Source organism: Daktulosphaira vitifoliae, unplaced genomic scaffold (assembly GCF_025091365.1).
Source record: "Daktulosphaira vitifoliae isolate Bord-2020 unplaced genomic scaffold, ASM2509136v1 Scaffold_1, whole genome shotgun sequence".
Classification (NCBI taxonomy): Eukaryota; Metazoa; Arthropoda; class Insecta; order Hemiptera; family Phylloxeridae; genus Daktulosphaira; species Daktulosphaira vitifoliae.
In genome coordinates, this window is record NW_026099572.1 from 11,063,497 (window position 1) to 11,134,971 (window position 71,475).

The following is a 71,475-nucleotide window of genomic DNA, read 5'->3' on the forward strand; positions in this document are numbered from 1 at the left end:
AACAATTTGTTTAGATACTTTGGACAATTTAGTATCGATTGATATTTTCGTTCTTACTTTTTCGTTAAAGAAAACCAACGCACTCTCATGTATTACATATTATGTGTGCGTTGAAATACCTCGACACATATTACTCGATCGTATTCCACATTAAGATTCCTCACACACCATTTTCTAGCTTTAAAGAGTATTGATATCGACAGCGTTTGATGTCGCGCACTACTATACATACGCCTTACTCATTCATAACTCTTCCTTTATAAAATATAAAAATTCACCACTATCTCTTTCCGACCGCCGGCATTAGTACACCAAGTACAGAGTTCCATCAAAAATGAAAGCTACGACGACGGCGGCGCAACAGTAAGCACCTCCCTAGTTTCCCAGGACGGACACGCCCTTTCGACTTCCAGAAAAGTTGACTGCGCGCGCCAAAATCCCTAAAGTGCCGACCGCGTGCAAATAGGCACCGCCGACGTTGCCGGTTTAGTCGCATTCCGTCGTAAAACTTTACCGATAGTTGCTTTAATGTTAATTCAACCACTGCACATCCGCGTATTGCTTTTTAGTAGGTATTTTATGTTAAAACATATCGATCAGGTACGGCGGTTTACCATTCGTAGATAATAATATTGCCTACGATAATCATATGATGGTTCAATCATAGAAGCTAATCGGGTAAGTCCAATATTAGTGTATCAGTATTGTACTATTCCATTCGAGGCAATATAATAATAATTATTAGTTATAATAATAGCAACTTTTAATTAAAACGCTTTCAATTTGCATTAGGTTAATATTCCTTCATCTAAAATTGCAAAATAATATACGATAGGTCAGGTGAATAAATCTCTTGCAAAACATTCGGTTCATTAGCGTCATTTTATGGAAAAAATATTATTTTATCATCAAGTTATAATTAAATATTCTCATCAAAATATCCTTGTCAAATTGAATTATAGGTAATTTATGTGTGAAATAATCTCTTAAGTTTTTTACACATATAACGTAATAAATGCCTAAAAATATAGGTTAAAAAAAAGTGACTTATTACTATTTTCGACCGAAAAATGTTAACTAGACACCTATTTTGAACTGTTCAACGCATATAAAGATACTTAATAAACGTCAATCATCATGGGAGGGAACGAAATTAATAAAGTCACATAATGTGGGTACAAAGGGCAAACGGCTGTATTAAGGGATTACATATGCAACAGAGATTACAACACGTGCACATCTGACTCGTGCCCGGTCGGTTTGAGAGTGTACAGCGTTCAAAGCATTTTTCAATATATTTTCAAATAAATGAGCCAGCGATTATTTTAAAATATCAAGGGAGGCGTGAAACAATATAGTTCAACTCGCAGACATCGTCATCTTCATTTGTCAACATTTGAAGATCAAAGAGTCAAAATATACATAACTGACAAAACAAACAAATTAAAGATAAATCATTCATCAAGCAGCGACTAAAAATTATTGTTTTAATTGGAATAATTAAAAATTAATTAAGGTAGTATTGAAAAATGTAGAATGGAAGAACCACTATGAACTTCAACCGTTTACACGGTTATCTCAACCCAAAAATTAGAGTTAGTATTGTGGCACCTGTGAGTTTAGTGGAATCTACTATACTGGTTCGGTTGATACATTATAACTACTATAACTATACAAAGTTATCTTATCCATCTATAAATAGTAAGAATAACCGTTTTATAATTTAGCCGTCACTCTCCTAGATAGTTCAATTACCATATCGCATTGTAATAAAAAATGATATCATGTACAAAAAATAATTTTGATGATGGAAACAAAAAGTCGCTCTTGCTTTTGGTAGACCATAAATGTTGTATTATCATTCTTTTTATTAAACTAAAGAACTCCTGTCAACTAAATAAACTGAAACTTTCTTTGGAACTGGATACGTTTTTATTTTTGATACTGAATGTTTATTTAATGATACTTAAGTCAAAGGGCCACAGAAACTAAACATTTAACAAAATATTAAAATACACCCTTTGTTCATAGACTTAATATCACAGCTCGACAAAATTTAGGTCATGTAAATCATTGTGTGTTTTACGTTGATTATGGTAACATTTTTCTCAAAATATATAGTTTTTAGTAATTTTTCAATCAAATATTTTTAATATTTTTTAGTTTTAAATTATTATTTTTAATATAATTTTAATTTTTAAGTATCTGATTTTAGTGTCACAATGATGATTTTTAAAAATGTTGAAAACATTCTGTAAAGTTTCACCTTTAATATGGATTTTTAAATGTGAGTTTTATACAATTTTAAAATAATATTATATTTTAATATTTATGTTGTATTGATTATATCATTAATATTATTTAAAATTTCTATTTATGTATTTCATTTTGAAAATAATAAGAAAAAATATTCCATCTACAATCATGTACTTTAAATTATTAGTGTATTTGAATATTTAATACAATTTTATTTTAAAAAATTATTCGTAATTATAGGACCTTGATTAAGAAAAACTAGCTTTAATCATTTTGAAATCTTTCTAAGAAATATTAATTAAAAATATGTTTGATATTAGTCTAATTCAGTTGGGACAAATATATATACGTATTATTACTACTAATATCACGTTAATGTATATATAAAAAATGATACATTTTATTTTCTATAATTTTAAAAACATACTTAATTACAAAGATAAATATCATAAAAAATTATTTAAAAAGAAAACCAAAAAACTATTGTTTGTTCACCTGTTATAATATTAATAATTTTAATATTGCAATTAATATTTAGTTAAAAACTCGAANTTGTTCACCTGTTATAATATTAATAATTTTAATATTGCAATTAATATTTAGTTAAAAACTCGAATAAGAATAATTATTTGATGATTTCAAATTGAAGTAATAAAACCTTTCTCAACGCTTCTATCACAATGAATATAAAATCATCATTATTTGGTAGGCCTATGATTTGTCATGGACTGTAAGCTTTCTCTGAAAATAACCATCGATGAATTCTAAGCAGTCCAGACAACAAAAGCAAGGGACATCCAACCCAACATCGAACAGTTTTTTTGCGCGACACAGTCACTTAACTCCTTTTAACATATTTCTCCGCCACAACCAAAAAGCGCAATTTTAAAGCTGCTTAAATATAATAAATCATAATACCATTTAAATATAATAATAATCGCTTAAAACTATTTTGCCGTTATAATGGTTTTATTGGTCTAACAACTGAATTATAGATTCATTATTAATCACTATATAAGTATAATGGCTATATGAACTATACGTGAGATTGGTTTAACCGAACAAACCAGTATATACTAACTAAATATACTTGGTAGATTAACTAACTAAGATGGTTAGTTTTGCTGTAGTATGGTTTTCCCAACTATAACATTTTTAACCGTTTAAAATTTTTCAGGTAAATGACAACTAAAATGATGATTTCTTAGTGATTGATCAAAAAATATAAAAAAATAATAAATTGTAAATAATAGAATATTAAAAACGATGAAAATGCTCGAGATTGTTTTAGTGATAACTGATAAATGATGAAATATTATAAACTAATTTATTTAAAAGTTTTGTAACTTAATAAACTCACTGTAATATCTTCACATTAAAACCAAATGTCACATAACATAAAATAAACATAAATTTATATTTTTTCAGTAATAAAAAAAAAGTAAATGATAGAGATGAATCCGAGTAGGATTGGATAAATTTTGCATACTATTAGAAAATAATCGACCTAAAATCCTATTAATGCATAATTGAATATTTGGCATTAATAATTGTGCTACCGAAAAATTAAAAATTGTTAGTTCCAAAAAAATACAGAAAGTGCCAAACTCATGAACATATATAACAGGCTAAGTCCTCAAGAGGAGATGGGTGAATTAAAGAGGAATGTAATTTTTTGTTTTAATAAATAGAAGATAACAAAAATATATATATATATATTATAGAGACAGTGACGCCGGAATCGTGGTCAGGGTTGGAAGGGGGGCAGTTGCCCCCGTGTTCAAAATACGAGGAGGGCAAAAGTATCATTGGGGCATCCACCAATAGAATCTGACAAAAAAAAAAAAATTCAATAAATGTGAAAATTAATATAGCACTACCATACTTAATTATTTAGCTATTCAGAATTTAGGATTAAAAAGTGTTTATAAATTTACCTAACTCCAGTTGAATTTTAAAAAACGGTAGCACAGTGGAGTCGTGGCACAGTATGTTTAATAATGTTTTATTATTAAAGAGATAATCATTTTACTTATCAAATAATAAAATTAGCTTAAACAAGCAATGGTCATTTATACTTCGTTTAATATTCACTATCAATTTAACCAAAACATCATTTAATATTAATTACTCATCAATACTAATAAAAATCTATTTATAGAACAATAATTTATCTAAATGAAAATAAATATTTAACTTTTGCTTTTTACCTAGGTAAATATAAAAATTACAGACTTTTTGTTTAAACATAGTGTACATAAATCGTTGGATTTATAAATATATAATTAAATTATTATCTTAAAAATGAATTTCCTTTTTACTAAGTTATCAATCTTTATTCAATAAACTACTATAATATTGAACAGGTTCGACTTAATTTTGTAATTTTAATTATAATTGACAAAAAATCGGTAGCACAGTATGGACGTGGCATAGTAGGAACAAGTACAGATGATATTTGACAGTGATTAAAATCATTATTGTAAGAAACGCTTCAATACGAATCTGTAGATAGTGTTTAATTAAAAAAAAAGAGTGGATTATTCCAAAAGCAAAATTAACTCCTATTTTTATTCTACTTCGACCAACATTTTTACATAGAAAATAGGTCGTCGGTTCAAATTTTTTTTTTTTTTGAACTTCTAGTACGTTATAATTCATGTAAATTTTATATTTATTGGTGGACTCATTACTATGGCAAACCCTTATAAGGCATTTTAAAATAAAATTTGAACACAAAAATAGCATGTTTTTTAACTACGGTAGCCATTTGCATAAAGAAGATAGTTCGTCGAAAGCTTTAATTTTATATATGTTTCAAGAATATAATGTTTCCGGAACATTTTTAAAACTTAAGTTGAAAAAGTTGAGTTTTGTGAAAAATTTGTTATTTTGAATCTGCCTCTGTAGGCAGATAAAGGGTCAGATTTTCAAAAAAATTATATCAAATCAAAGGGAAATGTATAAGGTTTCAATATAAAAAATAAATTTTGGTTCATTTATTATTCAATAAGTTATAAAATTTCTAAGTATCAAAGAAACATTGATTTTTTACACGAAAATTACACTTTTTTACAATTTTGACAGTCATTTGCACATAGAAGATAGGTCGTTGGGACAAATTTTGTTTTTATCTAATAGTACATAATGTAAGCTATAATTTAACATTTGTTTAAAAGAAGCAGTATTTTCCGGAACATTTTCAAAAGTTGCTATTTTGAATCCTTAGCAAGTAAGGGTCAGATTTTCAAAAATATTATATCAAATAAAAGGAAATTACTTATATTTACAATATAAATAAATAATTTTGATTTGTTTACTTTTCAATAAGTTATGGCCATTTTTAAAGAAAAAAAGTAAAAAAAAGTAAAAATCGTAATTTTTTGGGGGATTTTCACCATTTATGGAGAACGAGAGAAAATGTTTTAATTTTTGATGGTAATGTCTTCAAATAGATACAATTTGTGATCTTTTGATGTATCGTTGAAAAAAATCGGTCCAGTGAGAGCTGAGAAAAAATAGTGACAGACACAAAAAAAAAAATAATTAAATACATCACAGTAAAATTTTTACCTTCTCAGTTCCGCATTGAAGCTAATAATATTTATTATTGAGAGTAAAATTTATAAATTAACGGATTTTTTTTTATATGATCACTAAAATTCATCAAAAAATAGCTTAACTCGCGTTTTAGCTTAATAATAACCAAGGGGATCGAGATTTAGTCATTCAATTTTTGCCTCCCCATGTAAAAATAGTTCCGACGCCCTTGTATAGAGACAATAAAAACTTATGTACAGGAATGGTTTAAAAGAGACCAAACACGCACGTACAATATTTTTTAAATGCACCGGGATATTTGTCAATGTATCATACATCAAATTAAAACTCTTGATACGTACTACACAAACAATTAAAAAAAATATATCCAACGATTGTTTTACTATGAAAAATCGGACGTCAAAGTAAAAATTTACTTCATTTTCAATTTTTGAAAATGTTCTAAAATGTCAGACATCACGCAATCTTTACGAAATTAAAACTTTTTAAGAGTACTTTATAATAAAAAAAAACAAAAACGTACCAACGGTATTTTTTTTTTTGAGTTATTTGACTTTAAAATGCACTATTTCAATAACAAATTTAACTGAGCGCATTTAAGCGTTTTTTAAGATAGTTATGTTAATCAATTACAGATATCATCTATACGTGTTCCTTTTTTCAATTAACAAAAATAACTGTGCATTATTTAATTATTCATTACCTAACAATTATCCCTTATTTCAGTTAAGCTAACTATAGCAAATTCTGTCATCATTAAACCATTAATACCACTGCTTAACACAAGTTTTAGGTCTGGGTTTTAATAACTTGTACATCACTAATGATAGAAAAAAAATTATTTAATAACATTTGTTTTTGTAACCATACAAATAAAATAACGGGTTTTCCAAAATTTCATTTTTTTTTTTGTCTGTTTATTGATTGAAAAATACTTTATATAGTTTTAATAATAATTAGGTATATAATTATTTCAAGATAAATATATTCTGTAAAAATGTAAAAGAATACATTATTAAAGACAAAGTAATGTAGTAACTATTATAACTGAAATTCGTTGCATTAGTACCCAAATGAAAAAATACTAAATTTCTTTCATTATATAAAATCTGAAGACAAATTTTAAAACTCTCCAAAACATAAATTACCGTTTATTATTCCATATATTATCATATATTGGGTTTGAATGATTGTGTAACACACAATCAGACATCCTATGACGAGATCGCTGGATTAAGACCTATATAGAACCTCGAATGCTACCTTAAGATGGGCCCGCTATGGAAAATATTGCAACCATAAAAAAGTGATCAGACAAAAAAATGGTCAACAAATCTAGTAAAATTTAAGATGGGACCCCTAAGATCGTCGTTCCTAGAGCGTTCGTTATATCGCTTTAATCTGCCTATTATACCGATATATTTATTAAATCATTTAAAAATAGTTTTCAAAGTTAATGGAAGCTTTAAACATTTATGAACTTATGAAAACAATAAACTCTCATTACAATATAAGCTCAAAAAAATATTTATTTTTTGTTGATCTTTATAATATTTGGGTTTGGTGAATCTGTTTTCTGATCATAGCTATTGACTATTCCAAACGTTAACATGCAGTAGAATTACACGTTTTACAGCTCTTTTCTACCTTATTTAAGTTCCCTAAACATTTTACCAAATATCTGTCTGTGGTATTAAAAATTACAAAAACGCTTAACACATATACTTACTAATACATCTGATAACCTTATCTCATTAATTTTAATGTCATTTCCAAAGTCTTCTATCATAATTTTTGTCATTTATACAATAACAAAATGTTAGCTTTATTAGTGACATGTTTATAGATTAGATTATCATCTTTTTAGACATAAAAATGAAAACTGCATTAGGCGTAGTGAAGTTGGAGATGGAGCCAGTATTTGGAGATGACATGATCTCAGAAACATCTTCATCTTCGGCGTCAACGATGTGTGCAGAATGCGACTGTGTGATTGCTGATAGATATATTATGCGAGTATCTGGAAGATCTTACCATGAACAATGTTTAAAATGTGCTACTTGTTCTCTAAAATTAGATAGAACATGCTTTGTGTGGAACGCAAAACTTTATTGTCGTCAAGATTATGAAAAGTAAGGATTTTTTTTAAATTATACTATTTATACTTTATGTATAAAAAAACGGAATCAAGAAAATACATAAATATCATGTCATTGACAAACCTATACATCAAGTCCGTAGGGAAATTTATCAATAATAACTTAAATTATTATATAAAAAGGCGAGAGTAAATCTGTAACTAAGAAGCTAAAAGAACTATTTCATAAAATTTAACTTTTTGGAATATTACCGTGTTTTTTCTTACGTCTTTTTATCGATTATCATTTTAATATTTCATTTAAAAAATGTTGGTTAACTAAATTAGTAGTTTTATTAGTCGCAAAGAGAAAGTCCGTAACATTATGTATTTATAAAATTTCCGAGACTCTTAACTCTTTGAAAATTTATCATAGGTGTATACAGCACCACAGGAATTTTTTTCATTCTAGGAGGAGTGATCTCCCAATACCTTCCAATATTATAATCCTAATTAATATACATTCCTTAGGAATAATAAAAACAGAAGCAAATATCTGTTTTTTACTGATGTACTCGGGATAATTAAAATAAGCTTTATAAATGCATAAATTCACTGACACTACTTATAAACAAAAAAATTTTTTTGTTTATAAGTGTGTAAGAAATGTTGAAAAAAATTTAGGGTTATTATTTTGCTGGGTATTATAAATTTCTTAAAGCCACTACATAACCAAACATAACCCTGGCTATTCAACCATAGTTTTTAGTTGACTACATTAATCTGCACATCGATATTGATTAGAAATTTTATTTTAATCACTTTTAATCTGTACAATATATAAAATTGAACTTGGTATTACATAAAAATATTTAAATGTAAATATGAATGCACATTTTCTTTTATGATTTATACTAATTTTATTCAACAACGGACCTATTGTAGAAAACATTAAAACGGTGATTAAGTTCCTAACCAAATGTGTGGCTGTCATATTGACACCGCCATTATTTTGAGTAATTATTAGATATTCTAGTTCAACGTATGCAGTGGTTTTTGGGATTGATTTGTGCACGCGACCTAATCTCAGTCCATTGCTGCATTTGTGAACCGCTTCGGCGTTTATAGCGTGCGCGTGTCCCATCCTGGTGGGCCTTGTGCCATTTAATACCCTGAAAACGGGCGTTTATTAAATAAACGATGGTGACTTCATTACTCTGGTGGCCCCAGAGGCCTTTGCATAAATACTAAAGGATCACATAAATACAATGCCATACTATTATAAAATTGGTTTACATGAAATCGAATATTGCACAGTTTACTGAGGCATTTGTGTTGTGATTTCTGAATTCTAAAACTTTACAAAGAATAAAAGGAGCAGTACAACTCAGAGTATACGATAAAACTTAATACTAAATACTGTTTTTCTTTGTAAAAATTTTTTTAAACGTGAACAGAAAAATAATTTTAGTTTGCTCTTGTTTAATACCTAGTAATTAATGTTCTATGCATTCATTCTAAGCTTAATTTGGAACTTTATTTCGGAATTAAAAGCGTAGTTACATATAAAAATCGTTTTTATGTTACTATAATAGTCTTTTGTAAAAGTGTTAAAACGTGCAGTATACGAAATTTATAATATTTATAGCAGAAAAACTATTCACATGATTTTTAGGGTGTTTTTATGAGTGGTTGAACAAATCCACAAACTACTAGAAAAAGTTGAGCTATAAAAATAGAATTACGCCAGTCAACAACACCATCATTCATAAACGTCTACGAGCCTAAGGGAGTGAGAAAACTTTTGATGACAAATGTCTATTCGATTTATTTGTACAGTTTTACCGTGTTCCTTTACCACTATTTTTTCATTGTTTTTATTTTTTGTAACGTTATATAAATAATGGCGTCAAATGTACCAAAACAAGTCAATTATTACACTTGGACAGTTATAATATTTCACAGATTTTATCTATTCATTTCTGTCAATAAATATTTTGTATTTCTTAACAATACTAATAAATATTAGTACTATAGATTGATACGGCTTAAATGATAATAGACATTTAACTGCGCCAAGCTTGCCTATTTGACACGTATGTAGTAATTTTGTATGACTAAAATTAAATTATCAAACACTTTTTAAGTTTTGATCTGAATCAATTTGGGTCAAAAAAATATTTAAAGAGAAAGAGAGTTGAGCAATTGAAACTAATAAGATCCTAGCTTCCCAAATATTTTAATTTATTTTTAATTAAAAATGAATACTGTTTTTAAACATGTACATTTGAAATAAGTGGTAAAATAAAATGTAATAATTAATCAAATAAAAAGGGGCCTTGCTTCTTATAATTTCTGAGGTAATTAAACACGTAGATTGTAAATTACTTTTATCTACCTTACCATAAGTAAACATACCATAATTTCTTTGGTACTACATTCTTTGAAGTGAAATCCAATTGATATTTAAAGAAACTGATATTCAAAACATTGCATTAGTTTCAAAACAAATTTTTAAAAGATCTCTCTTAGCTGAAGATGTAAAAATTTAAAAAAATAGAATTTTAGGCAAGGTAAATGAAAGAACAAAACATAAAATGTACTTTTTTATCACGTTAATAAACAGGTTTTACTGCATTTATTATTATTAACACACAATAAAACTATTAATTTTTTTTATCAAACTATTGTTTGTAAAACAATAGTATTCCATGTTAGTTTATTGAATGAACAGTAAACGGCTAAATACGCGAGTGTTAAGTAGATAATTGAAAGATTATTACACGTGTTTTAGTTGGGTCGTTAAAAGATACGGATCAACGATCTGTAACCCTTGCACGGCTACAGTCCATTCCACTTGGAGGGTAGACATTTTTCAGGGGCAGAGGAGGAGGAATCATTTTGTCTCGTTAACGTCAATCCGAAAACGATCAATTACACAATTACACATAAGCGGTGCGATTCCATGAATTGTATTTCGATGACGTAGCACTCTACAGCGCAGCCTAACTGCTACAGCTCCAAGTCTCAGTATTCGGACTCCAATCCCCTAGCCGATGACTAGGTGGAACACGTGTTTTTTTGGCTTTCGACGAAGGGCCTGCAACGATAAAAAGGGGGGTAGGTGTGTGAGGGAGATGACCGAGTCACGTCACAATTATACGGTGTATTCGCGAAGCAATACCGCAGAAGTCATTGTTTTTTTTTACACACTGCAATACCAGAGGGGAATAAAAAGACAAAAAAAAAAGAACTATACGCGCTCACAGTGATATATTATATTTTATGCTAATAAACGATTGCCAACGCGAGGCATTTATAATCATCGAATAGCCATTAGAGAAACATACATTATATTATGTGTGTGTGTGTGTGCACGCATAGACTAGACGGATACTAGAAGGTGGGGACGCGTATAAATATTATAATATACTACCGTATGGATTTCACCCCTTTTTTGACGTAATACGAATTAATAAATACGATCTTTGGACGTCTAGGGTTCCTATTTTATTGTTCCAGATCCCCACAACTCAAGCCGCATCAGCCCACTCTTTTGTATTGTTTTTTCACGAAATTTTACACATAATTACATAATGATGATATATCATGTGTTCGACGGAGCATAATTGATTTGTCTGCCTAACAATGATACTTGTAACTGTACACGTATACCTAAGACCAATTCNCAAACAATGATACTTGTAACTGTACACGTATACCTAAGACCAATTCAAAGTACAAATGAATCCAGAATGGACTGAACTTTGAATTAATTGCACAGATTTATTCTAGATTTCCGAATATTATTCCAAATATTTGTTTACATAAATAAAACCATACTAATTTCAAACTTATCAAGAACGTTAACTCATGATTTTAATATGTACGACTAGCTAAAAAAATTATTGTTTTGCAATTTTTTCTTGTTTTTACGTTTTTATAGGACGAAATGCTTTTGTTTAGATTTTTCAATAAATAGGGTCCATTATTTCAATGGTTTTACAATCCCCTATTCTAAATAATTATTTGTATGTAAAATAACCAAATACGGTTTTTACAGATGTAGTATATGTTACTGTCATTGATAAGGGTGAAAGGATTTTGACCTTTTGTATAACGCCGGTTCCTATGTTTCTTTAACTTGAAAACAATTGAAAATTTTGTATTAATACTTGTTAGGATTTTTATTACTTCTATTTGCAAATTTAAATCATATATACTCGATCGGGATTGTTCTTAAACGTATGTTTTACTAGAAATTTAATTTTTTTTAATTAGGTTTTTGCTTTAGTTATTTAATAAGCAATTATATAACAATAAATATTAGGAACTAATTAAAATTACCAAAGGAATCGGCTAAATACACTAAATCAATGCATCAGATCTATAACACAAATTTTATTTCTTTATATATTCCCCGTAAATGTCATCTCCAAATACGGAAAACTGCTACAAAAAATATATGTTTTTTGTCTCTATCAAAATTCGAAGGGAGCAGTAAGAAAAAAATACTCAACCGCTTTTCTTTTATTTTATTGGCGGACGCAGTTTTGTGGCAAAAAACTTTTATCCTCCCCATACTTGGCTATATCAACCCCCCCTTGTTTGTATCAAAAGCCTGGATCTCCGGCTATAAAATCACAAAGAAAAAAAAAGAAAATACCTACAGTCCTGGAATACACCGTGCGCTATGTCTTACCGCGTGTGTACATAAATCGTTTTTATTTTTATTTCCGAATTTTGCGGTAACACGTGCAATGTGGCAACGTCTTACGTCATCAAAAAAAAAAGAAAAGAAAACCCGTAAGGGAAAACGAGAAAGCAGGTGCACAGATATTAGACGGTCACGGCTATTTGTGTGCTACCCTATGTATGGAGTCGAAGAGTGAAAAAAGGGAGAGACAGTATACAGTGCTTGTTTGTAACATATTGTCTTTTCCTTTCGTCATCCCTCCTCTTGGTAACAACCGTGAAAACGTCACGTCGTATAAACGTATCGTGAGGGGAGGAGTAGAGGAAACTATAGTATAATATATAAAAACAATATGTTGCACCGACTACACTTTTGACTGCTTTTTGGAATCCCTTTTCCTCGTATACCTCTAGTGTATATATATAAACGTCTATTAGGCGGTTTGTTTTTATAGCTCTGGCCTATAGAGCAGTAATATGTACTGTATATGTATTGTAAGTGATGGTGCGGCATGCCGAAGCAAAACGATATGGCGTGTTTTTATATGCGACGTATAATATAGTTATTATTATCGTTATTATTACCGTAGGCATCTTGGGCAGCAAAAACCGATGCGGGGGTGACGAACTTTAGGAATATTGAGAAATCCTAGAAAAGGTCTTCCGTAATGATACAACGTTTATCTAAGCGAAGTAATGCAGATCCATGACCAAACTTCTCCTCTGGATTCCATGTAAAACATATTGTTTTGAAAAAAAAAATGCTATAAAATTGATCATACACTGTAGTGTTTACTTTCAATAACAATAAATGTGTGTAATTTTAACGATGCTCATTCACGTTTTTTAAATTTTAATTAAGAACTGAATAACTCAAATGTTTTACTTAAAGTACTCTGTTGTCGAGATTTAAAATGGGATACACTTAGATCTTAAACTCAAAGTATTTTCCAAGATAACAGCTTCAAATTAAAATACAAAAAAAATTATGCTATTTTATTTNTATAAAAAAAATTATGTTATTTTATTTAAAAAAAAACTTTTCACTTAAGCGACTTATGTATTTTTTAGATATATATTATTAAAAATAAAATTTATTACAACTTAACTGTCATAGTTTTAATTTTAAAAAAGAAAATCATCAGGCGTGTACCATTACTGTAAGAAATGATCTAAAAATTTCCATACGTCAGTATGATAATATTGATTACACGTTAATTTTAAACACGAGTAGTATAATGTTGACATAAAGTATCAAAAATCCGTACACAAATATAACATTTTTATCACTATTCATCAAAATATGTCCTTACATTTTGTGTTAAAAATTCTAGTACACAGATCCAGACATTTGTTTTTAAGAGTGATAACACACATTTTGTAAACATTAAAAGAGATAACGTACGAGATAATTATTCAAAATAAAATAACAAATAAATGACAAAAGTCGTTTAAATATTGCAACAGTGAACGTTCACTACTGATATAGTATGCTAAAAAAAACAGACAAATTAACTACACAATTCAGATTCAAATGCTTATCTCCTAAAAGTACAACGTGGTTATTTTTATCGTTAGGCGTTATCTATAACATTTAAAATCAACTCGCTAATTAGGTGAATTCTATTTTACATATTCCATTGTGTTGTTACTTTGAAACTATACGAGAAATCTAAAAAATAATTATAAGAGTAGTCTTACTACATGAAACAGTATAGTTCCACATGTTTAAAATTACTTTTTAGTATATTTGATAAATTTTAAATATAACGTAGATTTACTTAACATTTTGTAAGTAAAGTCCTTCTAAATCTAGATGTGTATACCGGAGCTGTGGCAGTTGTGGCGACCGGGTTGCAACAGGCGAACTGGTTATGCGAGCCGGCGAGTGTATTTTCCATGAGCAATGCTTCGTATGTGTAGTGTGCGGTATACGACTTTGCACGGGAGACCAGTACGTTATCAAACACTCGCAACTATTCTGTCGGCCCGATTACGAAAAAGAAGTGAGCATGATGCGAGACGAGATCAACCGAAATACAGGTAAATACCGTTGCACAACCATACCTGTTAAGCTCATATCTACCAATAATATCAAACATCAAAGTGGCGGCTTCAAACAATCGAGACTAGCAAATGACAAAACTAAAGTTTTTACTATTATTATTTTATTTGCGACTTGTTTTAGGTGACTGGAACTATAGCCATGATGGTCGTCGTGGACCCAAGCGACCTAGGACAATATTAACCACCCAACAACGTAGAGCATTTAAAGCGTCGTTTGAAATGAGTCCTAAGCCATGCCGAAAAGTCAGAGAAGGACTAGCTCATGACACTGGTTTAAGTGTCCGTATAGTACAGGTAAAATTATTTAAAAATGTCAAAGCAAAGGAAAATATTTGTATTTCGAAAAATAAATATAGAGTGATTGTATAACTAAAGACATATCTTGAGTCATAATTAAACAATGACCTCATATTTCTCTATTTATCATTAATTAAGTACTTTTTCATATTCAAACGCACAAATAACCAACACAAAATTTTCCAAAAAAAAAGCTATGTTTGAAGAGCATAGCTTAATAAATGGATTTTTTAAGCAACGTATGTTATTTCAATTGCCTTTTCCAATCATTCGGGGTTCATTCATTAGTCCTTTAAAGTGATGCAGTAACTTATGATATGTACGAGAATTAAAATATGTTTAGTCAAATATACTATTATGTTTCTACTTAAAAAACTAAAGTTTATCAAATTAAAGGGGAAAAAGTATGTCATTGTTTTCTAAAAATTATAAAAACCTAATTTTATTATATATTTTAGCTTGTATCACAATTAACGATATTTAAATCAACTTATAAATAAGATACCTATCTATATAACACATCAATACTATATATAAACACATCTAACTGTAATAAATATTTATAACTATTAGCACGTTATTTCAAAATGGGTGCAAACAAACTCTAAAGTCTCGCCTTAATCTATACGATAATTTTATATTAATGTCTAAAGAGGTAACTATGAAATATATTAAATTACTACATCAATAATTACTATTGGACTGTGCTGCTAAACATTTATAAAGGATCGTCTTTGGATATTTTAAAACTGCTCATCAAACTATTAATTTAAGCTTACTCAATCATTCATGTTAAATATGTCAGCCCAAGCGTGCATGGTATGCATAATGAAACGTTGGAATGTCGATTTATTCTTCTTAACAGTAAAATTGCAAATGATTTTCAGAGAAAAACTAACGTAATGTGTAAAAATATGTACTTAACATGACAACTGTCTAAATTAAAAGACACTTTTCAAAACTGATAAAAAAACTATTGAAACTGAAATTGAAAAGTCGGTCCTGAAATTATATGTATTTATTTTGTTAATAATAATTTTAGTAAAACATCGAAGCTAAAATTATTTCTTGATAGCTGAAAATTTATTAAAAAACATAGAAATCCAGTTTTAAGTAACTTAAATCGTAACTTAATGATATATCATTAAGATATATATATATATATATATATACGATAATACAACAAAATTTAAACTGGACTAGCTAAAATTGTTTTATTTAAACAAATAAAATGTCTGTTTAACTTTAGGTTTGGTTTCAAAATCAAAGAGCAAAAATGAAAAAAATTCAAAAAAAGGCGAAATTGAATAACAACGTGTTGAATTCTAACAACGGTGTAAACGGAAACAACTGTAGTGGTGCTGACAGCGGTAACTCGTGCAGTTCAAGTGGGTTACTACAATCGACTATCAAAGACGAACAATGCAGTTTAGTATAAAATGTCATTTAAAGAATACTTTGTTTCAATATTAAATTCCGTGTTTGAGTAAAGGAATACAAAAAAAATAAAAATATATAATATTCGAGAAATTTCTGTTCAAAACTATGCCTCTTTTATACACCAAAAAGACTTTTACTGTTTTATTTTTTTCTCGGGGTCACGCCGTCGCGTCTCAAAGGGTCACTGTTTCCAAGGCGACCAAGACGCTCCTCCCTGTGTCGATTCGTAGGATGAAACCACTTCCCCAACCGTCTTTATAACGCTTTTCAAATGATTCTCCCCCTTCTTTTGCTACCACACAATAGATCACCTATACATAAAATAATGTCTTGCTACTGTACCTTTCCTAACCTCGCCTTCCATAAATACCAATCGCCATTTTTACAACTCACCAAAAGTTTTATTTTGAAAGCTAAAAAAAAAGCTCACTTATTGAATAAAATAATAATAGTACTTTCTATATGTAACCAGTGTCGTATTACGGAGAGGGGTCCATGGGGTCCATACCCCTACATGGACATGAAATCATAGTAACGGGAATAGTGGAGGGGTAAATCTCCCATTACTCTATACTCTGATAGCTATCTAGACTCCCCATAAAAAATTTCAAATACGCTATAGTGTGTTAGATAAGTCTTTCACCATATAAAAAATATCATATTCTGGTTTATATTTTAGAATTCTTCTTTGTAAAAAGAAATTAAAACTTCCTTAAATACACGTCTGGTACGTGTATTATAATATAAATTAATTCAAAATTTAGTATAAATTAGGTGGTACATTTTTAAGTTAATATTATTAATTTGAACACTTAAAGATTTTTTTTAAATATTTTTTCATACAAAAAATTCTACTTACAATTTTTCTTTTTATGCTATTAATAGTATACCTTTAATAGACCTTTTTTTAAGTAAAAAAAAAAAAAAATGAAAAGGATTATTATAATTTTCAATATAAAATTCCATCAGGTTCGGATGGATGTGAAGATGGAGTAGTTAATAGATTTGAAGCACTGCAACAGGATAATCATAGACAGCAACAGCAAGTAAGTGATTCCTACGATACTCGGCAAAGTTCTCCAATTATGGTTCAAACCGATTCACTAACACCATTCGTTCAACAACAGTCATCATTTAGTATTTTTAATAATGGTGAGGTTACTGTTCAACTCAGAATTGATTTTTAAATTATTTATTTTATATTGCTTAAAAAAATATATAATCTGTTCGTATATATACACACGCAATAAGAACTTATGTTATAATATGTCAAAATTATTTGAGAAAGATTATGTGATAGAGTTAAATAGTAAAAAAAAATTATTTTTAGAGGATTTACATGATTTAGAAAATGATTGTATTTAACGTTTATATTTAATAATAACAGTTTGTTTAAGTGTAGATATGCATAGATTATTATACATTGTTCCATTATTAATATAAAGGGAGATTTTAAGAATTCCGTTGTAGGATTTCTAATTTGGAGACTTTAAATTTTAGTTTTCTTTACTGAACCTCATAAATCTATATCGTATGGTCACATTGGTTTTATAAAAGTTTTGTAAGTAGTAAGTTTAGTGTCCAGATTGTTTTTTGAATTTTTGTGACTAAAGGGTTGTAAATATGCGAGACATTTATTAACAGCTAGTATTTTAGCATGGATATAATAGGATCATGAAAGTCTTTTTTCAGACACTCTATCAAGGTTCTTGGTTTTGGTTATTGTGGTAATAGGCACATTATTTATGAAAACTTGAAGAGGGTTTCTAAGAGAATTTATTTTTGTTTAATTTTAAGTTCCACTTCTAGTACCAGTTAAACATTTCAGTTAAATATGATTGTAGGTGATCTGCAGCTGTCGTATTATTCTTATAAACAAATATAAGAACTTTATCGTCTTCAAAGTTTGTGACGAGTGTGTTTTCAATTATTGACTGGTCATCAGTATATGTTAAAGCAGTATATTTTAAACAGTTAGGAAGAGAAAATTGCGCACTGAAAGACTCCTGATTAGATTTTTAAATGATAGAATTTATTTTAGAGCATAAATAAAGCATTTTAGATAAAATTGATAGCTTATGAACTACATAGTGTAGTTAGGGTCGGACTGAAGTTTTTTTTATAGAGGAGTATTGCTCAAAACACTACTATAGAAAATTATTACTATATACACTTTATAGTATATTTAAATACTATATGGTGGAAAAACTAAATTTAAATTTGTTATATTTGAAAACAGATCTTTTGTGTTATACAAAAGATAGTAGTGTTAAAATAAATTTCATTGTTATATTTTTTTAAGATTTTAAATATTTGATGAGGTCTATGTAATAATTCGTTCATTATTAACTGCAAATTACATTAAAAAGAATTATAGTTTTAAAGCGATCAATTAATGATCCAACAAAAAATAAGCTTGATTTCAAACTAAAATTTATATCTTTCACAAAGCTGATACCAACTGAAAAATAAGAGGATAAGATAAAAAAAGTACATTAGTTACGATTTTCAAGAAATAAATTTATTTTTAAGTATTTTCTTAGCAAATACAATTTTATAAAGGACGCTGTGAAATGAAATAAAGTGAGCTACAATGGTGATTGGCAAACAAAAGCATATTTATCATTGTGCCTAAATCAATAAAAACAATTATTAAGAATTTTGGTGGCCGAAGGGCTATGATAAACCTTTGGAAAAAAATTAACAATCCCTCAGATCGGATGCCGCTACTTCGATGCAAACGGTCAATATACCTCCCGTCGCGGTGTTTGTTTTTTACTATTGCAAACAATTTGAATGTATATTATAAAATGAAATGGTCGAAGATAAAAACGAAGGGAGGAGTTGGGGAAAAAGGAAGAGTTTTTCTTATTTTCTTGCAAAGATCCTCTCTTGCATCCGCATACTGCTACCGTTATTTGTAATAGTACCCGCACTCACACTTCTGTATATATATAAATATATATATATATATATATTATAGACACGCACACAAACACAAGAAGCCCTCGGCCCGTTTTGAGACGCGACCGGAGAATTTAATATTAAATCCGCGCGCGCGCCCGCTGTGATCGAAGGGTGCACCGAAGGGATAATACCCGGGGCTGTCGCCACTACTGCCGCCATGTCGCCCCCGCGCTGGTTTTATAGCTGTCAAAGGGATTTGTCCCTCGCAGGGATCACGCGAGAGAATGGTAGACATAAGGGATGCGCCTAAGGCCCGTGATCGTACCGGGCCAATATATTTGTATATAAAGACGACGGTGTGTGACACGCGTCTATCGGCCGGGAAGAAAATAATAAACGCGCCTATATTAACGGCCGTAAGGCTTCCCGTGGCGCGACCTTTGTGTACAACACTTTTCTCCCAAAATGGCAATATAATATACATGTATATGTAGGTGTATTAAACTAGTTGGTATATATGTATATCATGTCCGCATCTAAGGAAAACAAATAGAAACACATCTAAATCGCACATATATGATACGGTTATATGTTTTCCCATTATTACACGTCACATACTTATACAGTGTTCGCCTACAATAAAAAATATATTTGTAAAAAACTGATCGTCTATCACTTAACAGTTTCACGTCCCCTATTTTCAATAAAACTTGCTGTCATATAAGAGACAAATCATGATAGCTAAATAAAATTCACATGGATAACTAGGATAGTTTAAACATTTACTAGGTGGATATTAATTTGATTTCTTGATTTAGATAATATAAAACTATTCTAAATACCTATTAACATCATAAAAATCCGACATTTATTTTAAGCTTATTGCAATAATATCAATATAAATTTGTACACCAAAGGTTAGTCCATCACAAGTCTACTTTTTACAACATAATAATTTGAATTATATTAAAATTTTATAATTATAATTATTTTTTTAAATGTCCATTTTATTTAAAAAACAGTTTCACTTCAATAGAAATTTAAAAAAAATAACCTGTGGTAGTTTACCTCTGACGAATGATAACAATAGTATACATATGTAATACCTATAGAAATAATAAAATAATTTTTGTGTTTTTAATTACATTTGGTTTACATAATTTCAGATTTAGATAACCGAAGAGATCCTAATTACATAGTATCATCTGAAGTCGCGCCAAAACATATATACGGCGGATTTGTATCACAAGAAACAGTTATTCGGTGTGGTTCAAATCCAATTGATCGGCTATATTCAATGCAAGCATCATACTTCTGTAACAACATAACGGATGATCCAAATTCGTTGTCCCTAGACGATCAGTAACAAAAAATATAAGAGTTTTTTTTTATCGTTTAAATGTTATTAATTATGTATTATATTATTACTATTTATTATCACATGTACAGATAATATTTTCAAGTAAATTGTAATGTCAGACAAGACATAAAAACATTGTTTTTTTTTTTTTAAATAAATTTGGTTATGTTAATTTCTTTTTAAGTTATTATATCATTTTAATATAACAAACTCAAATTTATAAAATTGATTTTGTCCTTAAACGCCAAAAATATATCTTTATTAGATTTATTTAATTAATGTCGAAAATCAATTAATGCAGTTCCTGATATTTACTGATCATAGATTCTCGAGTAAAATTAACGGTGTAATAATTGAAATAATTTTTTTAGATCCCTCAACAGTAGTAAAGACACTTTTATACAATTAGGGGATACGTATAATTATGTATATGTTCATAAAACGATTGTTTTAAATTTTAAAAGTGTTTACAAAAAGCATTACATTCAGAAAATACATATTAAATTATTTTCAATTTATATATTAAAGATTGAAATTTATTTTAAATCCTATAATATATTTTTGAAATAAACATAAATATGTTTTATAACTATACACTATCACGCTATAAAACTTATTGGTAGAGTAGCAAAGAAATGAGCTTGAAGAGAAAAATCAATGAATTATGTTTAATATTATTGAATGCGGAATTATTATGATCACCTGTTTCATGCTATCATCTGATACTACTTTCTACTTATATTGTTTAGCTTTTGATAATAATGTTAGTATTATTAAATGAGATAACAATGTAGGCCGTTGTTTGGAATCGTGATACGTGCTGACGCTACTAGACTAGAGATAATCAAAGCAGCAGTTTTAATAAAGCGAAGGGTTAAGCTAATGTAATACAACTAGAGTGATAACCGAACGAAAAAATGAATACAAATAGAAAGAACAAATACAAATTACGGTAATCGTATGCGCATAGACGTCAAAGTTCGGGTCAAACAGGTGCCTCCCAGTAGTTTTTGCCCCCTCAAAAACTACTGTATTGTATATTTGTGCGTTTGGGGTTGTTGTTGTATATACTGCAGTTGCAGGTGGTCGTAGTGGTAAAGGAGACGACACCGAACGCGTTTTGTCATAGCGATGACACGGTCATTGTTTTTCGCCCACGTTAATCGCATTAGGCTCACTGCTCTACGGTGCAGCTGCAGTAACACTTAGAAAGCCGTCAATTGACTAAGCTAAGCGGCAGCATCGATGACGGCGTATCCGATTTACCGTTTTACAAGTCCTTTTTATTTTTCAATATTGCGTTAACATGTCGCTGGATAAAAACGAACAAGTTTTTTTATTTAAAACCATAGAGTCCCCTTTTTATGGAAATTACTTTCCATTAAATTATAAAACATAAGTTATCAGATGGTAAAATATTAAAAAAACGCTACTTTTTATGTTTTTGATCTCGATACTAATTTTTTCTGAGGATCCCGTTATCCCATTTCAAAAAAACCAACTAAATTCAAATAAAACTTCGCAAAATAAACGTTTCAGAAAAAATAAAATAAATGTATCTCTATTTTTAATTTAAAAATTCTATGTTAAAAGTTGATTTGTTATTGGATATCATCTGACAGGGTAATTCATTATGTTTGTTATAGAAAATCAAGTTATGCATGAATGATTTTTTAGTTAAATTAATTTCACTAATATTTTCAAAATAATAAAGTAGTTTTTATTGGCGGAAATTTTAAAACTAGGCTCTATTAGAACACTAATTCACTTTAGTAAAAAATCGATACAGGCCAACGGGTTTTCTTTGTAATTGATTTTATATTCAGAATATTTCGCAAACATTAAAAACTCTCATCTGATTAACTTGAATTTATTTTGTTTTTCAACAATTTAATATTAGTAACTAAAAACTACACTATTGTTCTTTAAATTTTGTGTGGCGAGAATACTTTCTTAATATCAATTACATCAATATATTCATTTTTCACAACAAACAATAGTTAATATATTAATTAGTAACCCTGTGATAATAATTTTATAGTAACTTAAGGTTAATCTGTGAGAAAGTATATTCACCGTAAAAGGGGTAGTCATTTACAATACAGGAGTATTCCGTATGAGCTTTAATTCAGTCCACTACGATAATCCATTTGAGCAAACTTACGGTTTGCTTTACCGTTTTCAAGCCAACACATTATCATGGACGGCTAATTTCGGACGGTTTTGTTTGCTACGGGTCTTAACAGAGTATCCATTGTGTTCTCGTATAATATGTACGGTACGTGTGTATCGTGATAACAATAATAACAACACTAATAATAATACGGGTAAGCAAATTTAAGCGGCGCCGCGAGGGCTCGGACATCGTTGCAGCTTCAGCATTTAACAAAAGATACAGAAACGTATACAGGGCACGTGCTCTCCGGGAGGTACGTGGCAAAAACGGTGGTGATGTTTGTACAAGCCACGGGCCCATACGGTTACAGAGGACCAAATTTCACACGAATGGCATTTAAAACTAACATTGCACGAATACTAAGTCCGTTTTACCGTGTGACAGTCGTGTTGTATTGTTTGTAGATAAATTTCGCTTAAATTCTAAAACGAAATAAATATTGTTATGCATTAAAAAACAAGTTTCATATGAAATATGTATTATATGTGAGATGAAAATTTCATTTCCAAAAGATTAACAAATAAATAATCAATTTGACACATTATCCATATAAATCAATTTAAGGATTATTAAATAAATATNGTGTTGTATTGTTTGTAGATAAATTTCGCTTAAATTCTAAAACGAAATAAATATTGTTATGCATTAAAAAACAAGTTTCATATGAAATATGTATTATATGTATATAAAATTATAATTTTTATGGTTTAACATGTATAATACTTAAGTAATACAAAACGTAATTTATGCTTTAAAAAAATTCAAATCAATAAAATTGGTCAATAAAATAAAAAAATATCCATTTTCTATTGAAAAAATTATATTACTTCAATTTTTAAAAGTTTTACGGAACGTCTGACAATTTTTAGCATTTTTAACGTACGAATAAGGTAGGTGCACATAATAAAACTTATTTTGTATTAGACCTAAATAGACCTTACACTAAGCTACTTTATTATACACATCTACCATATTTAATAGTAAACAAATAAAAACGTACCAATAAATAGTCTCGTGTGAGTTACTTGCAGTTAGAGCAAAAAAATTACAAAATTTCCGTAAAAATTTGTAAATTATTTTCATATTACTATAACTTTCTTAAAAATGTATAGATCTAAACATAGTTTTTATGAAAGATTTTAAATAGTGTCTTTATGATTTAAAAAAAAAAAGAAATCAATTCTTAGTAAACTAAGTAAAATTCACTAATAAATAGATAAATAGGTATTAATTCTAATTGTTTCCTATTACTTTTTCTGTGTAATAAAATTCCTAAAACAAATAGACCAGTTCGCATCAAAGCGTTTTATGATGTTTATGTAAATCACAGTCATATACTGTATACTGAAGTTTACTATCTTAAATTCCATCGATGCGTACCAAAAAAATTATTTTCGTCTTTAATAGTGATGAAAAAATATTCTCAATAGAATTATTGTCTCGGTAACGGAAATATTCTTTTGCAGACTATTAAAGGAGAATATATACATTAATAAAAAATAGAAGTATATATTTAAAAGTAATATTTAAAAATATTTAAACGAACTTAAATTTATATGAACTAATAAATATTTATTGAAAAATTATGATGGAAAAAAATCATCTGTTTCAAAAATTCTCTAAAAAAATTTCAGTCAAATAATGTTATGAATTCTTAATGTTTCATTTGTTGTTCAATGACTTAAAACAATAACTTTTCCAAAATAAATACTTTAGTGTAGATACAACCAAAAATTCCAAGACAAAAAAATATGTGTATAACAATCGTAAACTGGGGTCAATTTGGCCGTCAAGTATAAATTTAGTTAGTTATAAATATAACTCTAAAGTGTTTTTAAACTTGAAAACATAAAAATGGATATTTGGTTAACTATTATTCAAAGTAGACTATATCTTTAATTTCGTTAGACTAAATTATCTGAAGTTAAGTAGATAAATTTGAAAGTAACCAATTTATTACTTGTTAGCCAATTCAGGACCATTTCATAATAATGTAAAATATAATAAAAATAAATAAAAAAGAATTTTATCAAAAACGTTCTCGTGAATATTCCCGAAAAAGATTGATGCAGTAATTTTAAGTCACACTAGTTCAAAAACAATAATATTTCAGAATTGATATTTACAATAATGTTAATTAAAATATTCCATTAAAAATCTACAGTTTTTTATTTAATTTTACTCAGACAAAAATTAATACAGCTATATCATTTAATTTTTTTAAAACTAATATGACATAGTGGTGTTAAAATTTGTTTTATAAAACTTTATACCCCAATAATTACTTCCTAATTGATTAAATGCACATTACACATAAAATCGTAAACGATTATAATATATGTGGTATACTATAGATACATTTATTTAATGAAATGTGCGCATTGCTAAGTTAAAAATAATAAATCAACGTTTATTATTATTGTTAGAACGTTATACAAAATAACGTGCAGATTTAATAGTCAGCAAAAGCCCAGAATAGGCGCATAGGAGTAGGTATTTGTTTGTACTCACACACAAAAAAGAGATGAACATTTTATGTTAACGTTTTTTATCTCTTCGGATTTTTCACCCTATACAACAATATTTAAATTAAACCAATACATTTTTGCTATAAAGTTACCGTTGACAATCAGATTTTTTTCAAATACCCTACATACTTAACTCGTTGAACATTTTTTTTATAACAATTTATATAATCGTATAAATAAAAATGTTAATCTATAATTTTGCAAAGGATTTCTTTGTTTAATTAAAAACGTTAAATTTTTTTTTAATAACAGCTTCAAATAATTTAATAATTAAAATTATTCGATATTACTTGGAAAAAAATTAGTATAATAAACATGTCAATGTATGTAAGAAAAATATTTTAAAAACAAACAATACATTTTTTTATCGATTGTTCTCTATAACATTTGAATTATTTTAAAACTAATAATTTTATAGTAATTCAAAAGCATAATAAAAAATGTTCCTAATGGAAATACTGTAACATTTTTAAAGTACGCTGGAATTAAATTTTTAATTGTCATTTAAATCTACAAGAACTTTTTAAAATTATTTAATACAATTTTAATTAATTACACCATAAAAATAAATAAAAATGTGTGTTAATAATAGCTATATTTTACGCTTGGAAAATTTTTTTTATGTCTTGTGTAATATTTTTGATGGATAAATTTTTATACTATTTTATATTTATTATAAAATTGAATATCGTTAAATTCAATGAAGTTTTTGTTTGTTTTTTATTAAGAAACATAACCACATGTTCATTAATATACCGGGGATAATTAAGATTCAACAGACAAAGCTCAAGTGATTCATGCAGTAGCAGGTCATGTATATTAATACATTGTGCAATATAGTAGTACAGCTTTCAACTTCTAGTAGCACACAGAGCACAGCAGGAAAGAAGTTTCTCAACGAGTTTTGTATACTTTTCATCCACTCAGCTCTGCGGTACTACTCGTGTTCTCTTGAATAATATATTATTTATTCTTTTTCGAGTTAACTTGTATACATAAACGTTGGCTAGAAGACCACCACAGGCGGTTTGACAACAAATCCGAAAATAATAAGCCACTTTTGCAGCCATTTTGCGTCCACGTGAGCCCAAAGTAATAGTTTTCGAGTGTACAATTGGTTTCTACTCGAAGTTTTAACAACTGGACATTGAAAAAAATATCATTAACCGTTTCATTGTTAACTAAAAATATTTTTAGCCAAACAAAGAAAAAATCAATAACTCGTAAGACATTTTTGTCTTACGACATGTAATTATGTCTTACAAAAATGTCTTACNACGTGAGCCCAAAGTAATAGTTTTCGAGTGTACAATTGGTTTCTACTCGAAGTTTTAACAACTGGACATTGAAAAAAATATCAATAACCTTTTCATTGTTAACTAAAAATATTTTTAGCCAAACAAAGAAAAAATCAATAACTCTTAAGACATTTTTGTCACAATTCAAAATCAATAATTTTCAGTATTAAAAAAAATAACTCTAGATAACTTTGTTCTATAAACAAAAGTTTATGTTTCCTTAGAATTTACACAACCTTAATAATTTTCTTATTAGTTCACTTATTCATACATTCATTAGTGTACCGACCAAAACGAAAATTAGCATAAAAGTGCATATTGATACAACAATACTTAGAAAAAAACAGATTTTTAAGAATTTCGCTGTAAGAAATGTTCGAGAAACTCTATTACGCAAGTTTGATTTTTATAATATACACATTAATCTTACATACTAGTAGTGACATTTTAACATAAAAGTATCAAAGTTTGTATATAATGATTCTATCAATAGGTTATCAATTTTCCCATATACCGTTATCGTTAAAAATTTCTACTATAGGGAAAGTTTTCATTAAATACATAATTATATTTCGGGTGCATTAACATAAAAAATATGAATATTTGTCATAAGAGTGAAAATATAATTTCAATGATGAAATTTTTTCTTGAGATTATAATCAAACCATTCTTAATATAGAATTATATCAAATAATTGTATATTTATTAGGCAGCCCTAAGACATTTGGTGATGTCTTAGCTAATGAATCATATATAACTCGGGTAAAAATATATGTAATATTATTTATAATTTATGTTCTAGCGTTTATGCATATTCTAAGTTTTTAATAAGTGAGATACCTAAAGGTTTATAGCAGTGGGGTAGCCAAAAAAATGTTTTCTGGATAAATTGAAAAAAATTATTTTCCTCGGCAGAAAAATTTAGGGAGGCATCAAATCAAATTACTTTGGTGCACTGAAACCCTAAATATGCCACTACTTAGATACTAATTATTATAAACAATATTTTTAAAGCTTATTGAATGAACGAAGTATATTGGGATGCTAATCATATGGGTATTCAATATATTTTCAATAACATAATTTTTTTATCGTCTTACCTTTGCAATCATTTTAACCCTAAATTAAAAATTCAACAATTGTGATGGTTAAAATGTTTCTATTTCATCATGAAACAAAAGTCCAAAGGATTTTTAAAACCTTACAAAACTTTATAAAAATATAATTTATGAATATTTAATATTTCAAGTATTTTTTCAGAAATGATATTATATATGATACTCACGCCGTTAAATTTTAAACATTCTATGATTTAAACAAACACACAATATTTTATTAATATTTTTTTTATATAAATACACGAGTTTAGCTATTTGATTAATTCAGATGTCGTAGAACGGTCGGATAGCTGAGTGCACTCGTATGCCCTTGTAATGAGCCGTATAACAGTGGCGAGCACCCTAAAATTGTTTGTTGAGTCCTTTTTTTTACGCTTTATATCTGAATACACGCGTCCAGCTATTTGCCAATAAGCGCAATTGGCCACTCGACAGCCACTCGATTTCGCATGAACGTCTAGTGTTTATAATATAAGTTTGAAACGATGCCTAAATGCACAGTAACATGCATTATGTTGTGTTTTATTGACAAATCGTCGGTCGTTTATACTTTAATATTTCGTTAAATATACAATTATTAAATGCTTAAAATGACAATTATAATAAAAAAATTGAAACAAAATAGATAATCAGAAATACATCAAATATGTTGACAACATGACTCACTTGCATTGAAAGAATCGTAAGTTTTCCAGTAAGTTGTTTGCCTTTGTTATATGGTTGCGCGAATGCTATTCTGATATCCCAAAAACCGAATAATTCCGTTTTTAATTTAAGCGTCGACAAACAGGATGGTCTTAGTTTATGGAAATTCGTATAAAAAGGATACAGAAATAGAGGTCGTGTTAAAAGCCAAATGTCTAAACGGGGACGGTGCACGGCAATAGTATCGACGACAGTGTTATAGCCTATGGGGTTGCATTAAACGTCCCTCGAGGTCACCCTGATATCATCACGTCATTTCTTGCTCAAAGTATTGAGTGTCTATTTGAGACCACAAACTCATGTAAAATAGTTCAACTTTACCGTGTTACACGATGTGCGATCTAAAGTAGATAACATTGTCTTAACACATCAAAGTTATTTAACTCGCAGACAGTTTAAAAACATTACGATCCGAACAGCCTTGGTTATCTCTTAAAATGTTTTGCTCAATTAAAAATAATACAGCGTGACTACCCAGAGTTCCATGAAACATATGTGTTATAAATGGATAGCATAACATAATCTGTTTTATAGACAAATATAATTAACACCGAATTTAAACAAAATATAAGAAATTGAATGAAACGAGCTACAGTTATCAAATAAATAGATATTTAATTGTAATATCCTTAAAGTAAATTCAAGCAATGACGCACAAAGAATTTTTTAAAAGTGGCTAATACCGTATATATCTTTCGGATTAAAACCAACATTTTCAAATAAATCAGGCTTTAGGTACTAAGGATTTACTTGGTAGACAAAATTGTCTACAGATTACTCATTACTTCTACTATTATTTTAAATAGTTAATAAACANACATTACTCATTACTTCTATTATTATTTTTAATAGTTAATAAACATTGTATATGTGTAATTTTGGTATTCATAAAACCATTTTTAACTGATGTTTACATATTTAAAGAATTGTTTCATAAGTCAGGTATGTGATTTTCAAGACTAGATAAGATGATAAAAAAACTTTTTGTACATGTCAACAACAATATAATAGATTTGCGCAATTCGAAGTCAGTCAGGTGAACAAAAAAAAGAGGATTATTGTTTTTATTTGTTTTTTATGAAGCAACCGTCGCAAATCGTTTCCATATGAGATCCGTTCCCCTAAAACCGTAGCTTATCAGATGGTTTCCGTGCGAATCCCACACACACACAGTGTACGAGGACTAAATATTTTCCGGCCAACTAAACATTACCACCGATGACGTACAATGTTAAACGGTCGGTCGCGTGCCGCGGCTTATCTGCCGGTGCCGGACGGCCGACCGGACACGTGCAGCCGCGTCAATTTGCCTGTAGTTCACTTAGGCCACCCGGCGCGCCCAAAACATCATCCGGTACCGTTTAAATCTATACGAAGGCAAAGGTATAGAATTCAGTAAAGGACTTGTGTTTAGATAAGCCAACGAGAACAATAATAAAATCTACCATACGGAAATTCTCACAGCCTTTATTATGGTTTAATGTTCATCGGTGAAAAATATAACTGTTTATAAGGACTAACTATAGATCATAAATAGTAAATGTATATTATTTGTGACTGTGTTTTTTTTTTCGAATTCAACAATTGTGGAAGTATTGAAATATAAAATAATGCATTATTTCCGACAGTTTTTTTCTCGTTTACAGCGATTATATTAACTAGAAGTCATGCAAAAACAATATTTTATTCATTTTTGAATACTCAAAATAATTTTATATCATCATAGTTAATAATAACAATACAAACTGGAATAAAAAAAATTGGTAAAAAAAAGTTTTACTTTTTAGAACTACTGTAAATTCTACTTCAAAAGGCCTAACAGGTAAAATTAGATAAAATGACCTCTAATTTTGCTCAAGTTATTATAAAAATACTGATAAATATAATTAAAGGATATAAAGACAATAGTTTTTTTTTAAGTCATATTTTGTGTATAGAAATAGTAATTTAAAACAATAATTTGTGTACAAATACTTAAATTGATGCTAAAATATCACAGAAAATGTCATAACATGTTAAATAATTAGCGTGAAAAAATTTACTGGAATCATAAACATTTTGTGACTCAAATGTTGTCAAACTGTGTTATTGGACATAATTAACAAATAATTCACAATAGATAATTATCAGTAATCCAAAGGATTGCAATATCATATAATTACATTCAGATTATTGTACATGAGTTAAGTTAAACTAAATGTTATAAATTAATTCACCATTTTTTTGTAGTCAGAATTTGTCGGCGCTCTAGTGTGGCAGTAAGATGTCTACACTGTGTCATAAATAAAATATCTACTTTAAATAATCATGTATGTACATTGTATACAGTTTTTCAATATAAAGCATATTGCTAGCGGATATTGGCCGATTGCTGTTGGAGAACACACTGCGATAGGTGATGCGCGTGGCCTGCACGTGCCAAATAAACGTGTGTTCATTTTCTTCCGTCACCGAATCGACAAAGTGAAAATAATATTTAAACACGTTCATTATATACAGTTTTATATATGATCACACGTGCATATAACTGCACAGATTGGTCAATAAGTAAAAGTGATACATTTTTCAATAAAAAATGTTATCAATTTTCCAAAAAGAAAAAATTCACGCTTAAAAGCTATCCTAGATATTTTATAGTTTTGTTCGGGTTGCAAAAGAGACGCTTGAAATATTTTTAAATTGAATTATCACCAATAATCGGAAAAGTCACATTTTACTAGAATTACTTACATAAGTGTCGTTTTCCGGATTATAGGCCTGGGACAGGCTGTCAGTTATACAGCGTATACTTGAATATCGTTGAAAAATTGATATTCTTTTCTATTAGCACACAAACGTTTTAACATTATTTTTATAATAATTTAAAAATAAATAAAATACATTTTATTTTATTTTAAACAATTAGCACAAGAAAATAGATTAGTATGTAATACAATTGTTTTTTGCATTTTTTATATTGCCCACATAACGTCATCCTTAATAAGAATAGTTACATTACTAAAAAATGTTGAATTTTCTAATTTTTATTGTAGATAAATTACATTAAAATTAAAATAAAATAATATTTTTTATGACGTATAAGATTCAATAATGTGTTTTAAAATTAATATTTTTATGTTTACAATTTTTAGCCATTTAATTCAATGATCAATCAATTTTACACAATATTGGAATAATGTTCTTAATTATTTAAACATAATGAACTTTTGATAAAGTTAACCTTAGTGCCATTATGCAAACAATTTTTAGTTAGAAAAAGATTACATTTTTCTGTGTAATTTTTTCTGAAATAGACTGAAGTAGTTAAAATGGACGAACACAAAGTGCAATAATAGATTTTATTCAATTTTACTAAGGAAAAATCTCTTTGTCTAATGGTATCAAATGATAACTTTTTTCTTTGTAAAAAAAATGGGATTGTTGCATACAATACTGGCGTACAATGCGCATTTACTTAATAGTCTGGGTTGACAATATTAAAAAATCTTCCGTTGCTGTAAAGAAGGCATGTATAAATGTACACATAAAAAAAAGAACTTAAAATGAAAAAGAGAAAAAAATCTCTGGTTCCATCTATAAATTACAGTACTTGTCTATATACATGTATACTATTCCGTGTTTATAACTATGGGCGGGTGAAAGTTAGACTTTGTAAATACATGTGACGTTAGAACGTTTTTAATAAACTCAGCTACAACAGTACAAAAGCTCTAGAACGCGTATAGACATAATGTGTAGCAACAGCGGTGATGATAGAACCTTTGTAATTGTCATTTGGCTACGAACTCGTGGAAGACCTGAAGGGAAAGGGAGTAGTAGGTTTGTTGTTTAACAGTCGGTTTAGCTCCATTAAAGTCCTTCCCTCTACTTTTATTTTTCAAAAGTTCCCATGAAAAAGATGGTTTATATTTCTCTATACATAATATAATACAAACATCTCAGCTAACTTATTATTTTATTTTAATAGGTATTTTCATTTCATTCCTCTTTCATTTTTATTATTATTACTTTTTATCCAACCAGCAAAGTTAACGATGTGCCAAATTGTCTAAAATTTATACATTTTCATATAAACATACGTTAATTTTAAAACTTATGATGTTTTACTGGATAAATCTGAAAATGCGCGTTCTCTATTAAAACACATGATGTTAGTAAGTACATAAAAACTTTGACATCTAGATAAATACGCGTTAAAAAAAAAATCATCACCTTGTTTAATTTGAATAAATTTATGAAAATTTTTTACAATTATCGATAATAAAAGTAATAATACAAACTAAGTTGTTCTACAAAACTTCTAGACAATATTATTAGAATACTGTTATCATCCATAATATTTTTCATTAAGATAAATATTAAAAGAATTATTTGGAAATATTTTTGTCAAAAATCTAACATTTTTGACGAAGCATTTTTCTTGAAAAAAAAAATACTAAACCATTATTGACACTCTAATTGAGAAGTCGACAAAAATTCTAATAGGCAAATGAAAAGAAAACCACTAATATTTATACTTAAACAAAAAAATTAGGAAAGTAATAAAAATAGAAGAACAGCGTCAACAGCTAAATAATATTCAATTTCAAAGAAAGAGCTACTACGTGTAATATTTACAATTTCTTTGAACTTAAAATAATTATCTTAAGATTTGGTGAAATAAAAAAATGAGATTTTATAAAAATGCAAGACAAAAGATATTACAGATGGAGTAGAAGAGCGAATTTATATTGTATTATGTTTATATAATACATAAAATCGAATTTATATAGAAGAGAATTTATACTGTGTTCGTTTATAAAAATTCGATTTTATTGATGCTAATATTAAAAAAAAGTAGCATACTTAAAACTTAAAAAAAAAAAAAAATTACACTAAAATAATTCTTTGGTAACTTTATTCTGACAATGTTTACCATTTAATAGGGATTGTGAAAGGGGTAAAGAATTAGTATTAAATAATTTTTTTGGACAGTACTTTTACTTATTTTATACAACAAAGTTATTATGTTATGTTTTAACTTTATTTGACAAAAATTAAAATTAAAATAAAGATGTTGTAGTCTATATTATGGCTATATTTGTTGAACACCCCTCAGTGATTCAAAAACCACTCGACGGATTTGAATGAAATTTATACAGCTTATTGAAAGCATAAAATAACTAGTGCTTGAATTTTTCTTTTATTAAAAATTGTATATTTTTTAACAATAAAATGGTGCTTTTTTCTTTGAAAAACTGTAAATAAACGATCAGAGGGCATCCATCTTGTTTATTTTCAAAATAAAAATCTTCGATTAAATACTATACAGGGTGTTCACTAAGTTAGGAAACAGTTAAATTGTTACAAACAATGAGTACAATAGAAATTCGTTTCCTTATTTACTGAACACTCTGTATAATGTACTATTAAACTAATGATTTTTTTTATTTAATTAATGATTTTATGAACCAGTAAAATTTTATGTTGGTGATGGCAAAGTATGATTTGTGATGAAGGATCCAACAAATATAGCTATAACTCAGTACACAACATTTTTTTTTTATTTTTTGTCAAATAAAGTTAAAACATAATATAATAACTTAGAATTATTTGTTTTATAAATAAATTAAACTACTACCAAAAAAATATGTATACATTTAAAATACTTATTTTTTGACCCCTCTGACTACTCTTAAACCCTTAATGTCAATGAAGAGCTTTTACCAATTACATTGACTACAAACTTTCACAAATTTTTTTACCAGTATTCATTATTAAGTACTTAAAATAACACCAAATAAACATGTTAAATAAAAATATTACAATTTTATTTAAAATGTTGGTATATTTTTCGGAAAATCGATGAAGTATTCTTGACTAATTAATCCTATCGATTATTCCATGTACCGTTTTACATTAACGCAAAAAATATTCGAAAGCATATTACTTTATCATGGTTGTATGCAAAATCTAGTTTTTATATGCAACTATATATATATACATATATAGGGGCTTTAAAGACCATGACGATGAATACGTGTTAGGGATGTTTAATGTTTGTGCAAAAATTCCTCGGCGTGACTAACAGCTCGGAAACAGCTGTCTACCCTTCGTCGAAACGTCGTGGACTTTTGGCAACCCCTGACGAGGATATTAGATACAGCTCGTTTTGCTCGTGACGGATGACCCTCGACATTCCAGACTGACTGGAATTTAACATCGCAAGTCTCGACTTTTATCCACCCATGCTGGAAAGTCCCTCCAACCTAAACATTTTTTATTAAAATTATCATTATTTATACGACCTTTATACGAATTCATCGCAATGACTCTGGAAAGGGCTCTGATTATCATACAATTCAACAAAAAAACAGTGACTTATTTACTGGGGATCCATAGATCCAGCCACTCATGGACATAAAAACATGATATTGGAAGTAGTGAAGATGTGAAGCTCTTCTCTATTAAACGTTCTAAATATTATCTGGACCTTATCCATTTAAAATTTCTAAAGACGCAACTGAAAACCTCATGAACACTCAAAGCCTAGTTTAATTTTAGATTAAAGATAAAATTAGTTAACGAATTATACAGTTAATAACTTTTTGTACTATCTTAAATCACATAAATTTTTAAAAGGCTACTATTTTATGCTTTTAGTTTTGTCACTTTCGAAAACTGTGTGATCTAAATACTATTAAAACACATTACAAAGAAACTATCCCCCTCCAAAAAATCACAATTAAAATTAGGTACATAATTAGGCGAATCTTTTAGATCAGTATTTACTTTTTTATAATTTTTAATGATCTTTATTTTAAGTACAAATTTTAACATTATAGATGAAAAAATTCCTTATGTGCCTTTAAGTATTATTTTATCAACGCTAGTTAGTTGTGCTACTTACAAAAAAAACGTACATATAGCACAAAGTATTTGTCTAAAAATCATTTACATCACATATTCCTTTTTTAAAACTTCCTAAAATTAATATTTATTAATAAATTTTGACTTTTGATTGTATACGATGAAACTAAAGAGAGCACATTTATAACGGACAAAAACAAATTATTCTTACTTATATTTCTTCTGTTATATTTAACTACTACAGTTTTCTCTTTCCCCTCGTTTCAATTTTTCCTTTGTTCTTCTCCGGCTAAACTAACTTATAACATTGTCCCTAAAGTAATCTGTGTATGTGTGTGTACATAAGAAACGGCCGTAATTTCTCTTTCGGATTTTTCACGTCCGGACAATCGGTTTTTGTTCCAACCCTCGGATATCGTGTGATTAATGATTGAACTTAATTAAAATGGTTACACCTCAAGAAAATATCGAAGAAAAAGACCGATCTTAAAAGAAACGGTAACACATAAACAACTACCATCTATTCTAAAGAGAAATATCTTATAATACAGGATTTTTGATAAATTATTTATGAGTCTTCGCACTCATTGAATGTAATACATTATAAATTAAAGACTCATTTGCTTTAACAACGATCCATAGAAATGAGAGATGTGTCTAATGGTCGCTTTTTTCTGGGATTATATTGCAAAACTATTTCTAGGTGAAACATTAAAAAATTTGAAGGGCTAAAGTGTTCAAATTTTTTTAAGTTTTCCTTAATAAAATTTATTTTTAGAAAATATTTAAATTAAAACTGTAAATGTTGTGTTTATTAGGTTACTATTAGTGATGTGTAACATATGCATGTAATAGCAGTGTCGTAGCGAGGGGACGAGAGGACTCAGGCCTTCCCCTATTCATAGCAATATTCATCTCTAAAATAATAATAAAAGTAATGAGCCAAAAAAAATGATCCAAAATATGGAATTAAAAATGTAAAATATGTACAAAATAAATAATTTAGTAGATTATTTTACTGTGAGCCCTCCATTATGAAATTTAGGCTACGCCACTGTGTTAAAGTACAATAACTATGTCATTATATTGTTTATTAGTTTAAACCATCAATTATTTTCTAGATTTATTTAGAGTAGACCCTAACCACTTGTGTAAGATAAAATAATTTATTTTTGTTAAAAATTATTAAATAAGTAATGAACAAAAGAAAATACATTCTAAAAACATAAAAAGCTAAGCCTCTAAAAAAAATTACCGAAAGAAATATACTGCATATTTGGTGCTGTATATGTATATCTTATAAGCTACACAAGACCGAAATATATTGTTGAGCTAAGAGGTTTCAGAAGTTTGTCTTAAATTAAACCTAAACTAATATTGTTCCATTTCGAAAATAAAATGTAGAGATTAAGTTAAAAACTAAAAAATACCTATAATTCATAGACCCAATAACCATTAAATAAATTTTTTATCAATTTGAGGATGAAAAACAAACCTCAATAAGTCAAAATTTTTCAATCCGATTCAAAGAATACATTTAATTCTTATTTATCAAATAAATATATTTAAAAAAAAGGAATTTTTTTATTTAATAAAAAAAAATAACAAAACTATAGAAGTTAAATAAAACTCTTATTTATTTTATTTGATATTTTATACATCTTCTACCTAATATATATATTTAGCTAGGAAAATATATACATATAATTTTTGTAGGTATAAATAAGAACACATGATAACACTAAAATTAAATTTCATGTAATAAATAGAAAAGCTCTATGCACTTACATGCAACTAGGGGATTTGCCCTTACCTAAATAAAAAAATTGTATGTATTTTTATATAAAAACATATTTATATAGGAGGAAAAATGATTTAATCGCCTCAAATGTATTCTAGCTGCACCTATGTCTATGCAATTAATAATTTGACTTATATAATGTATAAGAATACTACTTATTATATTTTTTTTTAATCATGAACTTTACTTACTTGGAAACTACGCTAATAACGTTAATATACGAAAATGTTCTCGTTTGATACTCTTTAAATTTTCGATGTAATACGATTACTTAATTAAAAATTATAATCTGCCAAATGTAATTAAAATAAAAACAATATCTAACAGTATTAATAGTAATGACTGTTGCATTCTATAAAGTTGTTAATTCCATGGGTAATCATGGAGGAAATAAATGTGAAACTGCCATCTGAAATGGTAACAACATATTTTTGTTTCATTTTGGAACACTAGCAGCATTTTAGATATCCCTGATTATAATGTGTTGACGAATTTCATAACAACAACAAGAAACTCATACCAGTATACCGGAACACTTAGCCGGTTATTAAAAAATAATTAAGTAATCTATGCATATAATTTTTACGCAGTTTTCTCTAATAACTTATACTCTATTACAGATCCATTTCAATTATAGAATCAACGCAATCAAAATTCATATATTATGTTTAGAAAAACAGTAACTATACTACAGTTCAAAACCACAACAATGTCATTGAATCGATCCAAATCTGTTATTTCAAAACTCAACAGAAGTGTTAAATATTTGAAGGTTTGGTAAGTAAAGCAATAATATAAATTTGATTGCATAAAATTAACTTCACTTTTTAATCTAATTAAATGATTTTCTATTAAAAATTGTACGGCCTTCTTGAGGTTTGAATAAATACCTAAAAAACAACTATATGCTTATGTATTTTAAATTAAATCCATTAAACTATTTTTACTTTTTGTAAGAGGGTAGATAATTTTTGAGCGAAATATTAATCGTTAAATCAATTTACATGTATTAAAATCTTCTCAATATCTACTCATAACAATATTATTAATAATAAGTTGTTATATAAAGTACATTCTATTGAACGCCTCAATATTAAAACTTAAGTTTTGAACGTCAGCAATTATAACGTATAGATTAACTTTAACCTATTATCTATACCTCATTACTAATTAATAGTCTGAGAAATTGTTCAATATAGTTTCATCGTGAACCTCTTTTTCATAATTTATAGTACAAAACTAAGCTTTTTTTGAAAAGTATATAATGACAAATGACTTTTGCTTCAGAGCTAAATTTTCATTTTTATCATTATCTATGTTAAAAACATTTTATTTATTTGTTGTAATCTTATTTTCAATAAAACAAATGACTTAGTTTGAAAAATTTGCAATCAGCGTAATAATCTACTACATTTATTTCTACACTAAGATCCACTACTTATTTGCATTGACATAACTTATGCGAAAGATTAAATAAACAATTTGCTTATTGATCACTCCAATTATGCATTACATCCGTTCTTATAAATCTGCAAATTTTACTCATTTTAAATATTTGTTGGTTTGGAAATCAATCGAACTACCAAAAACATTCTAATATGCTCGTTTTTTTTATTTTCAAGGGGATTAAGTGGTATGGCATACGGTGTCACGGGATTCGTCATTTTGTGTTATATGACAGAATGGCGTACTGTGCTTCAGTATGTACCTTACTATAACGGCAAATATGCTCAAATAACAGAGAAAGAAAGACTAGATGATATTCAAACAGAAGCTGAAAACAAAGAAAGACATGAAAATGCCACCCAAGGCTATGAAAGGATGAAAGAAGAAAAACAGCAAAAAGAAAATAACTCTCGAATCAAATAATCCATTTTATTAATAATAATATCAATATTAGCGTTTATTATTAATTAATCACTAAAATTGTTTTGAAACTATTTCAAGTAATATTTTTTACCTATTATAATTTTTATAATAATTTAAGGTTTTTTTTTAATATTATTATTTGCTTAAAATATACGAACTACTATTTATATTAATACAATGAATGAACTGATAAAACTATTTTTGAAGTCAATAGAAGACAAAAACCAGAATCTATAATGGAGGGCAATTGTTTTAATCTAATACTAATTATTGACATTTTTTATTTTATACAAATGGCATTGGTGCAAAACCTATGAATTCGTTGTGTTAGCCTATAATTATTTCCTTGATCTTGTTTTAAGGCTAGTATTTTATATTTAAAAGTACTTTAACAATTCAAACATTATATTGTTTTTAATACATACAGTAATTAAATATTATATAATATAACAATTTGCTGTAAAATTTTTTATTTACATTTTTGCATTTAGAAACTTGTAAAGCATATTTTTAATTATTTATTATTAATAATAAAAATACATTTTTTTATATTTTTCAAAATTTTAAAACGGCCATTTTTAACCCTTTCAAAAATTGTGATAGATCGATAAAACCATTATGATAAGTATTCAGTTAAAAAAATTTAACACATAGAGTGGGTGTGTAACGCAGGTGGAGTAAGCATTATAAATATATACCAGTACAAGCTGTACTTACCTGAGCACATACCTATTATATGCACAGTCGGCTAGAATAAAAAACAAGTCTTTCCGCTCTACATCCCCACTCTTGTAAATTAAAATGCTTGTAAATCAAAACTTACCTTAGGGTTGTTATTGACCCATCAAAATTTGTTGTAAAAATGTGCTATAAATGGCTGTTTTAAACTTTTTAAAAAATTTTTTGTATATTTTTTTATTTTAAAACAAATAATAAAAAAATATATTTTTAACATAGTCTATAAAAGCAAAAATTATAAGAAAAGAAAATTACAGTGTCAATTATATCAAAAGGGTGGTTAGAACATATTAGACTTCCTGTAAGTTAAATACAAAGTGATTAATTAACTATTCCTCACGCAATATCTGTAAAAGTATAAAATATATCATAATTATTTATTTTCAGAAATTAATCATATATCTGCTATAATTAAAAAAAAAAAATGTCCAATTTCGTCTCTTTTATTAATAAAGTATTTTGCTTTTTAGATGAAATTATTATGTATTAAACATATTAAGTATATAACATATCTAATAGCTAGTTAAACATGTATTATATATTTAAGTTAAAAAAACCTAAGTTAATACTATTTTAATTGGGTGAAAATGGAATTGGATTAAATTGTTTTCTGAAAATTCTAAAACGTAGGTTACTATTAACTTTGATTTATAGTTAATCGCCCAGAACTATTCTGAATTAAAAAATGATACGCCTACCATATTGTATTACATAATATACTTAAACTTGTTAAAGTTAAACATTTTTCGATCCTTAGTTCGAGAGCAAAGTAATCTATTTTATTCTGTAAAATAAAAAAACAGATAAATTTTTATTAAAAATATATGTTTGTATTTTGGAATAAAACGAAATTGGTAACATTTTTCAGATGATAGTGAAGAGGTGTCGTTGTGTATCAGAATTCACATCAAAGCGAGCTAAACAACTTAACATTTTATTAAGTAATATTAAAACTGAAGTGGCGATAAGTGCCGGCGTCGTCGTATATGTTTGTCGCCAGGTCCTATATAGAAGGTGACTGTAATGCCAAACCGCTTTTAGGGAGAACGTCAATAAAAGAATATGTATAAAGTGTAAGATGTACATAGTACACTTATCCATACGTCAGTACATACTTACACACATTGCACGGGTGAGAAGAATTGTGTACTCGTACACACATACTCACATCTTGACAGTCACTCCTATGCGCCCATCATCGACTGCCGCCGCTCTATGCACACTGTTGCGACGTACCGGGCTACACACCCCGGCAAGTGAGCGGGTCTACCATCGTGAGGTGCGGTTGGACGGACAGCCGATCGATGGGTCGTCCCCATAACCAACTATAACAACGGGAGGCGTTCACCGCAGTATTCCCGTGCGCCATAGACGCCCGCTGGCCCAAGTCGATGGTGTAGTGTGCCTTTAGCGGTGATGGCTTGTCGCACGTAGGCCGCTGTGCACAACTTGAAAAACGAACGTGCGTGAACAACAATTCGAATAGAGTCCCAACGGTGTGCCAAATTTTTAAATTCGACGTGTTTATGTAACTTCAGTCGCGTCCAGCAAACGACAACATTCAAACAATGCTCGACATACTCCATCGACACGTCGTTAGAGACATGGATGGATTTCCCAGACTGTCCAATTGTAAGTACTCACTTTCAAATTAAATACATGTATCAATAAAATCTCATAAACAATCAAAAGAATCGCACATGTTTATTTTTTCCATTTTGAAACTAAATATGATTTAGTTTCTACGGGTTAGATACTAAAAAAATAGACAAACAACTTTTACTTTTTAGAAAAATTAATATAATGGCTCTTATTACATAAATTAAATTTTTAACTAGATAACAAAAGATTTTCTTTGACATTGAATTATATAAGGGACAAAAATTGATTGTGTTTAAAAGAAACATGAGCCTATTAAAGGTTCTAAAATTGTATTTTTGGGTTTTTTAATACGTAATATTTTTGTTTTACTATTGAAAAACTTTTGTGTTTGGGTAATTTGAACAATCGCGTGGGGATATTTAGTAGGGTGTTAATGACGCTTTATTTAATGTACGAGTTTGCATTATACAATGACTATGAAACTTGCTGTAAGCACAATCTTTGTTATTTTTTTAATGACTAGTAATTAACTAGTTCATATTAAATTATACAAAAGCTTAATACGCCAGCTTTAGCTATGGTTAATTATGAACATTCTTTAAGGAACAACGTGCTCATTACAAATGTTGGTATGATTGAAAAGATAATACAAATAATTTTCTTAGGTTGAATTGATTTTAACCGAATAAACTCATGGCGACTTGTTTTTGGTGAGACAGCTGAAAACCTACCTAGTTACTTAAATTGTCGAAGTACACATGACTTCAAAATGCATCTTTAAGCACTGAACCTGTTGAACATTAATTATATTATTATTCATCTTCTATATTATCCTAAATTCAATTGGATTTTCCATAAATATCTATATCCGTAAACAACTATAGCCTATAATTGCCAACAAAAGTTAATTTTCTTCTTTTTAAATTATCAATAATATACTAGGCTAACCTTAGATAGAATCAAATGTGAAATGAGTAGACAATTTTAATAGTCCACAGTAATGCACAGAACAAATACGTTTAGTATAACCATATAAAAGATTAATATAGTGATAACTGCAATTAAGACAGTTGGAATATTCAGTTAATTCAGCCATTTATTTAGCTATTCCAACAGTTATTGTTCACATCTACTTTGATAATATATTGTAGCCATTGAACGTGATGTATAGAATGATTAATAAGTATGCAATAATTCAAATTTAACTGGCCACTCGCACATTTTTAAACAACTTAATATTGTCCATTTTCTTTTCTTTTTTAATATATTATATTAACTATTAATATATTATATTATGTTTACGATAGTTATATTTTTATTTATTTTTCAATGTAATAATTTATTCCAGTTTCGTTTTACTGAAAACTCTCTTGGAAAATTTGTAATTACTTATTTCATTTTATTAAATTATATTATCGTTTAAATATATATAATCGGATGTTACTCATGAATATTACTTCAGAGTTTGTACACGGTTATTAATTCACTTCACTTAAATGGTTGCCTTCAATAAATATTCTTCATTTATTGATAAAAATAATTTCTAAATATTTAAAAGCAATTACTACATTTTTTTTTTTAATTACAATTATCTTTATTGATTATTTTTAGAATAGAACCGCAATTTGTAAATTAGTTGCGAGTATAAAGAAATATTATCTGAGAAAAAAAAGGAATAGGACACGCCTATTTCAGCTTCAACAAAAAACACACATGTATTGTCACATTCCAACTAAACATAGCACTCTACGAATTTTTTATGCAGCTGAAACTTAGAAAATTGTTTTAAGAAAAAGAATATATATATATATACAGGGTGATTTTTTTATCATAACCCACTCAATTACTTACAGAGTAATAATAATTTAAGCATTTTTATTTTTATTTTTGTTTTTTTTTTTTAGTTACACATTATTCTTGAATTATTAACTATTTAAAACTTTTTATGTTCATCCCTTATGCCTTGCAAGGGTGTCAACTAAGCTTTTTAAATGGGAACACATATTTTGAATTTAATAAAATGTTTGAGTTTTTAATTTAATAGTAAATGGCATTTGAATTTTTAGTATAACTTTATTTATTTATTATATATAAACATTTAAAGTTTGAAATTTTGAAATTTTTGAGTTAATATTCATGTATAATACACAAGGGATTACAAATACAGGTAGCTAATTGGTTTTTTATGACATCGATATTAGCAGGTACACAGCATTGTTATTATCAATGGTGGTAAGGCACATTGTTGCGAGTTTATAAATACACTAACTGACAATACAGAACGTATTGATAGTCATAATTGATAATAAACAATCCGTGACTGTGACAGCAATGTATAATAATCCAATTAGCTACCTGTATTTATAATCCCTTGTGTATTATACATGTATATTAACTCAAAAATTTGAAACTTTAATCTAATAAACTAATTAAAAGTTCAAATGCCATTTACTATTTAGTTAAAACTCCAAACATTTTATTAAATTCAAAGTAAGTGTTCCCATTTAAAAAAACAAAGTTGACACCTTTGCAAGGCATAAGGGATGAACATAAAAAGTTTTAAATAGTTAATAATTCAAGAATAATGTGTAACTAAAGAAAACCAAAAAAAAAAATGTTTAAATTATATTTATTCTGCTAGTAATTGAGTGAGTAATGATAAAAAAATCACTCTGTATACATTATATTTTTACCATTTAAATGCGTCTTAAAAAAATTTAACGCTTAGAATATAAAAAAATATAATTTTAGAGTTATTTAAATAAATAGAATAATGTAGACACATCAGTTAGAACTATAAATATTTAAAATAATTAATTTCAGCGGTTTTGTTTTGAAAACTTAATTATAAGTATAATTTAGTTGTTATGCTTAAAACAAAATGTGTAAAAGAATTAATATTGTAGTGGACTATTTTTTTTTTCGATGACTTTAAAATTTTAAATGTCATAATAACGTATGGATGAAATTTTGAACACGGACATCGAATTATTACGTTAAAAATGTTTATTACTTTCACTTTATCTCAATAACTTCAACTTATAAAAAAAAAATTATGTATCTCACATAATAAAAAATAATAGAAAATTTCTCTTTTCTAAAAAGATTGCCAATCTATAATTAATACACTCACTAATTATTCTAACCTTATAAAATGTGTTTTTTTTTTTTTTAGAGATTAAGAGTTCTACTCGAGCATTTTTTATTTAACTTAATTTTTGCCTTATTTTAGTGGAAAATGTTTGCGATGGTCCAGCTTGTTGTGAAGGATGCGGCCTAAAGATTATTGACAGATTTCTCATGCGAGTAGGTTCCAGCAGTTGGCACGAACAGTGTGTCACATGCTCTGCGTGCGGCATCCCGTTATCCACGTCATGTTACTATCGTCACAACGGATTGTACTGCAAAAACGATTACGAAAGGTAAGTTGAATAATATAATCTGACCATAAAGCCTCAAACCGTTTAAATTTCAAGTTCTACGATTTTAGGTTATTTGGCGTCAAATGCGGCAGGTGTGGCGATTCACTGAGTCCTAGAGAGTTAGTAATGCGAGCTGGGCCTAATCATGTTTATCATGTGGGCTGTTTTGCATGCGTAGCTTGTATGCAACCGCTTCAAAAAGGACAACAGTACGTGGTCAGGGCTGGTGGCGGTCAGCTCTTTTGCAGAACGGACTACGAAAAAGAAATTTTCCTTATGCAACAGTCAGTGGCTAGTCCTCAGACAATCGGTAAGAGTATGGATTAATTAAATATTTTTTTTTAGAATTCACATAATAAAGTTCAGAAAATTAAACGAATAAGAAAAAGAAGTTTTAAGAATAGTAGAAGGAGAAAATATTGGATAGATTATATAAGTTTGTGTTAAGAATCGAAACATGATAAATTAGGAACAAAGGAAGGTGAAAAAGATATTTATAATTTAGCGAAAGTTAGAAAAAAACGATCCAAGTATTTTCAAAATGTATAGTGTATAAAAAATGACGAGGGCGTAAAAAAAGATAGAAAGGATAATTTGAAAAATTACTGAATAACAAGTATCCAAAATAGGCTTTAGAAGATATTTTATGTAATGAAAAACTGATGTGTTTAATTAGTGAGAAGTAAGTATAGATGGCTGTGTCATCTATGGAATAGAAAAAAACAATAGAACCTGCTGAAGTGCTATTGGAAATGTGGAAAATGTTGAGGAAGTTAACCAAAAGCTTGAGGTATGGAAATTAATTCTTTATTAAAGAGATTAAAGATTACTAGAAATAAGAAAGAGTATATATGTATAGTATAAGCTTGATGAAGAGAACACGAGTCGATGAAATAAAGAAAGTAATAACAATAAACGAGGACGCGATGGAATAGTGGTATTGTCTAGGTTGCGGTGAGGCAAAGGATTAAGTGCGAATGGATCAAGAAGAGAGCAGAGAATGAGTGTGACAAAGATAAGAATACTTAATTAAGTGAGTAGAGGACTGATAAAAATACAAAATAGCATAAGAAATAAATATACAAGAGAAGCATAGGAGTAGCGTTGATTGTGTATAAAGTAGATATAGATGATTTGGTCATGTTATGAGGAGAAAGAAATTGATAGCTGTAAGAACAGTTATGGAAATAAGTGTTAAAGGAAGAAGAAGAAAAAAAGAAAGATCGAAAAAAATGATGGTTGGAAAAACTTGGAGGTAATATGAGGACTGTTTGTTTATGTATAGATGTCGTTTAAGATCATGTCAAGTGGAAGTTTAGTATAGAGATGATCGACCCCAAGTAGTTGTGATAAAGAGAAAGCAGAAGAGAATTTTCAAAAAAAAATTAATCATATCTGTTTTTATTTTATAGTGGACGAAAATCTGTCGGTAGATGAAAACTGTAGACCCAGAGACGGCCGTCGTGGTCCAAAAAGACCCAGAACTATATTAACCTCGGTGCAACGACGACAGTTCAAGGCGTCATTCGAAGTTAGTCCAAAACCGTGTAGAAAAGTGCGTGAAGCTCTTGCCAAGGACACGGGTCTTAGCGTAAGAGTGGTCCAGGTGTGGTTCCAAAATCAGAGGGCGAAAATTAAAAAAATTCAAAGGAAAAGCAAACAGGACGACAAAAACTCTGGGAACAACAACAATAACAATACTAACAGTGCGGACAAAAATGACACAGAACATGCAACCAACACTGCGTCTAGTGTCTGTTCAGGAGGTAAGTTTTTAGAGCTTTTTTCGTTTAATGATAAAAATAACTCTATTGTCTTTTCGTAGATCACTATTTAAGTCTGAGCACTCTGAGCATGCACGATAGCAGCGACTCAAACTATCAGAACAGTCAACCGCTCAACCCCAACAATCCGTACTCGCCCGAAGGTAAGTAAAGCGTCGAATGACTTTAGTCAATTAGTAAATTATAAATATAACTATTTCGACCTGATCACACTTGCGTTTGGTTACAGGTACGTTTGCCGGTGACCATTCCGAAGACAGTTTCTGCAGTTCCGATGTGTCGCTCGACGGTAGCACCACAGCGGCCGATGATATCGGTTCGGACACAATGTCGCTGGATCTATCGGTCGTGCATGGTACCCACCATGGCTTGCAACACCATCACGCTGGTTCTGCATCCGTCATGCAGGGGCAACAGGCCAATCCCATTGATAAATTGTACCTGATGCAAAATTCATACTTTAGTAGCAATGAACACTAATGTATCAAATTTGCGCAACTTCTTTCAAGTTGTTTTCGGCTCATCCCATTTTTGTTCTTCTTTGACCCTGTCTTCTATGTATAATTGTTTTTTTTTTTTTTTTACTTGTAAAGTTTAAGAACTCGGCAGTTTTGTATAGAATTATTTTAATTCAGTGATATTGTGTAATAACCGTCAAAATTCATTAAAAGCCTCAATTCAATGAGATTAAATTTATGTTTGTAAATAACATGTACGTAAAAAGTTAGAAAAATACAAAAATCATTAAATTATGAATTTTAAAATTAATTAAAATAATTGCTTGAGTCGAGAATTTATTAGTGTTATATGTGTTATGATTATTTTACAATGTTTATAATATAATAATTAAATATTACATTTTTATTCAATTCGTTTTTATTTCATGTAACATTCTAATTAAATACCATCATAATTGTAATCAAAACTTTACACCCAGATTATTGGTCAAGTATTTTGAGTTACAACTATTAAACTACTATTTTTTTTTTATTTTCAATTTTACAAATATTTATTACATTTGTATAAAAAATTTAACACGAAAACGTCAATTTCTTTCCAAAAAGTCCTAAAATTAAATATGACAACAATAAAATTAGTATTAATTTCACTTCTTAAGGTACACCCATTTACAAAATTTTTCTTTTATACCAGATTTTGGTAATTTTACTTTTAAAATATCTATAAATACTCCATTCTATCAAATAAATAATATTGATGTGTAATGCGCTAGATAAAACTAATGGAGTTCACATATATATTCCATTAGGTTTGCAAGCGTTTAATAGGACCTGTTTAATTTGGATACAATAACCATAAGTTAGATTTAATGTGTGTCCATGTACTTTTCCTTATGCAAATTTTAAAATAATATAAAATTAGTAGTTACATTAACCTAAAATTTTTATCAGAATGAGATTTGAAATGCATTTATTTTTAAGATTTTTAGAAATAAAATCATATTTTGTTATCTATTAAAATCTTGCATCTGTTGTAAAATACAAATCTTGTTATTACATTGAAATACATTACATTAAATATTGCTATTATTTATTACTTTAAAATTTACATTGATTTGCAATATATGTATTTTGTTTTGATTAGAATACCTAAAAAATATTCATAAAACTATAAAAAAAATATTGAATTCAGAATCATGAGTACCAAAATTTTCCTTAAAACCTAGCTTAGAGTCAACATTTTGTTTTAAATATTAAGCCCCATAATTGTTAACAATATGTTAACTACGTAGTTTTTCATCAAATTATTTAATTATTCCAAAATGTTCACAATTACCTGGTATATCAGGTTGATTTTTCAATAAGATAATGTGAAAAAAATTCCACCTACTATAATTGTTTTAAATAAATATAATCACAAGATAATATATCTTTCAGTATTATTTGTGAGAAAAAATATACATTTATACTTCATAAAAGTATATATTTATTAATACAGTAAAATGTATTACTAGTATTGTTAACCATCAATTATTAGATTTCACGTAGATGACAATATAATATAACATTTATAAAAAAAATTTGAATTTTAAATTTAATTAAAAGTGAATACTACTCCATCAACTATAAGAATAAATTCCTACAGTAAGAAAAAATTTAAATGTAAGAAAAACTAAAAAATTTTCTGTATTAAATAATATTTGAATTACGAATGATTAGTAAGATTATCATTTAGTCAAATATAGTACATGTGTATGTACTAAAATAGTCAATATTAAAATCAAAATATTTAATATTAAATATATTCAAAATAACTTTTTTTTATTAACTAGATTTAATTTTGTAACGATTTTATTAATATTCAATCTTAAATAGCTATTAAGTTTGCATTATCTCAAAGCAATTTTTAACTTGTAACAATTATTGTAGACAATGTATTTTAATTAAGCTGATAATACCAAAACATTTTCAAATAAAATAATATAAGTATGTATAAATATTATTTTTAGCAATAAATTAATCATGCAAAAGAATATCTCATACATAATTATTTATAAGGATAAAAACAGATTTATTTTTTACTTAATTATTAGTTTATATTTTCTTAAAAATAAATGACTTATATTAAATACATTTCAATAATATTATCTAGCAATAGTTGCTTCTTTACGTGCAGCATCTTGCAACAATTGTGTGTCAACTTCATCTGCAGGTAATTGTACATAGCGTACTACAGATCCACGAATAAAACAATTTCTCACTGATGCCTTAAGAAAAAAAAATTATTTAATTTTACAATTATTTACAAAAAATATTTTTTACGAGAAAAAATATAGTGTTTATCATAAACTACTTGATTACATTTATATACTCTTATATTAACTGGTTGATTACTCGATCATTTATTTTCTTCATTAAGTCATTTACTATTTTATAAGTACCTTAATATGTATGTTGCCATTAAAAAAAATAAAGTTCACACCCTTATAAGATATAAGGGAGGAACCTAAAAATAATTTTATAACTGATAAATGGAAATGCATTATATATTATTTTTTTTTTTTTTATAAGTTATATATTAATAAAATAAGAAAAAAAATATTCAAAAAACTAATAATTTTAAGAGAAATTGAGTCTCTAGCGTTAAAAGAATCATCCTTTATTTATTCTATTAAATTGTCATTTCCTGTTATATTTCTCATATCAGTAAGACTGGTGGCATAATTAAAAGAAAAAGCAAAGCTTTAAAATACAAAGTAGAAAAATAAAATGTATTATGCTATACAATTTAAATACTAATAAACTTTCAACAATACCATCAGAAATTTTAACAATAAAACTTTCCTGGATTAAAATTTAATATTTTTAATTTATGTTGGTTCAAAAATCTTTCCTGTGGTTAGGGGATAAGAATACTTCCACTGCCTCTCTGCTAGTCGTAAGAGGCTATTAATGAGGTTGCATCAGGTAGACAGCCAATATAAAATTTTTGTCAAATAGTATGAGGTATCATGAATAAAACTTAGGCGATTTTGTCAAGTGGAAGTTTAGGATAAGGGTGGCCGACCCCAAGTAGTTGGGGTTAAGGCAAAGAAGATGAAATCAGTAAGGTGAAAAATTTTGAACTCTCTATCTTATTTTATATTTTTTCTAGAAATTAGGGTTAATATGAAGAGCTATGGTGATTCATTAAAAAAACATGGGAAATCTAATGAAAATTCCTCAACTGATAAAATCATTGTCAAACAATCAGATAATTCATCACTACCACAAGTAATTATTAATAACAAAAAAATTGTATATACTAAAAATTTAACTCCAACTATTTTTTGATTTAAGAATAATATTCCATTTAATGAAGAAACCACTGATTCTACCTGTGAAAATGTCAATGCCTTTACTAATGAATCAACTAGTAAAAATCCTTCAACTCTAGATGTTATTCTCATTTTTATACCATGCAGGGCAAAGAGTACCAATGGAAAATAACTAGTGATAAAAATAGCAGCACCCACTCTTTACTTCTAGTCATAACTTAAACAGTTAATAACTTCTGAGATATTGGTCCAAAAGTTGTTATTGACCAATCATTTTCTTTATTAGATAATTTCCTATTTTATAATATAATTAATAATGTATGCTTCCATTTAAAAAACTAATTTGACATCCCTATATACATTATAAGGGATGATCCTAAAAAGTAATTAATAGCTAATAAATCAAGATATACAGAGTATTCAGTAAGTCAGGAAACTGGTTTTTATTGTTCTCATTGTTTGTAACAATGAGAACAATAGATACCCGTTTCCTGACTTACTGAACACCCTGTATATGTAATTTAAAAAAATAAAACAATTTTTTTTTCAATATTGTAATTATTTTAAGAGTTATTGAGTGGTTTATGATAAACTGTTCACTTTATTTATATATTTACCATATGAGGATATTTTTCTGGATCAGTGACACTAATATCAACTAATTTTATATTTAAATATTGATCGACTGAATGCAGTGTTCCACAAATACTATAAAATTAAATATTTTTATCAAAGATGGTATACAACAATATAAGTTACTAACAAACCTTAAATCATTTTTCAGTTCAACTACAACATCCTTCCCAACAAGAGATTTGAAAAATGAGTAAAACAACTATAAATATAAAATTAAGAGTTAATATTTGTATTAATTTTATAATCAAAATAGAAATTAATCAATAATAGAAAGAAGTATCAAAAATATAAATTGTGAACAATTTAATAGTTTTTTTGAATAAAATTTGTATAGTGAAAATGTAATTTTCCTATTGTTATATTATAGCACATTGCAGTCCTGATTAACTACATTAAAAATTAAATGAACATTGAAACTACTATAAATTAGCCAATAAAAAGTAAGTTTATCAGATTAAAATTTTATAAGTAAATATATATTCAAATAATTTTAAAAGAAAAATTCTTGGATCCCATTGTGTAATCAATATTTTTAAAATACATAAAAATAATTATACATTGATACTTGTTGACTATTATTTAATTTCTAGGCAAAACATATTTATTTTCTTTTAGTTTACAGTTTAATGAAGCTTATTCATCAATTGAATGGTTTACTTTAAAAAAGAAGTAGCCCTATATTTTCGAATTTTTAAAAAATCTTAAACAAAAATTTGGTTTTCATATAAAACTACATGGTCTTCATAATTTTACTTTCAAAACTAATTACACAAATATCTGTTGATAATTTTTTTATGGTAATAAAATAAAGATTTTTTTTTTAATACATTAGATGTTTAACTCTTAATGCACATAATGGAACTACCTCCTTTTTGTAGCAAACTCTTCAATTAACAAATGAAAGTTACTACAACATGATGAAATCTAATAATTATATTACCATGTTTTATGTCAAAAAACACCGAAATATCCAACAGGAATACAAAGTCGGCAATCAGATCTCAATTAAAGTTAAGTAATATATTGATTTGAAATGAATTATTAAAGATTTACTCTCATTTACTAAAGGTAGATCGTTAAAAAAAATCTTGATCATAACAATTAAAACATCTTTATCATAGAAAACCGGTATTGTGTAGCACTGATATCTATTAAATAGTATTTTGTTTTTTATTTAGCGACACTGTTCTATTATCATTGAGAGTTATCAATTTTCTTTGTGATTATTGAAAATATTTATTATTTATTATTAATTTCCATTAAAATGTATTCATAATTTTTATTACTATTAAAACTGTTCTATGGCTTTTCCAATATAATATATATATAAAAAAAAATTAATAAATCTTCTGTAGTTTTTTTCATTGTTAGTTATTCAATTTTATTCTTTAACAAGGATATATTTTTTTTTTTTGTAGTATATGAGTTTAGTAAACTTGTTTAGTTAATGCTATTAATGAATGTTTTTAGTCTGTAAGGATACTTGCCAATTTTTAGCAATATTAATAGTCAGAGTTTATATTAAATTAAAAATAAAGGAAAAGTCATAGTAAATAATTTTCCATCAATCAATATGGAGGGCAATAGTAAACGTTCAATTGACAATGATGATCATGGCGAAGAAAATACTAAAAAATTAAAACTGAAACATGGAATATTATGTTCTAAAAATTCATCTACAATAAATCTCACAGATTTATGTGATGATGTAATCATGCATATATTTAAGTTCCTTTCACATGACAATCTTGCCAATATGTCATTGTAAGTTCCATTTATTTGAATACACTAATCTATTTTAATTAATAATTTCTGTTCTAACTGAATATTATAGGGTTTGCTCCTCTTTATCACGTATTAGTAAAGACTGGACCCTTTGGAAAAATGTGTATTTTGCTAAATATGAAAAATCTATGGAAGATGTTTATCTAAGTTATTTAAAAGAATGTACTACAAACCTAATTATAAAAGGTGTAGACAATCCACAATACAATACTTCCATTTCATATAGGTTTTTATCACAACTTGAACAGAAATGCCCAGAGTTGAATAGTTTAAGCTTGCATAGGCAAAAATTAAATGCCAGTGAGGTAAATATAAATATTATATTTGTTTATAAAACTTTTATTTATTAATCATGTATAATTTTGAGTATATTTTCAGATAAATATTAAAATGTTTCATCGTGGTCTTAAAACTTTAAAAATCAAAGATTCAATTGTAGAAAACATTCCAGAAAATACTTCATATTTATGTGGATTAAATAATTTTTGTCCCAACTTAGAAGTAAGAATTATTTTGTTTTATTATTATTTATTACTTTGTTATATACAATTTATGAGTATTTATAAAATTACCTACCATATCATATCATATATGCACGGGGAGGAGTAATCATCATCATTACCAACATCATCCCCAAGTGATCTTTTTTTGCTAATGGATATTTGTTATTTTATATGATAAATAAAATAATAATTTCTAAAAAAATGTTCTTGTCAACCATACAAAACACTACATTACAGATATAATGATTTTAACTGCTAGGGTTATAGCAATATTCTGAAAATGGTATAATATTCTTAAGTTAATTGATACTTTTTGCTCATCACTATCAACTCTTCTTCTTCTTCTTCATCGCCTTAATCCCAACTACTTAGGGTCGACCACCCTTAGCCTAAACTTCCATTTGACATGATCTCCCACATCCTCTATGCTCACATCAGCTGTCCTCATATTGCATTCAATAACATCTCTCCATCTCTTTTTTGGTCTTCCTCTACCTCTTCTTCCTTCAACATTAATTTCTACAGCTGTTCTTACAGCTTCCATTTCTTCTCTCCTCGTAACATGACCAAACCATCTAAGTCTATTTTCTCTCATCTTATCCTCGATTGACTCTACACCTATACTCCCTCTTATATGCTCGTTCCTTATTCTATCTTTTCTAGTGACTCCACTCATCCATCCAAGCATTTTCATCTCTGCTTTACTTTCTTATTATAAAGTTGTGTTTAAAACTAAAAATAGTATTCAATTTTTTTTTTTTTTTATTTGCTATATTTGTTTATGGACATATTATTTTTATACATTATTAAAAAGAAAAAATTGTATCCACTTATCTATTTATTTGCTACTACTTTTCATACTTGTTTTTATAGTCTGAAAGTAAAAATAAATTATTATCAAATTTTAATATTACTAAAAATATTTTTCATATCTAATTGAAAATTAAAGGTTGAGCCTCTTACCATAAAGTATTAATTATGCCACTGTATCTTATTGAGCCATTTTAAAAATTTATTTATTTTTAATTTTAAACCTAATGAATTTATTTTAAAGATATTATTCTTTTTAGATTGTTAAAATGCAATATAATGATTGGTTCATGCCACCTTGCTTATATGCATTAGCTAAATTAGAGAAACTCAAGTATTTAAGTCTTAAAGGTTGTAAACAATTTAAAGACTGTATTCCTTATGCCAGCATTACTACTATTACTGGTTTCAAATATTTACAAGTATGTTATAATATTTAGATTTATTGTACAATTAATGTTTTATGATTTTAATTAATACTTTGTTATAGATTATAAATAAAATGTTTGAAAAATTATATATATCTTTTTAAATAATGCTTTAATTTTAATCTTTAAATTTATATTATCTATACTCAAATTTGTATTTTCCAGACATTAGATCTTCGATTAACTCCTATTAGTGATCATGAGTTGGTTTGTTTTCAAAGATTGAAAGAATTAAAAAATGTTTTTCTTGAAAGTCCTCCTGATACAGACCATAACAGTGATGCTACTATAAGTGATCTTGGTCTTTCTAGATTTTGCAATGATTTGTACAGTTTTCACAACAGATATATTCGAATATTAATTGGTGGAGGTGAAGTCAATTTAAGAAGGGTTCATGAAAGGTAAATTAATTTTTAATTCAACATATTTATTGACAGGATTTTGTGTGTAATTTTTGATATTTCTAATGGCAGAGAATAAAATAATTTTGTATTAATAAAATATTCTACAATTTTACAGAATCGATCAAATTGACAAAAGCAAGTTGAAAAAATTAATTGTACGTAATTACCCTAAAGTAACTGATGCATTTTTAAAATCTGCAGCAAAATCATGTCCTTACATAGAGGCTCTAGATGTCACGGGTACTTCTTGTTCATCAGAAGAAATTGAGAGATATAAAGCTCAAAGACCTAATGTTGATGTAGTGTGTTGAATCTTTTTGAAGTCTGAGCTATATGTATATGCAATAAATTTAGTCTGAAAATTCAATTTTTAATAGTACTAATTCTTGGCATTTTTTTTTTTTTTTTTTTTGTAGAAATAGACTGGAGCCTTATTATAAGTATTTATAATAATATCAGTTTAGTTATTTAAATTTTTTTGAAAAATTTGACTCTTATTGATTACTATTTTATATACATTATAATTACAATGTATATTTTTCTAAAAGTTAACCAATCTTAAAATAATCAGTGTATTGAGTTATATAGGTTCCTACATTCTTAAAATTTGTTCCTTCATTTTATTTTCTTCATAATTTAGTAAATTTGAAAATTGTAATTTCAAAAATTAAGTTCAAACAACTTATTTTGACATATAATGTTTTTTTGTTTAAAGTTTTTAATTTTAATTATTTATATTGTTATTTAAAATTTCTTTATTGTTAATTTTAAAGTATATTATTAATCAAAATTTCTTATAAACCTAAAAATTATTCATTTAAAACTTTAATTTAACTGTAGTTATATCTAACTTAATTTTTTTTTACTTTCAGAAATATAAATATTTACTTTTTATCTTTTGAACTAGGTATATACTAATAAGGCATAAAAATGTGTAACATAATGATATTGTTATATCATGATATTGCAATGTGTTTTTACTAGTCAAAAAAGTATATATTGTTAAATTTTTTAAATTTTAAAAGATTATTTTTTATGATTCAATTATAAAAAATGTTAATTTATTAACAAAAATTATTGTTATAGTTCAATTTGGTATATCTACCATTTTACTCATTGTGAATATTGTTTTTGAGTTAAATTTCTAGCATTTCATTAATTACTTATACAATAAAATGTTTGTACATTTATTCATTATCTTATTTTTGTTTGACCACTTATTGGTTTTTAGGCACAAATATAAGATAGGTTCACCTTGATAGTCTTTTGAAGAAACTTATTTATAAAATTTAGTATATAATCTTGAGAATTACTTGTTTTGGTGTATATCTATTATTCTAACAAGTTATTATATTTGTATTTATATAAAAATAATCATTATATAGGGGTGTGCTATTAAAAAAAAAAAATACTCATTTTGTATACTTATTATAACAAAATTCAGCATTTCATCATTTAGTATACATTTTGTTAAATTATACAATAAGAAATACTTATCTCAATTTCATGTAAATAAAATTTTGAATATTATAAATGTGTTTTATTTATTATTTTCTTAACTATTATCAAACTATCAATAATTGAGGTGCTAAAATAGAAAAAGTATAAACTCCAATAAAATCAATTTTTTCGATTTGCAACTTCATTCACAATAATCTATACGAGTCAAGGAAGCGCTAAAAATCTGAAATCGGATCATAGCCTTAGCCTTTACAAACATTTGAAATTCATCAAATTTTAATGAAAAATAAATATTTATATACCAATACATGTCATACATCATTATATAATAAAACAAAGAAAAAATTTATTAACTGAATTTTTTCAGAAAATTACATAGTTTATTTTTTACTGATCTATGTACTTTTTTTTGTTGCTATCTGTAAAAATTGTATATAAATAATTCTATACATTATATTAGTTAAAATAGTACTAAATACAACAGCTGCATAAATTCAATTTAAATAAATAAAATATTTGATACTTTCATGTTGATTTTTAAAAGAAATCAATTCAAATTTAAATTGACTTAATTGTTTAAAAACAAAATTAAGAAATATTTAATTATATTTTGAAAACTAATTCTCTTTTAATCAATCAATTACTATAAAGTGTAAGATGAATTTCCATATTAAGTTATTCTTACACGGTCAACTTTATTTTAAAACATCATAAATTTGTCATATTTACACTATTAATATTTAGTTGTTGTTCTATATTGTTTAGATTATATTTTATTCAGTACTATTAGGTCCTAGCCTCTTATTTTTATTTGTTATTTAATGAATACATATTATTAATATTTATTTTTAAGTTATTTAACTATTTAAATATTTATTATTAATCTTTAACAATAATATAAAACAAATATTTTATTCATAGACTTCCATAACATCATCTTCATAAATGTATAAATCTTCCATCATCTCTTCAAGACTTATGCGTGGTACATCTGGATCCACATCATCAGTTGTAGCTGTTTCTTGGGCATCAGTATTCTTATAAATATTAACATTTTGTCTTAAATCTTTATCTTCCTCTAAATCATCCATGAATTCATCCATATCACTAAAATATTATGATAACCATCATTAATTACAATTCATTTTAAATACAATTTGAAGAAACTCACTTATCATCACTTTCAAAATTCATTTCATTATCAGTTGTCATACGTTTTAGTTTCCAATTACGTTTTCTATGTCGAGGACGATCAGGATAACATTTTTTGATAAGTATAACATCAGGTAAAGAGTTTTTAGGTAATTTATCAAAATTGGAATCATTTACATTACTATCAGCGATGGCATAACCCAAAACAGAATCCATTGGCTTTAGTAAATGTCCTAAATGAGTTCTACAATGTATAGCATTTGTTGTCATACCAAGATCAGATGATCTCACAACCCATACATCAGCTAACATATGCTATAAACAGATATAAACAATTATATTTTCATACTAAGATCCCCTAAAATAATAACAATTAAAACGTTTTGAATTTTTCTGTTTAATAATAACATTTAAAATTTTTAGCAACACATTCATTTACTTTTAATTTTATACTTCACTTACTTTGTATGAAATTTGTCCTTGTCCTGGGAACAACACTCTATCTTTATCCATAATTGGTTCAATGTCCATCACAGTGTACTCTGTTAACTGTTTACTTTTAAATATACATTGAAAACTATCTCGCCAATAAGCAATACTACTAACTTCAGCCACTAAAAAAAAATTCTTATAAATATAAAGATTACCATACTTAAAAAAAATTTTACATTGAGCTGTTGAAGGATCAATCAATTTGATTGAATTTGTAACTCTATAAACAACGCACAATTGGTTAATTCCTCCCAATTGCTGACTCATTTTCTTTGATAAACAAACAACACTATCTTTCATAATTGGGACAATTTCAACACTAAAAATATTTTTCAAATATTAGTTATACATATAATGAACATATTTTATTAAATCATGAAAAAAAGTTTTATTATTACCTATAAGTAAACTTGTAATTATAAACATTACTATGAATATCATGCGATAACAATTTTTTTGAATGTTGATTTCGACATGGCAAAACAGCAGTCATGAAATCTACAAGTTTACGTGCTTGTGATTCAGTAGAATAAAAAAAGTCCAAACCATCTACCCACATAAAAATTAAAATGCATTACTAAATTTTACAAGTTAATATTTATATTTAACAGTAATATTAAAATCTTAATTAATTAATAATAATTTTAAGAAATAGAGAAATTAAATAAATTCATTATGAAAACATTTGATTTTAACTTTATAAGACATTAAATAAATTATTTAAAATTTCTTAAAATTTCTTCAATTATAGTAATTGATATATATTTATATACAAAAATGATAAAAAATACTGTCTTACTTGTTTCTGGTTTTATTGATAAAGTGTTTTGATGAGCTTTGTGTTTTAACATTAATTGTTCTAAATAATAAAAGGTTTTTTTATTATCACTTTTCTGTCTAACTTGAACCTAATTTGAATAATGTTTTAATTTATAAACATTTTTAAAGGACTAAGATAAAAAATGTATGTATCTAAATTTACCAGAGCACGCCAATAATCCTGAGCTTCCGACCTATGACAATCATCACACATTTGATTTGCAACAGTAAACTCTACTACAAAAACTTGTTGTAGTGTCATACCACTCATTACTTCACCATGAACAGTAAGTTTTACTTTGATACGTTTTGAATGTGGTTCAGTCCATATAAATCCTGCATCAACTAGTTTAACTTTATTCAATGCTTTGAGTTTTCGGAGACATAAGCCTAAGAGTTCTTTAGATTCTAAAGCACAAGATATCCATTCAAAAGGAGGTTGTAAATACCGTTCACAGTTACGACAAAACATCAAAGTTCCTTGTTTAGGTATATCCTGTGTAATATCTACATGAGTACGTAGACATGATACACACATATTAGCTGGATTTGGCTCCATGGCCACACCACATTGACAACATAATCTGAAAATTCAACAATTTTATTGACCGATGACAGACACATTAATTTTAAAATACAAAACACTAACATTTTGGCAACAGTCGACGACACTGTAGTTGGTGCATAATCCATTTTGAAAGATTATTCAACAAATAAACTGGGTAATTAAATTTGAAATTTATCTTAATATCTTGATATCAATATTAATCTTGAAAAACTTTTAATTACTTCCAACTTGGATAATTACATACTTATGCAAGGTGTAAGTAAAAGCAATACGTACATTGTCGAAGCATGTTTTTATTGTTATCAAAATACAATCACACAAATAAAAAATTAGATAAAACTACATGGTGGCCAACAAAATAAAAACTGTCATTTCTGATAATAAATTTGTTTGTGTTACTACTGAATACATGGTTAGTGGTATGTTTGTATTTCGGAATAACAACCTGGTTCGTTGGCTGATTTTTCTCAATAAAGTTCCTGATGCGGTTTAATTTGTAAACGTATTATGATTACATCTTGTGATCTATGTGTTTTGAGATTTTTTATTTATTTAATATTGCTTAATAAACATTTGTTTTAACATTACATTTTGTGGTATAAACTTAATTCAAGTTGGTTATCATAATAGATATCTACATTTTTAACTGCTAGAAGGAAAACAGTAAGTTTATTTCTTATTATTCAATACTTAAAAAGAATAATTACTATTTGATCATTTTAGGATGCTATATTTTCATGGTATAGAATTAGTGAAACGTATAACCCAAAAAATTTATTTTTTCTTAACTAAAATATTTATTAAGTAGAATTGATTGCTACAAAAATAAAAATCTTACTGTTAGAAGTTATAACTATTTAAAATACCTCCAAAGTTAAATGGTTAAGAAACAAAATTAGATGACATTTTTTTTAAATATATATTCTTCTGATCCTACACTGACAATATAGTATTTGATCATTCTATGATTTTAGAACAAAAAATTATTAATCTTGTAAATCATAATTGAAATTGAAATTTTTTTCTAAGTTCTTTGGTATTCATTAAGTTTATCAAATTAATTTAACTTTAAATATTTCATAATAGTTTATTATTTTTTAAATAATTTTTAAGTTTTTTTTGCATATTGCATTTACACTTTACATATATTTGCATTTTAAACAGTTCAAATTTATTAACGAACCTGTAGAATCCAATTTTTGAAATTAAATTTGTTTAATAACTTTTTTTAGTCAAAATGGGAGTTTGTTTTTTGTGTGACTCAAAATTATATGGTGAACGAACACGTGTATGCTCCAGCATCACACCACATAGTAATGTACCTTACCCAGAAAAAATAGCAGAACTTATGGGAGAAGAATTTGTAGTAATTGTAACTCCAGCTGATCATATGTGTAAGCGTTGCACATCACTTTTAACTCACATGGATAAACTTGAAAATGATCTGAAATTAGTAAAAAATGCTATGTTGTCATATATTCAAAAAAAGTATGGTATTTTACCTCCTGATCAACCAGTTAAGGCACTTGACGTATGTTTATTAACTTTGCATTATAATTTTAGTATTTATTTTAACTTGAAATTACTTTAAAATGTTTTATTTAGATTGTTAATGGTCATTTAAAAACCGACGAGTTGGAAATTGGTCAAAGAAAAGTCCCTAGTGGATTAACAATTAGGGATAATTCAGTAAGCACTCCATTAAAAATGTTGAAAACTCAACAGTCTGATAGTGCATCCAAAATGAAGATTTATAAATGTGGTTTCTGCTCATTTCAATCCAAAGAACTTGGACATGTTAGGTTTGTAATTTAAATTAAATTTTTTTATTAGTATGAATAAAATATTTTGTAAAAATATTAGATTTCACATGCGCACTCACATGAATAAAAAAGGAGATGGAGATAAAGCAAACCAAAATGTTAATAAAACATTAACTCCTGTAAGTAATAAACGCTTAAAATTAAAATGTTGAGTAAAATTATATACACATAGAATCTCTTCAATTATATAGGCGACTCAACAAAAGAAGCGATTATACAGATGCCAGGTTTGCTCTACATCTTTTGATAGTAGAGTAAGTTGTCTTGAACATATTCAAAAAGATCATAATCAACAAGCAGCTGCTCCTCCTTCGAATGAAGTATAGACAAATTTTTTTTTCTGAGCACTCAATAAATTTTTTACCTATTTATGTTTTATTTTTAATATTTTTGTTATTAGTGTTCATTAGAATGTAGAATTATTTATTTTAATTTTTAAAAGCTATTTTATTTATAAGCACTTAAATGTTTTAAAATTATTTAGCAAAAATCCGAAGAAAATCAATCTGAACCTGCAAATAAAACAATCAAACCTGAAACTACTGAAGAAAAATCTGATACACCAACAAGTATCACTGAAGGACAAGAAAAAGGAGCTGTTGACACTGATATGTTGTTAAATGATAATGTCCCAGCTGAAACGCCAATGCCTACTGAAAATAATGAACAGGCAGAAGAAGGTGGACAAATACCTGAGAAAGGAGAGGAACCTATGCAAGTTGATCAAGAAAATTCAACAAATGAACAAAAAGGAGTAGATGAAGAGATAGCTACAATTGGAAGTGAAGAAAATAAATCTGGAGACTTAGATATTGAATCAATGTTAGCTGCTATACATAATGATGCACCGCCAACAGTTGATGGAGAAACTCAAAATATAGTTTAATTTTTTTTATTGATTAAGATTACATTGCCTTATATTGGAAATTATTGGATATTATCTATTCAAACTAAAGTTTTAATTAATAACCTTATTATTTCATTAATTTTATGTAATTATAATTAGAGTGCTTTGTGTGACAATTCAATATTTTATATATTAAATGTGCAAAAAAGTACACAACAAATGCAATTTCTTTGAATTTAAATCAACAATTATATTGTAAAAGGAAACTATAAGAAATAAAAAGAAACCATAAAAGTTTAAGTAATTTATGTTAATATTTTTGATAAACTTTATTTGATTAGGTAGTTCATTTTGTTAGTTGATGAGTTTTGCTAACTCTCCATTAGAATTTAACTTCTTAACATCTGATCCTCCTCCAATAAATTTACCATTTATAAACACTCTGGGAACCTATAATCAATAAATAAAATACTTTGAGTAATCATCAAATTAAAATTAATGTCAGAAAATGTTTGGCTACATATAAATTAAAATAACCTAATTAAGACTAAGAAACATAAATCAACAAGACCGGTGATTTATGTTTCTTGATTAAAAACTATTATATTAAGAAAAGTAACATAAAATATGAATAACATTGATCCAATTTATTAATTACTCACATAATTTTATGTGATAAATGTAATTAACTTGCTATCAAATTTGAGAATAATTCTCAAATAAAGTACGTGTTTGCCAAAAAGTACACTTTAGATTAAAACCCAAAATTAATCATAGGTGTTAAAATGAAACTGATCTAATTTGAATTTTTTCCCACTCTGAATAATATAATTATATAAAAATTCTTAAGTTTTTTTCAGAGAGTAATTTGTCAACTTGTGGATTATGCTTCTATAGTTGTTACTCATAAATTAAAGAATCAGAAAGAAAAAATATCACAATTTATGTAATTCTCAAACTGATCTTAATAGTAAATAAACTTTTTACACTGAGTTAAGTTAATAATATTTTTTGTTTTAATTTTTAACTTAACTATTTAAATCTATAATTTGTTAACTTTTAATTTTTAACCTATCAACATTATTAGTATTCTACATAATATAATTATTTCTATTAACTTGTTTATCTTTGCAAGTATTTAATTTTTAAATTAAATTATAAGAATATTATATTTTTAACTTACTGAGCGAGCACCAGTAATTTCTTGCAAAGCATCTTGAATAGCATCCATATCTTCTCTTTCATCTAGCTCAATTGCCTTAAATGTAGCTTTCAACTTAGTAAAAATCTATTTTAAATTAATTTACCATTAAAAACATTTAAAAAAATTAACTTTTAAAAAAATTTACTTCTTTTGTCATGCTACAATATCCACAGGAAAGCTTGGAGAATATGACAATTTGATCATGAGCAATAGCATCTTTAACAAATTGTTCAGCAGCCATTATTTAACTCTTTATTTATTTGAACCCTCTTTTTTAAATTAACAATTCTATATCATAAATATTTCAAATTAATAATCTTTAACTTCACTATAAGTTAATTACCAGTTTTAATATATTCAGCTATGAAACAAAAACTATTAATATCAATTTCCCAATGCTTAACTTTTATAATATTCAGGTTTCTTCTTCTAATTATAAAATAAGAGTAAATATGTGAAAAAATTATCACAATCTAATTATTTATTTGAACTACATGTGATATGATGCACGTCACAAATTATTGAAAAATTGGTTAAAATATGCAAAAATTTTTATGAATAATTACATTCGTTTTGAAATTATCCAAGGCTTTTGGTAATTTTTACTAAGTCATTCTTAAAATTGCAAAACTCAGAGTAATATTAATTTTGATACTATCTACATTATTTTTTTTTTTTATGCAAAGCTCTAATTTAATAAAAAAAAATGGAACCCAGAATATAAGCCCTACTGACTTTCGCTTAAAAACAACCTTTATGTTTATCTTTTATATATGAGATGCCTAAAATATAAAAGAGACTTTTTTTAATATTAAAATAATGGAGTTCAAAGTTGTTTTCCATAAATATTGTATAAAAAAAATATATTTACTACCAAATTGAACTTTTAATTTATCTTAATAAATTTCAGTAAAAATATCACTTGTACACATTGCATTCTATGTCTCATAGTTATAGTTTTTAGTTTACTAAAACTATGTCTCATAAATTTATTATTATAATATTATAAATCTGAAACAATGTTTGTACATAAAGTTATTTTTGAGGTCACATAAGAAGAGTGTTATACATTTTTGGTATTCTTACGAGTTAAAATAGTTTTTATATATATATATATGTATTTATCACTCCTTTAAAAAAAATAAAATTTTATAAATGCTTGTTAATTATTCTATTTTAAACAGAAAAAAATTTCCCAATTACTTCGTCTATCTAAAAGAGCTATTTTTAGAAAATAAATTATAAATTTTCAATTAATTTAAGTAAAATTAACCTATTCCAAAAGTATTTGATAACTTATTGGACACCAAGATAATGTAAAATCACAACTAAAAAATATTGTATTTTCAAATATTTATCATAGTTTACTTAACCCATTGCAATACACATAATTATATAAAAATTGTATAATTTTAATAAGACATAAAGTAATACCATTACAGTACTTATTTCGATAAGTACAGTAATATAATAAACGTGCATACATAATCTTGATAGGTAAATTAGTAAAATTGTAATATTGAGCAAAAGTAATATTTTCAAAATTAATTTTGTAATATACATACCTTAGAATAAGTAAACAAAATTGTAAGATTTAGAGTGGTTTGGCTATTCACAAATAAACTGGTAAAAAATGAATAGAAATACAGTGAAAGATAAGAAAATTAAAATTGATAATATGATCTATCTTTTATGGCTTCGAGTATATGAATGCTTTACGCTCTATGAGTGGTTATTAACCGCTCTAAGTACGTCGTGAGTCGTATGATAGGCACCGACTATAATACTTATTATGCATTATTTATTTATTTTTAATTTAGAAAACAGAGATTACTGGGCTTCACTGAATATTACAAAGGAGATTGTTGATGAGTAAAGAGCTAAATGCCTGGAAACCTAGCGGTAGGATGAAAACTTTCAGAAAATCATAAAGAATAGGAAAAAACAATTCAAAGTATGGCAGAAGTGCAAAAGGAGATAGGATATTTATTATAATTTATTTTTAATAATAAAAAAAATATAAATTATATTTTTATTTTTTGAAATTTTAAAATATGACTATTTTGAAATTAAAAAAACGGTAGAACAGTGGGGTCGAGGCACAGTGTAGACAAGGCATAGATGGGACAAGTATAGATGATATTTGACAGTGATTAAAATCACTATCATAAGAAACGCTTCGATGCAAATCTGTAGATGATAGTGTTTCATTTAGAGAAATTGGTGGATTATTCCAAAAGCAACATCAACTCTTATTTCTTTGATTATATCCTAATTAGTAGTTCTTTGATTTTAAAACATAATTTATAAATAAATACTAATTATAATTATTAAATTTAGTATGAAATTGATATTCAATAATTTAATATTGTAATTTAAACGGAGAAATTATAAAAATAATAAAGAAATTGTATTTTGCTTTATTTTTATGTGTATAAAAATTTAAAGGGTTTGATACAATAAATTTCAATAAAAACTGTTTTTGAGTTAGCTTAAATAGCCAATTTTTTATATGTAAATACTAATTTTTAATAATATTAAAACTTAGAAATGATAGAAAAAGTCTAATTGCAGATTTGAAAACATCGCGAAAAGTTAATTTAGAATGGTATATTTTTGTTACTGATGAAAGTTCCTTGTAGTTCAGTGCATTTATTTATAGTAACAAACAGTTTTTATTGAAATAAAATAATTGTTTGTATGTTTATTTTTATTTATAAAAATATTCATAAATTTTGAAAATCGGACATCGTAGAGTTATTTTTTCAATTATATAATAATATATGGATTTTATAAAACCAAAGACAATAATAATCTTTTTCAATGGGCCATAAATTATTATCAGTATTTATTATTCCTATTGTAAGTGATAGATATGGTAGTAACAAGAATTGTCAATAACAACTTGTTTATGTGACAGCATGAAGACATAATAAATAATGTATACTATACATCAAATTATCTATAGAAAATGGTTAAAAATAACTAAATATTAACAAGTATTTATTGAATAAAAATATTGAAAGAATAAAATTATATGAATTTATATCATCATTAAACTAAACATAGTTTATGTTTTTTAATCCTAAAGAAACTAAATACTATTTTTGAGTTTTTTAAAAAACACAATTTTTTTTTTTACAAACATTAAAAATTTTTAAGAAAATCAGTGTCTTATCTTAAATTGATCACTTTGTACAAATTAGCCGATTGGCGAATTTGTTTATTAAATAAGTCCTTAATTTGTATTTAAATTGCCAACTGAGGCTATATTAACTAAAATAGTGACTACAGTACTTAAATAGTTTCGTATATTTGTATATTCGGTGTACTCACTGGCTATAACAATGACACTATCAGTTCATTTTAGTATTATTAAATGTTCCCCGTTTTACTACGTGTTATCTTAATGACGTGTTATCATTTTATATTTTTATCTTGTACCCAAAATAGCAATTTAGTCATAATTTAAGAGTTACATTCAATTAAATTATTAATTTAATTAAACAAAATATTATTATTCTATTCTTACAAATATTATTTTTCCAATTAATCATATAATCAAAGTATATTGTAAATATTTAATTAAATATTATGCTATATGCATACTGTCTAACAAAGTTTTAAATGGAATATTCTTCTCGAGTATGGAATCCAACACTACTAATAAAAAAATTATCAGTAGGACTTTTAATTACAATACATTCTTAATAGAATAATGGGTATTTTAGTTTATGATCTTTATAATTCAATATATTTTTTCTTATCCATTTTTATTTGTTCTCGAGCTTATTTTTAATTAATTTGAATATTGTTTTCGAGAAAATGTTTGCTGCCAATGGCTTATATATAGTACAAGGGGAGCTGTTAACATTAATTTCAGCTTTAAAAAGAGACCTTAATTCTTATCAAGTGAGTTAATTTTATTCAAACACTAGTTCAACTATTTTATTTTTTAAATTAAGTATATATTTTCTTTGTCTTTTTTTTATTAAAAACAATTGTATTAATTTTTATAACTTTTTAAAAAAAGTATGTATCCCATTTTAAAATTTTCATGTATAAATACACTTATAAGTTCATATGTAATATTAGTAAATATTTATTAGGATGAAGAAAGGTATGCCCCTTGTAAAAGGTTGTTTAAGCTACGTGATGCCATGAACCAAGTGGAAGATTTAATGTCACTTAATTTTGATAATGTGATAGGTAATATATTTTTTTATTTTATAAAATGAATTTAATTTAAATTAAATATTATAATTTAATATTTTAGAACCATTTCTGGAAGTCATCCGATGTGAAGAAATCACAGGACCTGTTACTAGCTTGGCATTAATGTCTATTTATAAATTTGTCAAGTATGGTTTAATTAAACAATGTATGTTTCTTACTTGGCTATCAACATTACATAAAAAATATATATATAAAATTGAAATGATAAAATTTGTTAATTAGGTATTCCAGAAGAAAAATTATTGGTGACTGTTGAAAACATAGCAAGTGCTATTACACATACAAGATTTATTGGAACTGACAAAACTAGTGATGCTATTGTATTAATGAAAACTTTACAGATTTTGTATTGCTTAATAATGTCCCCAGAAGGAGAATACCTTCCTAATGAAAGTGTCTGTGAAATAATGATGCGTTGTTTTAGATTCTGTTTTGAAGTTAGGCTTGGTGGTGCGTACTTACTTTGATAAATTTGTTATAATATTAAATAAAATTTTATTGTGATTATAGAATTTGTTCGGTCATATGCTGAATTCTGTTTGAAAGATATTATACAACTACTTTTTTTAAGGCTTGTTACTTTAGATAAAGAGCAGGGGAATTATCCAAAAGTGAGCTATTATAAATTTACTAAAAAATTGTATTTATTTTTTAAATTTATAACTATTAATAATTAATTATTAAATGAAAAACTATATAGTAAGCTATAATTTGTTCTTTCTAAAAGTATGTATATAGGGTGATCATTTTAATACTAGCACTTAATTTCCCTTAAAATAATTAGTTTTTTTATTTTATTAATTATACATGCATTTTCATTTATCTGTTATAAATTGATTTCAGGTTCCATCCTTATAGAATATAAGGGTGTGAACTTTATTTTTTTAAATGGCAATATACATATTAAAGTAGCTTATAAATAGTAGATAACAGTTTGGTAACAACTCTTAGACCAGTAATTCGGAAGTTATTCTCATTTTCATATTTTGGCTAGAAGAAAAGTATGACCAGACAGTGGCAAGCCCAGGGGGAGAGGTTAGGGGTCATATCCCTCCCCATTGCGTTTTATTCTAGCATCTAGTACCTAATAGCAATAATTGAATAAAGTTGTAGTTATTACATTATATTTGTTTATAAGTTATATTTGTATAACAACATTACATCATATCATACAGAACACAAAATATTAATAAATATTTTAATAAGGCTTGACCTCTAAAGCCCCCTTATTAATCTTTTTCTAATTCTTTCACCCCCATTAAATGTATTTAGTTGTATTAATACCTATTAGTTATGACACCCCTCTCCGTTTAAAATTCCTGGGCACATCACTGTCTTTACTTTAAATTGTTTATAACTTCCGAATTACTAGTGCAATAATTGTTATTGACCAGTCATTTACTATTTTATAAGTACTTTAATATGTATGTTGAAAGAAATATATACATTAAAAAAAAATAAAGTTCACACCCTTATAAGATATAAGGGAGGAACCTAAAAATAATTTTATAACTGATAAATGGAAATGCATTATATATGAATTTATTTTTTTATTAGTTATATATTAATAAAATAAGAAAAAAAATATTCAAAAAACTAATAATTTTAAGAGAAATTGAGTCTCTAGCGTTAAAAGAATCATCCTTTATTTATTCTATTAAATTGTCATTTCCTGTTATATTTCTCATATCAGTAAGACTGGTGGCATAATTAAAAAAAAAAGCAAAGTTTTAAAATACAAAGTAGAAAAATAAAATGTATTATGCTATACAATTTAAATACTAATAAACTTTCAACAATACCATAAGAAATTTTAACAATAAAACTTTCCTTGATTAAAATTTAATATTTTTAATTTATGTTGGTTCAAAAATCAGTAAGGTGAAAATTTTTGAACTGTCTATCTTATGTTATATTTATATTTATGTTATATTGTATTTTTTCTAGAAATTAGGGTTAAATATGAAGAGCTATGGTGATTCATTAAAAGAACATGGAAAAATTAATGAAAATCCCTCAACTGATAAAATTATTGTAAAACAATCAGATAATTCATCACTACCACAAGTAATTATTAATAACAAAAAAATGTTATATACTAAAAATTTTACTCCAATTATCTATTGATTTAAGAATAATATTCCATTTAATGAAGAAATCACTGATTCTACCTGTGAAAATGTCAATGACTTAACTATTGAATCACAAGATAATGATCATTCAACTATTGAAGATGGTAAAAATTAAAAAAAATGTTTTCTAAGTTCTATGCTTTTAAACTACTTTTATTTTAAAGAAGGCTTATCTAGTTTAAACAAAGAAGAAATTTCTGCAACCAGTAACAATAAAGAATATATTAATGGCCAGGGAGTAAGATTTACAACACAAGTCCCAATGATTTATAAAAGTAATATACTATAATCTCTTTAAATCACTTAACTATTTAATTCAATTATATTTATTATTCCTTAATTATATAATATATTTTTTATAGAAGTGCCATACAATACTGGATGTGTTGTAGAGTTATTAAAGTTTTTGGTAGATGCTTGTGATCCACATGATCAACAAAATACAGAAGTTATGATCGGAGTAGGACTAAACTTGTTGGTAATTGCTTTTGAAGTAGGAGCTCATGCTATAAGAAGTCATACAAATTTGCATTCTTTTATCAAAGATCAACTTTGTCGTAATATGATTTCAGTAAGTTTGAGGCCAAAAAAAATTTTTTTTCTGAATATGATATAATTTCAAAAAGTGTATAACAAAATAAAATTATTTTAGTTATTGTCATATGAAAAAATGTCAATATTTAGTTCTAGTCTAAAACTCGCTTTTTTGGTATTTGAATCCATGAGACAAGAATTAAAATTTCAATTGGAATATTTTTTGTCTAATCTCATGAATATTATTGTGAATGAAAATTCAAAAATACCATATGGCAAAAGAGAACTAGCTTTAAGTAATATTTTTTTTTACCTACTATACAATTTAATATAATATTTTATTTAAATATATAGAATGAAACAGATCTAACATAATTTTTAAAACTTTTGATGTTTTTAACATTTTAATTTATGAATTCATAAACTACGTTAAAATTACATTTTAGCTTCGATGCGAAGCTGAGAAGGTATTAATTTTACTATGATGTGTTTTTTTTTGTGTCTGTTACCACTTTTTCTCAGCTCTCACCAAACCCATTTATTTCAATAATACGTCAAAAGATCACAAATCGTATCTAATCTAAGACATTACCCTCAAAAATTGAAATAATTTCCCTCGTTCCCCTTAAATGGGGGAAAACTCCAAAAAAATTACAAATTTAAAAATCGCTAATTTTCGAAATTTTTTCAATTTTTTTAGCTTCGATGCGAAGCTGAAAAGGTATTAATTTTATCATGATGTGTTTATTTTTTTTTTTTTTTGTGTCTGTCACTACTTTTTCTCAGCTCTCACTGGACCGATTTCTTTTAACAATACGTCAAAAGATCACAAATTGTATCTAGTTGAAGACATTACCCTTAAAAATTTAAAAATTTTCCCTCGTTCCCCGCAAATGGGGGAAATATCCAAAAAAATTACAAATTTAAAAATCGACAAATTTTGTCATTTTTTTCACTTTTTTTTCTTAAAACTTCCATAACTTTTTCAAAAATCAACAAATCAACATAATTTTTTTTTAAACTAAAACCTTAGATATTTTCCTTTCATTTGATATAATTTTTTTGAAAATTTAACACTTAACCTGCTCATGGGGGGGGATTTAAAATTGCAACTTTTTTACAAAAACTAACTTTTTCAACTTAATTTTTGAAAATGTTCCGGAAATACTGCGTCCTTTAAACATATATCAAATTAAAGCTTATTTTATGTACTATAAAATGAAAAAAAAAAATTTGTCCCGACACTTTATCTTCTGCATGTAAACGGTTGCCGTAGTTAAAAAAACACTATTTTTGTGTTAAAATTTTCGATTTTC

The 71,475-nt window shown here is 26.9% G+C and overlaps 9 protein-coding genes across 16 annotated transcripts in view; 6 read left to right on the forward strand and 3 right to left on the reverse strand.

The window, feature by feature from the left end:
• The first annotated feature begins 432 nt into the window (after positions 1-432).
• LOC126893887 (LIM homeobox transcription factor 1-beta) lies at positions 433-20,805 on the forward strand. 3 transcript variants are annotated; one of them, XM_050664425.1, is made up of 8 exons: positions 433-678; positions 2,203-2,287; positions 7,685-7,949; positions 14,406-14,632; positions 14,778-14,950; positions 16,203-16,380; positions 17,363-17,545; positions 20,467-20,805. In XM_050664425.1, the coding sequence occupies exons 2-8, from the start codon at positions 2,239-2,241 to the stop codon at positions 20,664-20,666; spliced, it is 1,275 nt and encodes a 424-aa protein (XP_050520382.1). In that variant the 5' UTR covers positions 433-678; positions 2,203-2,238; the 3' UTR covers positions 20,667-20,805. The 3 variants fall into 3 exon arrangements, with proteins under 3 accessions (XP_050520382.1, XP_050520381.1, XP_050520383.1); XM_050664424.1 differs by having other exon boundaries at positions 2,216-2,287; XM_050664426.1 differs by lacking the exon at positions 2,203-2,287 and having other exon boundaries at positions 434-678; positions 20,467-20,804.
• A 16,430-nt stretch (positions 20,806-37,235) lies between these two features.
• On the forward strand, positions 37,236-39,431 carry LOC126894019 (uncharacterized). Of its 3 annotated transcripts, none has more exons than XM_050664645.1 (3): positions 37,236-37,678; positions 37,756-37,912; positions 38,758-39,431. In XM_050664645.1, the coding sequence occupies exons 2-3, from the start codon at positions 37,800-37,802 to the stop codon at positions 39,002-39,004; spliced, it is 360 nt and encodes a 119-aa protein (XP_050520602.1). In that variant the 5' UTR covers positions 37,236-37,678; positions 37,756-37,799; the 3' UTR covers positions 39,005-39,431. The 3 variants fall into 3 exon arrangements, with proteins under 3 accessions (XP_050520602.1, XP_050520601.1, XP_050520600.1); XM_050664643.1 differs by having other exon boundaries at positions 37,237-37,697; XM_050664644.1 differs by having other exon boundaries at positions 37,236-37,912.
• Positions 39,432-40,903: 1,472 nt separating this feature from the next.
• On the forward strand, positions 40,904-47,361 carry LOC126894018 (LIM homeobox transcription factor 1-beta-like). Its single transcript, XM_050664641.1, has 6 exons — positions 40,904-41,374; positions 44,577-44,766; positions 44,835-45,076; positions 46,179-46,532; positions 46,592-46,693; positions 46,780-47,361. The coding sequence occupies exons 1-6, from the start codon at positions 41,311-41,313 to the stop codon at positions 47,028-47,030; spliced, it is 1,203 nt and encodes a 400-aa protein (XP_050520598.1). The 5' UTR covers positions 40,904-41,310; the 3' UTR covers positions 47,031-47,361.
• A 1,694-nt stretch (positions 47,362-49,055) lies between these two features.
• LOC126903525 (U6 snRNA-associated Sm-like protein LSm2) lies at positions 49,056-52,070 on the reverse strand. Its single transcript, XM_050681705.1, has 4 exons — positions 51,902-52,070; positions 51,093-51,160; positions 50,943-51,033; positions 49,056-49,275 (listed from the first exon to the last, which is right to left on the reverse strand). Exons 1-4 carry the CDS (start codon positions 51,902-51,904, stop codon positions 49,153-49,155), a joined length of 285 nt encoding a protein of 94 aa, XP_050537662.1. The 5' UTR covers positions 51,905-52,070; the 3' UTR covers positions 49,056-49,152.
• Positions 52,071-52,288: 218 nt separating this feature from the next.
• On the forward strand, positions 52,289-55,525 carry LOC126897293 (uncharacterized). Its single transcript, XM_050670812.1, has 6 exons — positions 52,289-52,725; positions 52,796-53,051; positions 53,125-53,247; positions 54,320-54,481; positions 54,653-54,888; positions 55,007-55,525. The coding sequence occupies exons 1-6, from the start codon at positions 52,535-52,537 to the stop codon at positions 55,200-55,202; spliced, it is 1,164 nt and encodes a 387-aa protein (XP_050526769.1). The 5' UTR covers positions 52,289-52,534; the 3' UTR covers positions 55,203-55,525.
• A 1,415-nt stretch (positions 55,526-56,940) lies between these two features.
• LOC126897289 (60S ribosomal export protein NMD3) lies at positions 56,941-59,685 on the reverse strand. The gene is made up of 8 exons (XM_050670799.1): positions 59,465-59,685; positions 58,979-59,399; positions 58,796-58,904; positions 58,395-58,545; positions 58,173-58,315; positions 57,967-58,118; positions 57,524-57,819; positions 56,941-57,459 (listed from the first exon to the last, which is right to left on the reverse strand). Exons 1-8 carry the CDS (start codon positions 59,506-59,508, stop codon positions 57,264-57,266), a joined length of 1,512 nt encoding a protein of 503 aa, XP_050526756.1. The 5' UTR covers positions 59,509-59,685; the 3' UTR covers positions 56,941-57,263.
• A 161-nt stretch (positions 59,686-59,846) lies between these two features.
• LOC126897302 (uncharacterized) lies at positions 59,847-62,357 on the forward strand. Its single transcript, XM_050670816.1, has 6 exons — positions 59,847-60,046; positions 60,616-60,914; positions 60,989-61,185; positions 61,247-61,325; positions 61,398-61,526; positions 61,691-62,357. Exons 2-6 carry the CDS (start codon positions 60,621-60,623, stop codon positions 62,090-62,092), a joined length of 1,101 nt encoding a protein of 366 aa, XP_050526773.1. The 5' UTR covers positions 59,847-60,046; positions 60,616-60,620; the 3' UTR covers positions 62,093-62,357.
• On the reverse strand, positions 62,279-65,042 carry LOC126897312 (glutaredoxin-2, mitochondrial-like). The gene is made up of 4 exons (XM_050670828.1): positions 64,823-65,042; positions 63,403-63,545; positions 63,237-63,341; positions 62,279-62,503 (listed from the first exon to the last, which is right to left on the reverse strand). Exons 2-4 carry the CDS (start codon positions 63,496-63,498, stop codon positions 62,408-62,410), a joined length of 297 nt encoding a protein of 98 aa, XP_050526785.1. The 5' UTR covers positions 63,499-63,545; positions 64,823-65,042; the 3' UTR covers positions 62,279-62,407.
• Positions 65,043-66,731: 1,689 nt separating this feature from the next.
• The window catches only part of LOC126895576 (Golgi-specific brefeldin A-resistance guanine nucleotide exchange factor 1), a 17,417-nt gene continuing 12,673 nt past the window's right edge, over positions 66,732-71,475 (forward strand). For 3 of the 4 annotated variants that reach the window (XM_050667593.1, XM_050667596.1, XM_050667595.1), the window contains exons 1-10: positions 66,732-67,169; positions 67,367-67,466; positions 67,534-67,638; positions 67,716-67,943; positions 68,004-68,104; positions 69,441-69,560; positions 69,627-69,729; positions 69,790-69,900; positions 69,988-70,196; positions 70,278-70,455. In XM_050667593.1, coding sequence (XP_050523550.1) covers positions 67,083-67,169; positions 67,367-67,466; positions 67,534-67,638; positions 67,716-67,943; positions 68,004-68,104; positions 69,441-69,560; positions 69,627-69,729; positions 69,790-69,900; positions 69,988-70,196; positions 70,278-70,455 — 1,342 coding nt within the window. In that variant the 5' untranslated portion in view covers positions 66,732-67,082. The remainder of the gene's footprint in view (positions 67,170-67,366; positions 67,467-67,533; positions 67,639-67,715; positions 67,944-68,003; positions 68,105-69,440; positions 69,561-69,626; positions 69,730-69,789; positions 69,901-69,987; positions 70,197-70,277; positions 70,456-71,475) is intronic. The other variant, XM_050667594.1, reaches the window with a different exon arrangement.

Bases quoted from the DNA above. Each gene is read 5' to 3' on its own strand.
- LOC126893887 (XM_050664425.1), top strand. From the start codon at position 2,239: ATGTTGAAAACATTCTGTAAAGTTTCACCTTTAATATGGATTTTTAAA. The intron at 2,288-7,684 runs GTGAGTTTTATA...TCATCTTTTTAG, and splicing joins TTTAATATGGATTTTTAAAT to ACATAAAAATGAAAACTGCA. The intron at 16,381-17,362 runs GTTTAGTATAAA...AAATTCCATCAG, and splicing joins TATCAAAGACGAACAATGCA to GTTCGGATGGATGTGAAGAT.
- LOC126894019 (XM_050664644.1), top strand. From the start codon at position 37,800: ATGTTTAGAAAAACAGTAACTATACTACAGTTCAAAACCACAACAATG. The intron at 37,913-38,757 runs GTAAGTAAAGCA...TTTATTTTCAAG, and splicing joins GTTAAATATTTGAAGGTTTG to GGGATTAAGTGGTATGGCAT.
- LOC126894018 (XM_050664641.1), top strand. From the start codon at position 41,311: ATGCTCGACATACTCCATCGACACGTCGTTAGAGACATGGATGGATTT. The intron at 41,375-44,576 runs GTAAGTACTCAC...GCCTTATTTTAG, and splicing joins ATTTCCCAGACTGTCCAATT to TGGAAAATGTTTGCGATGGT. The intron at 46,694-46,779 runs GTAAGTAAAGCG...GTTTGGTTACAG, and splicing joins CAATCCGTACTCGCCCGAAG to GTACGTTTGCCGGTGACCAT.
- LOC126903525 (XM_050681705.1), bottom strand. The intron at 51,034-51,092 runs GTTTGTTAGTAA...TTAATTTTATAG, and splicing joins GAACTGAAAAATGATTTAAG to TATTTGTGGAACACTGCATT. The intron at 49,276-50,942 runs GTAAATATATAA...TTTTTTCTTAAG, and splicing joins CAGAAAAATATCCTCATATG to GCATCAGTGAGAAATTGTTT.
- LOC126897293 (XM_050670812.1), top strand. From the start codon at position 52,535: ATGGAGGGCAATAGTAAACGTTCAATTGACAATGATGATCATGGCGAA. The intron at 53,052-53,124 runs GTAAATATAAAT...GTATATTTTCAG, and splicing joins AAAAATTAAATGCCAGTGAG to ATAAATATTAAAATGTTTCA. The intron at 54,889-55,006 runs GTAAATTAATTT...ACAATTTTACAG, and splicing joins TTAAGAAGGGTTCATGAAAG to AATCGATCAAATTGACAAAA.
- LOC126897289 (XM_050670799.1), bottom strand. From the start codon at position 59,508: ATGGATTATGCACCAACTACAGTGTCGTCGACTGTTGCCAAAAT. The intron at 58,905-58,978 runs GTAAATTTAGAT...TATTCAAATTAG, and splicing joins AGGATTATTGGCGTGCTCTG to GTTCAAGTTAGACAGAAAAG. The intron at 58,316-58,394 runs GTAATAATAAAA...AAATATTTTTAG, and splicing joins AATTACAAGTTTACTTATAG to TGTTGAAATTGTCCCAATTA.
- LOC126897302 (XM_050670816.1), top strand. From the start codon at position 60,621: ATGGGAGTTTGTTTTTTGTGTGACTCAAAATTATATGGTGAACGAACA. The intron at 60,915-60,988 runs GTATGTTTATTA...TGTTTTATTTAG, and splicing joins AACCAGTTAAGGCACTTGAC to ATTGTTAATGGTCATTTAAA. The intron at 61,326-61,397 runs GTAAGTAATAAA...TCAATTATATAG, and splicing joins TTAATAAAACATTAACTCCT to GCGACTCAACAAAAGAAGCG.
- LOC126897312 (XM_050670828.1), bottom strand. From the start codon at position 63,498: ATGGCTGCTGAACAATTTGTTAAAGATGCTATTGCTCATGATCAAATT. The intron at 63,342-63,402 runs GTAAATTTTTTT...AATTTAAAATAG, and splicing joins ATTGTAGCATGACAAAAGAA to ATTTTTACTAAGTTGAAAGC. The intron at 62,504-63,236 runs GTAAGTTAAAAA...TATTGATTATAG, and splicing joins AAATTACTGGTGCTCGCTCA to GTTCCCAGAGTGTTTATAAA.